Genomic DNA, 72089 nt, shown 5'->3' with positions numbered 1-72089 from the left:
CCCGAGTCTAAACACCCCTAACCTTACACTTATTAACCCCTAATCTGCCGCCCCCGCTATCGCTGACCCCTTCATATTATTATTAACCCCTAATCTGCCGCTCCGTAAACCGCCGCTACTTACATTATCCATATGTACCCCTAATCTGCTGCCCCTAACACCGCCGACCCCTATATTATATTTATTAACCCCTAATCTGCCCCCCACAACGTCGCTTCCACCTGCCTACACTTATTAACCCCTAATCTGCCGAGCGGACCGCACCGCTATTATAATAAAGTTATTAACCCCTAATCCGCCTCACTAACCCTATAATAAATAGTATTAACCCCTAATCTGCCCTCCCTAACATCGCCGACACCTAACTTCAAACATTAACCCCTAATCTGCTGACTGGAGCTCACCGCTATTCTAATAAATGTATTAACCCCTAAAGCTAAGTCTAACCCTAACACTAACACCCCCCTAAGTTAAATATAATTTAAATCTGACGAAATTAATTAACTCTTATTAAATAAATTATTCCTATTTAAAGCTAAATACTTACCTGTAAAATAAATCCTAATATAGCTACAATATAAATTATAATTATATTATAGATATTTTAGGATTTATATTTATTTTACAGGTAACTTTGTATTTATTTTAACCAGGTACAATAGCTATTAAATTGTTAAGAACTATTTAATAGCTAAAATAGTTAAAATAATTACAAATTTACCTGTAAAATAAATCCTAACCTAAGTTACAATTAAACCTAACACTACACTATCAATAAATTAATTAAATAAAATACCTACAATTACCTACAATTAAACCTAACACTACACAATCAGAATCAAGTTCAATCCGATTGGCTGATCCAATCAGCCAATCAGATTGAGCTTGCATTCTATTGGCTGTTCCGATCAGCCAATAGAATGCAAGCTCAATCTGATTGGCTGATCGGATCAGCCAATCGGATTGAACTTGATTCTGATTGGCTGATTCCATCAGCCAATCAGAATTTTCCTACCTTAATTCCGATTGGCTGATAGAATCCTATCAGCCAATCGGAATTCGAGGGACGCCATCTTGGATGACGTCCCTTAAAGGAACCGTCATTCTTCAGTTGGACGTCGCCGGAAGAAGATGGGTCCGCGCTGGAGGTCTTCACGATGGAGCCGGTCCTCATCGGATGAAGATAGAAGATGCCGCTTGGAATAAGATGGTTGCCGGTCCAGATCTACTCTTCTTCCCAGATAGGATGAAGACTTTGGACCCTCTTCTGGACTTCTTCAGCCGTCGGATGATGGATGTCTAGCCCCCGCTTGGGCTTAGATGAAGATTTTGGAGCCTGGAACGATCGGTGATACCTGGCATGGTGAAGACAAGGTAGGAAGATCTTCAGAGGCTTAGTGTTAGGTTTATTTAAGGGGGGTTTGGGTTAGATTAGGGGTATGTGGGTGGTGGGTTGTAATGTTGGGGGGGGGTATTGTATGTTTTTTTTACAGGCAAAAGAGCTGAATTCTTTGGGGCATGCCCCGCAAAGGGCCCTGTTCAGGGCTGGTAAGGTAAAAGAGCTTTGAACTTTAGTAATTTAGAATAGGGTAGGGCATTTTTTTATTTTGGGGGTCTTTGTTATTTTATTAGGGGGCTTAGATTAGGTGTAATTAGTTTAAAATTTTTGTAATATTTTTCTGATGTTTGTAAATATTTTTTTATTTTTTGTAACTTAGTTCTTTTTTATTTTTTGTACTTTAGTTAGTTTATTTCATTGTATTTATTTGTAGGAATTGTATTTAATTAATTTATTGATAGTGTAGTGTTAGGTTTAATTGTAGGTAATTGTAGGTATTTTATTTAATTAATTTATTGATAGTGTAGTGTTAGGTTTAATTGTAACTTAGGTTAGGATTTTTTTACAGGTAATTTTGTAATTATTTTAACTATTTTAGCTATTAAATAGTTCTTAACTATTTAATAGCTATTGTACCTGGTTAAAATAAATACAAAGTTACCTGTAAAATAAATATTAATCCTAAAATAGCTATAATATAATTATAATTTATATTGTAGCTATATTAGGATTTATTTTACAGGTAAGTATTTAGCTTTAAATAGGAATAATTTATTTAATAAGAGTTAATTTATTTCGTTAGATTTAAAATATATTTAAGTTAGGGGGGTGTTAGTGTTAGGGTTAGACTTAGCTTTAGGGGTTAATCCATTTTTTAGAATAGCGGCGAGATTCGGTCTGCAGATTAGGGGTTAATAATTAAAGTTAGGTGTCGGCGATGTTAGGGAGGGCAGATTAGGGGTTAATACTATTTATTATAGGGTTATTGAGGCGGGAGTGAGGCGGATAACTTTATTATAGTAGCGGTGGGATCCGCTCGGCAGATTAGGGGTTAATAAGTGTAGGCAGGTGGAGGCGACATTGAGGGGGGCAGATTAGGGGTTAATAAATATAATATAGGGGTCGGCGGTGTTAGGGGCAGCAGATTAGGGGTACATAGCTATAATGTAGGTGGCGGCTCTTTGCTGTCGGCAGATTAGGGTTTAATTATTGTAGGTAGCTGGCGGCGACGTTGTGGGGGGCAGGTTAGGGGTTAATAAATATAATATAGTGGTTTGCGGTGTTAGGGGCAGCAGATTAGGGGTACATAAGTATAACGTAGGTGGTGGTCGGCAGATTAGGGGTTAAAAAAAATTAATCGAGTGGCGGCGATGTGGGGGGACCTCGGTTTAGGGGTACATAGGTAGTTTATGGGTGTTAGTGTACTTTAGAGCACCGTAGTTAAGAGCTTTATGAACCGGCGTTATCCCAGAAAGCTCTTAACTACTGACTTTTTTCTGCGGCTGGAGTTTTGTCGTTAGAATTCTAACGCTCACTTCAGACACGACTCTAAATACCGGAGTTAGAAAGTTCCCATTGAAAAGATAGGATATGCAATTGACGTAAGGGGATCTGCGGTATGGAAAAGTTGCGGCTGAAAAGTGAGCGTTAGACCCTTTCCTGACTGACTCCAAATACCGGCGGTAGCCTAAAACCAGCGTTAGGAGCCTCTAACGCTGGTTTTCACTGCTACCGCCAAACTCCAAATCTAGGCCTCTGTGTCTAATGGTTCATTAAATTGCTGCAATACTGTATATCTAAAGATATGTATTTGCTATTTGCTGCAGTCAATGTGGTTTCTGGTGTTATAGTACAAACCCTATGACATGATATAAAATGATCATAATAACATTATAAACAAAACAGATTACAGTATATATAATCACTGTGTACTTGGTTGTAAAGCCTAATGTATACATTTTGTGTAGAAGGCGAAATATTCTGAGGGTAAATTAATTATACCCATTAGTTGGTCATGACACCACTATGTCAAACACATTTCACTTGCTGTGAATGTAGATAGAAAGATGCTTACTTGAATGTGAATAGGTAAAATTATAGCTGCATTTATATAAAAAAAATATTTATATTAATAATGAATGTTTAGCAGCAGTTTTAAAATATACCTACTTATCAAAAAAACATACCACGAAAATATTGCAAATCTAATAGCAGAAATACATTGATTTATTTTTTTAGAATGGTATACTCTATCTGAATCAAGAAAAAACAATATTTGATGTAATTAATCCGAATACTTATTATCCCAATAGAAAAACAAATGCATACTAAAATATAGGCGAATGTAAAAAGCCCTATGCAGAAAGCAGCATATTGTGAGTTATATTCGCTGCAGGATTTAATTTTTAAAGTGCGCCCCCTGCTCACTGCTACCTTCGCTCTAAGGAGCAAAGTGTCCCTATCCAGCGAAAGGCATCTTGCTAGTGCTACTCGCAGGAATTGCGAGAGTCAGTGAGAAAAAATAGGTTTGAGCTGGCAAAGTTTATATCATCTTGCCCATAGACTCCACTGGGAGCCTCGTTCTCATGCTGTAAGACACAGCAAAGAACCTAGCACTGCGCAGGGGGTAAGTCACGCAGAGTTGGGCAGCAAATTAAAAATATATATGTATATGAAAATATACATATTTATTTGTGTTTATATGTGTATATACACATAATATATATGTATATAAGCATATCCTATATAATAAAAGGCCAGTCATGTTTGTCTGATGCAGTCATGTGCAGTAGAGACTCCTCGAGACAAACATACGACACAAAACAAACATACCTGGCCTTAATTGGCCCATGTAAACAGGCTTTAACACTAGTACATATACCTATATTTAAAGTAAAAACACTGTCCCCATAGACTTCAATGTAAAGGCACTATTCAGTGCAGCACCCTACATCCCATTACTTTAAACCATTATAACTGCTTTTTGAAGTGGGGTTTTTAAAAATAAATAAATAAATAAATATGCTCATTTTTATAAATAAAAGGAACTGTTCATTTTATTTTGTGGGCAATTGGGGCACATTTTTTAATTGTGCTATACGTAAAGTGCTCCCACGAGATCGCGGGAGCATTAACCAGCCACTTATAATGGCTGTTTAATATGTGCCCATAAACTGACAAATTTGCCCCTTTAAGGGTGAACTTTGAAATAGAGCTCCATTTCTAATCTAGCCCTTTATGTTCTACAAGCAACCCTTACTGGTGGATTCTATTTTGCCTATTGGACACATTATGTAGATGCTATATTTTCACTTTCAATATAAAATAAAGTTATATACGGAAATAGCAAAACATGTTCAATACCTAAAATAACTTCATACCCCTAACTGTTCATGGGATGGTCCCTATTTTAGGGATATGTCCCGCTATCCCGGGAAGAGTGCTGTCTGTCCCGGATTGCCCCCAAGTCCCCAAGCTGCTGCAATGTTGATTTTTTTTTTATCTTATTGGGTCCTCTTTACCATATAGTCATCACATGACCAAAATTTAACCAAATACAGTCAGTCAGTGCACTGCACATGGTTAATGATCTGTGCGTGAGTGCGGGCAGTGGCGAACACATTGACAACTTTGTCTCGAGGACTGAAGTCTGGAGTTGCGTGTGACAGTGTCTGAGGATGATGGATCAGGAGGTCTCCAAACTTGGTTGTCTCTTGTGGTCGCAATACATTATAATTGAATACCTTTTTTCCAAAAAAAAAAAAAAACAGAATCTATGTTTCTGCTCTCAAACAGACAACACCTAATCTACAGCAGCTGTTTTTATTCCTAAAAATGTGATTGAAATGCTGTGAAGACAAAAAGGGCACCATATGCTGAAATCTTCTTATTTTCTGGTATCATTTCAGTTGGTGAGTAACACATTTATATTTGCCAATCTTTTTCTCAGCCATTAGTACGTGTAAACCTGGGGGTACCTAGAGCATTGACGAGGCCTACTCAGTGACTCTAACCTTATTTTTGTCCTAAAGGAAACTAAAGCAAATATTCAATGTATCACAGATATGAGTGTTTCTCAGTTCTACCCTAATAGACCATATTGTGTTTTGCTGCTCACTCACTAGAATTTTACTTGTAGTTAATAAAATGCAAATACTGTATACATTTTGTCAAAGGGAAAGTGACAGGTAAAGTGTATATCACTTCGAAAAGATATCAGGATGTCAAATATAATGCCACAGTAAAATAACCGAGAAAATATGCCATAGGGAAATGCACCAGGCACCAAGTACTATATGATTTATGCCACAATGATATAAGCCTAATAAGCTGTGTACGTGATAAAGTTAAACACAGAAATATGGTAACATTAAAATGACTTCCCCCATCATATATTTACAATGTAAGTGACATAACATAAAAAAAAACTATAGGCATGTTATGTGTATGTGCTTTTTCTATAGGTGTATAACCTGCTTTCTTTATTTGTTGCTTTGATAATTTCCAAGATTTACTAAAAACAGAAACATGTTTCTTAGGCCAATTTGAGACATGCTATGATGTGCAAGATTGCCTCTTATTTTGTCAACCTAATAATGTTTACATGTTGCAGCTGTGGGTACTTAGAGCACTATTTATGTAGGGTAATTGGTAGGGATGGGCAAATGTGTAAATTTCCGAAATTCGAATGTTAGAACAAATGTTATTACCGAAATTCAAATTATAAATCCGAATGTTGATAAGAACGAATATTCTTAAAAATTCTATAATCAAATGCTATTTACAGTTTTCGAATGTCACATTCAAATTCAAATTTTTAGTATTATATTGAATGTCCACATTCGAAATTTTGAATTTAACATTCTATTTAACAAATACTATTCAGAAGTTCAATAGTTCATGTGGTAGGGAGGGAATCTAGTAAATTGATACATAATAGATACAAATATATAATTTCAAATGTTTCTATAAGACATATTGCATAATTCGAATATTACATTTAAAGAAAGCATTAGAAATACTATTACAAACATATAAATTCAAATTTTTCGAATTCGAATTTTGCATAATTCGAATATTACATTTAAAGAAAGCATTAGAAATACTATTACAAATATAAATTTGAATTTTTCGAAAAGAATATTTTCGAATGTAATCGTAAAATTCAAAAATCGAATGTTAGAATGTTATGTAAACATTCAAAATTCGATTTGAACAAACGAATGTCTTAAAATTTGTTTCATTTTTCGAATGTTGCAAAACATTCGCCCATCCCTAGTAATTGGTTTAGAATGAGTAAGAAACACTGACATAGAATACAGTTACAGATACATTTACCTTGAGTGCATGAGTGACTGGTATAAATATTAAAGGCTGTATGAAAGCAACATGTAGACATCTATTGATTTTAGAAACCTATTTCACTAGCAAGGAAAGTACAATAAGTAGGGTTACATCTGTGTAGATTACTTGTTATATTAGCCTTATTTAACCAAATAACTAAAAATAACCATCATAGCCCCTATTACTGGATAAGTGGCGTGAAAAAGCAGATTGACTCATTCCAATAATGACGCTAGAAACTGCCTGAAAGGAGGCTGTTGCAAAAAAATGCAATGCCGCTAATAGTTTGAGAAGTCCCGGAATAGCTTGTGAATGAGCAGTCATCGGCTCCAAATGATCTTCAATCTCTCGATACAGGTGTAATATCGATTCACGATCAAGCCGGAATCTTTGTATGATCTCTCGGTCAGAAAGGCTGTGCAAACCAACCCGTGGAAGGAATACACGGGGGACTCGAACTCTCCTTCTTCTAACCAATCGATTAGCTACATTTCCAGTATTCTGCCCGGATTCGCATCAAACGGAGAATAAACAAAAACAGAATTCTCTCCATAGCTGCTGAAATGAACAATGTAAGTACAATGCTGATATTACTGCCTTTTATATATGTCTAGACTGGCGTCTAGAGTGACTTTCCTATTGTTTTGTACCTTGCCCGCCACCTAAAAGGTGGCGAGGCAAAAATAACGAGGTGGGAGCGGAAATTGACGCGAGCGGACAAATAGATTTTTTAGTACATTCGTTTTTGGCGAGTTGGTGGTCAAATGTGTCTAATTACAGTAAAAAATGGAGAGGTAGCGAGGTATGGCGGATAAGTACGCTCGCAATTTTAAAGATGCGAGTTTTTACATAATTGACGGCTTTGTACATATCAGTTTGCGAGTTTGGGCGCGAGATTTGTTGCGGGTAGCTCGCTGACTGCTTAGTACATGGAGCCCTTAGAATTGATACTAGAGAAGAAAAAATTATCACAAAAGGGACAATTAACTGAAAATTCAATTGTCTATAAAAGGTTTAATTGTGCGTAGTTAAAAACAAACAAACTAGTTTAACTATGTAATTTACCTGCTATTCTGTAAATAAAATCTGATCTAGAAACTGTTTTTATTTCCCATTAGCTCTAGAGAGGCTGGAGTGGATATCATGGAATTCCAAAGCCTTACTCGCCTACTAAGTTATGATATTTCTGCATAACTATTCCATCACATCAATTATTTTCTATTTGTAATGGTGCACAAAACTGTAGTGTTGTTGTACAGTGTAACACTGTAAAATCCATACAAATTACCATCATGGACTGTGTCTTTAATTGCTCAAAGATCAACATCCATGTATGGCTCATTAATTGTGTCTTTAATTGCTCAAAAAGCAACTTACTTGTATGGAGCAATGACTGTTTAATGTAACATGTGTGCCACAATCAGTCTTTAATTGCTCCCAAAGCAACCTCTAGGTATGGAGCAAGGACTGTACAATCATGGACTATGTTACTTATTGCTCACAAAGCAACGTTCTTCTATAGAGCAAGGACTGTTTAATTGCAAACATGTGCTATAATCATGGACTGTGTTGTTATTTTATTATCATTTATTTGTAGAGCGCCAACAGATTCCGCAGCGCTATAAACATAGGCTGTATACAAGGTAACATTTATAGGGATCAAATGGGTAGAGGGCCCTGCTGAGAGTTGAAGCAACTTCCTTGTATGGAGAAAGGACTGTTTAATGGCATATGTGTGCTATAATCATGGACTGCCCATTTAATTGCTTTAAAAGCAACCTCCTTGTATGGAGCAAGGACAGTTTAATGGCATACATGTGCTACAATATTGTACCATCAATTTAATTTCTTACAAAGCAACCTCCAGGTATGGAACAATGACTGTTTAATGGCATATGTGTGCTATAATCATGAACTCTGTCTTTAATTGCTTACAAAGCAACCTCCAGGTATGGAACAAGGACTGTTTAATGGTATATGTGTGCTACAATCATGTACTGTCCATATAATATCTTAAAAAGCAACCTCTATGTATGGAACAAGGACTGGTTAATGGCAAATGTGTGCTACAATCATGGACTGTGTCTTTAATTGCTCACAAAGCAACCTCCAGGTATAGAGCAAGATCTGCTTAATGGTATAGGTGTGCTACAATCATGGACTGTGTCTTTAATTGTTCACAAAGCAACCTCCAGGTATGGAACAAGGACAGTTTAATGGCATACATGTGCTATAATTGTGAACTGCGTCTTTAACCCCTTGAGTGCTAATGACGGCTCTGAGCCATCACAGAGTTTCCCACTCTGGTGCTAATGACGGCTCAGAGCCGTCACTAGCATTCTCCCAACTTGAGGGAGATCTGAGGGCTCCCCGCGCAACTTTATTTAACATTAACATGTTTAAATATAGGAGCAGGGTCATGATGTTTAGAAGCCTGTATCTCAGGAATCTAAGCAGCTACAGACCCCCAAGACCCACCGTTGGAAAGGTAATCGCCTATCCTTTCCAACAGTGTAAGTCTTGGGGATCTGAAAATAATAAATAAAAACCCTTTAAAAAAACCTTAGCACCCAGGTGGGAAAGTGCTTAGCACTCAAAGGGTTAATTGCTTGCAAAGCAACCACCAGGTATGGAGCAAAAACTGTTTAATGTCATATGGGTGCTACAATCATGTACTGTTCATTTAATTTATTAAAAAGCAACTACCAGGTATGGAACAAGGACTGTTTAATGGCATATGTGTGCTACAATAATGGACTGTGTCTTTAATTGCTCACAAAGCAACCTCCGGGTATGGAGCAAGATCTGCTAAATGGCATACGTGTGCTACAATCATGGACTGTGACTTTAATTGTTCACAAAGCAACCTCCAGGTATAGAGCAAGGACTGTTTAATGGCATACGTGTGCTACAATCATGTACTGTTCATTTAATTTATTAAAAAGCAACTACCAGGTATGGAACAAGGACTGTTTAATGGCATATGTGTGCTACAATAATGGACTGTGTCTTTAATTGCTCACAAAGCAACCTCCAGGTATGGAGCAAGATCTGCTAAATGGCATACGTGTGCTACAATCATGGACTGTGACTTTAATTGTTCACAAAGCAACCTCCAGGTATAGAGCAAGGACTGTTTAATGGCATACGTGTGCTACAATCATGGACTGTCTTTAATTGCTTACAAAGCAACCTCCAGGTATGGAGCAAGGACTGTTTAATGGCATACGTGTGCTACAATCATGGACTGTCTTTAATTGCTTACAAAGCAACCTCCAGGTATGGAGCAAGGACTGTTTAATGGCATACATGTGCTACAATCATGGACTGTGTCTTTAATTGTTCACAAAGCAACCTCCAGGTATAGAGCAAGGACTGTTTAATGGCATACATGTGCTACAATCATAAACGTTGTCTTAATTTGACCACAAAATGATCATATACAGCTAAAAATATTTATTTAAGAATACAAAGAACATATTCTTCTGTGTGACAAACATTTGAATATGAAATATTCATATTTCATGTTGGGTTTAGCTCTTTTGAATAAACGTTGTCAGGTTAATGCACAAGTATGGATGTTATTTATATTTTTACATTTTGCTTGCTCCATTAAAGTCTATGGGAGAATACTTAAACACGGTCATAATATTTGAATATAGCAATAAAGTAAGTTGCAGTGCATAAAAAAGTTATATTTCTACTATACTGTAGTCTATTAAAGGGAAATGATACCCAAATGTTGAAGCACTTGAAAGTGATGCAGCATAGCTGTAAAAAGCTGACTAGAAAATATCCCCTGAACATCTCTGGGTAAAAAAGGAAGATAATTTACCTCAAATTTCCTCAATCTTCACACCCCACTGTAAAGAGACTTTAAGCAGCCAGTCAGGACAAGCTAGGGAGTGTGCACAGTCATGTTATTAAGTTTGTGTAAGTTCTATGAAATCTCATGAGATCACAAAAAAGGCAAAGCATTACCTCAGCACTGCTGATACTGATTTGGCTATTTATTTTTCCAACTTGCTAGATTAAAGAGAACCGAGATAGCACACAGAGTCTCTATAGAAGTGCGCAAATGATCACAGCATATGGCTAATGGCGGATTCGGCAAACGGCAATCCAGGCAGCTCTCTCAGGATTGATGAGTGGACAACGGGAACCTGTGGATGACTGTCATCCACAGGTTCCCATTTTTCCAACTTGCAGCGCTGGACAGCAGTTGAAGTATAACTGTTTACACAGCACTTACTCTGGTGAGCTAAAGAATTTTTGACGTACAATATCCTCCTTTTTTACATAGAGATGCTCAGATGATATTTTCTTGTCAGTTTTTTACAGTTAGGCTGCATCATTTTCAAGTGATTTAGCATATGAGTATTATGTCCCTTTAAGTGTGCATTAGCGTTATGGGTAAAAAAAAACAAAAAAACATATACATACCGAAAAGGGACACTAAATAAAAAAAATATAGATAGAGCATGCAGTTTTAAGTAACTTTCTAATTTACTTCTATTATCATTTTTTTTCTTCGTTCTCTTGCTATCTTTATTTAAAAGGCAGTAATGTAAAGCTTAGGAGCCGGCCCATTTTAGGTTCAGCTCCCTGGATAGTGCTTGCTTATTGGCGGCTACATTTAGCCATCTATAAGTAAGTATAACCCAGTTCTGAACCAAAAATGAGCCAGCTCCTTAGCTTTACATTCCTGCTTTATAAATAAAGATAGCAAGATAACAAAGAAAAAAAGGATAATAGGAGTAAATTAGAAAGTTGCTTAAAATGACATGCTCTATCTGAATCATTAGAAAAACTTAATTGGGTTTAGTATACCTTTAATTTAATAAATTCCTATGTTGCTAAATAATGCTAACCATCACCTGAGCCTTCAGTGAGTCATAGGCCCCTATTTATCAAAGGTCTTGCGGACCTGATCCGACAGGGCGGATCAGGTCCGCAAGACCTCGCTAAATGCGGAGAGCAATATGGTCTCCACATTTAACATTGCACCAGAAGCTCACAAGAGCTGCTGGTGCAACGCCGCCCCCTGCTGACTCGAGGCCAATCGGCCACCAGCAGGGAGGTGTCAATCAACCCGATCGTATTCGATCGGGTTGATATCCGGCGATTCCTGTCCGCCTGCTCAGAGCAGACGGACAGGGTTATGGAGCAGTGTTCTTTTTACACCGCTGCTTTATAACTTGTGTTTCTGGCGAGTCTTAAGACTCGCCAGAAACACGGCCCTTCAAGCTCCATACGGAGCTTGATAAATATATGCCATAATCTTTTTGATGGTGGTGTGTATGGTGTGTGTGTATATGTATATGTGTATATGTATGTGTGTATATATATATATATATATATATATATATATATATATATATATATGTGTGTGTAAAAACGATTGTCTGGGGTTGTTGCTTCTCTTGTTCAGAGAAGAATTGCCTGGTATTTTGGCTCTGGACTGTCAGTGGGCAGGATCAGACTGATTTGCTGCAGGATATTTTTTCTCTGAGTGTAAAAAGAATGCGCACCCTGAGTTGCAATTTAAATGAACAGGCATGGAAGTTATTCTAGCTTTTGTTCTATCTCAGGAGTGCTGTTCTCTTTCTCTTTTTTCATATATATATATATTTTTTGTCATAGTCATAGATGAACTGCATGAAATGTTCTAAAAGCATAAAGTGGTTTATTTATTGTAGCTAATGTAGCTTAATAAATATTCTACAATATATTGCATAGCAGCGAGTTGCAGCCAGTTAATGCAATATTTAGTTCTCACCTTCACTGCATTATAAAAAGCAGGGACATTCCAGCTTACATTACTAACTGAATGGAAACTTAATATAAAACTTCAACTTTGCGCTGCTTCCATTTTAATTGTGAAAAGAAAAGCTTAAACGGTGATAATTATCCTTCCCATAGCATTAAGACCAGTTATGTCTTTGTTTCCCCTGGCTTCAGTAAACATTTCACTCCAGCTAGGGTATTTAAAAGAACAAAGAAAAAAGTTGGCTAAGTTAGATCTATCTCACTGGTTTTCAAACGTGTCCTCAGGACTCCCCAACAGGCCAGGTTGTCAGGATTACCTTAGATGAGAGCATTGAGAGCAGGTTAAATAAACAGGTTTACTAATCAGCTGATTATTTTAACTGTGCTCTAGTTCAGATATCCTCAAAATGTGGCCTGTTAGGGAGGCTTGAGGAGAGGTTTTAAAACCAGTGATCTAGGTTCACCTCTCCTGGTATAAAAAAATGTAAACACCAAGGGGTAGATTTAACAAGCAGTGGATGCTACTTTCTACCCCTGAAGTTTCAGGTCCGCCTGAAACTTAAGTTAAGAAGCAGCGTATGCTGTCGGCATTTAGCGATGTCAGGCAGATGTGAATCGCTACAGCGAATCATGTCTGCCCGCAGTGCCCAGCACTTCATAAATTGGCCCCTAAGCCTTTCTGATAGTTTATTCCTATCAATTGTAGGTAATTACAGGTACAAATCCTGAAATCCGGAATTACCCAAAAATCCAGAATTACCCAAAATAGAGACTTTCTCATTCATTTTTAAAATAAATAAAGAAAAAAAATAAAAATAATTTACAATTTCCCTGCCAGAAAGTCACAATCTCCTCTGCTTGCGTCTTTGGTTTGGTTTTTATTTTCTAAATTAGCAAATGCTGGTCTATAATTATTTAAAACAACTATTAGATTTCTGAGTATAATACTGTACTATCTCTCTGATGGTACTAGGTATACAAAAAGTATTAAAAAAACATATAAACTACCGTTAGGTTGAATTTATAACCTGAATCGTGACATAAAAATATTGCCTAAATTACATAAGCAAATACTGCTTCTGAGTCCTATTGTTTCAGGCTTGCCTAAAACAGAAGTTAAAGGGACACTGAACCCACATTTTTTCTTTAATGATTCAGATAGAGCTACAATTTTAATCAACTTTCTAATTTACTCCCATTTTCAATTTTTCTTTGTTCTCTTGCTTTGTTTATTTTAAAAGCAGGAATGTAAATCTTTGCAGCCCATTTTAGGTTCAGCACCATGGATAGCGCTTGCTTATTGGAGGATTAAATTTACTCACCAATAAGCAAGCATAACCCAGGTTCTCAACCAAAAATGGGCCGGCTCCTATGCATTACATTCCTGTTTTTTAAATAAAGATAGCAAAAGAACAAAGAAAAATTAATAATAGGAGTAAATTAGAAAGTTGCTTAAAATTGCATGCTCTATCTGAATCACGAAAGAAAAAAAAATTGGGTTTAGTGTCCCTTTAAGAAGCAGCTGTCATAAGAAAGCTGCTCCTTAAAGAGACAGTTTACTCAAAAATGTTCTCCCCTTTAATTTGTTCCCAGTGATCCACTATACCTGCTGGAGTGTATTAAATTGTTTACAAGTATTTCCATTACCCTTATCTTGGCATTTGAAATAGTTGATTTAGCATGTGGTATCCCCAACTATCCTGAAATTTTTTGGCCTTAAAGGGACAGTCAAGTAAAAAAAAACTTTCATGATTTAAATAGGGCATGTCATTTTAAACAATTTTCCAATTTACTTTTATTATTATTATTATTATTTATTTATAAAGCGCCAACAGATTCAGCAGCACTGCCCCTTGGGTACTAGGATTAAAAGTACAACAGAGAAACAATACAATAAGAGACAACATTTTACAAATACAGAGGGAATTGAGGTCCCTATTCCCATGGGAATTTACAATCTAGATGTACTTTTATCACCAATTTTGCTTTGTTTTCTTTGTATTCTTAGTTGAAAGCTAAAGCTAGAAGGTTGATATGCTTATTTCTTAGACCTTTAAGGTCGCCTCTAATCTGAAACATTTTGACAATTTTGCACCACTAGAGGGCGTTAGTTTATGCATTTCATATAGATAACATTGAGCTCATGCACATGAAGCTCTTAGGAGTGAACACTGATTGGCTAAAATGCAAGTCTGTCAAAAGAACTGAAATAAGTGGGCAGTTTACAGAGGCTTAGATACAAAGTAATTACAGAGGTAAAACGTGTATTATTATAATGGTGTTGGTTATGCAAAACTGGGGAATGGGTAATAAAGGGATTATCTATATTTTAAAACAACAACAATTCTGGTGTTGACTATCCCTTGAAGGCCAAGTTATCTAAACACAGCCAGTAGAATAAATTACACTCCCAGTGGGGTATAGAAGAGATAAGGTAATAAAATGTTAATTTTCCATTGTTCTCTCCAAGTTTTGGTAATTGGTTTACAGACAGATATAAGATAAGGAAGCAGGTATATGTACACAATGTGATAAAGTAATGAGATCTGATTATACCTACAAGCTTAAACCATTTTATTAGGCCGGGGTTCAAAACACAAAATCAGCTAATTCATATACACAAATAAACCTTAAAAAGCAAATCTTATACATTTTATACTCTGCAGCTGGTAAAAAAAGTAATTAGAAACACATTAAGGGGAAAACAATTTTATAGTATACTGTCCCTTTAAGCTTTCTGCCACCTTTTAAGAGGCGGATTTAAATCATCTCAATACGATTGGGATGATTGACAGCCCTTGCTAGCATCCAATTGGCCACCAGTGAGCAGGGGGCGGCATTGCCAAGCATTTCACTAGAAATGCAAGTGCAATTATAAATGCCGACAGCAAATGTCGAGCAGACATATTCAGGCCCATTTATCAAGCTCCGTACGGAGCTTGAAGGGCCGTGTTTCTGGCGAGACCGCTGCTCCATAACCCTGTCCGCCTGCTCTGAGCAGGCGGACAGGAATCGCCGGAAATCAACCCGATCGAATACGATCGGGTTGATTGACACCTCCCTGCTGGCGGCCGATTGGCCACGAGTCAGCAGGGGGCGGCGTTGCACCAGCAGCTCTTGTGAGCTGCTGGTGCAATGTTAAATGCGTAGGGCGTATTGTTCTCCGCATTTAGCGAGGTCTTGCGGACCTGATCCGCAGTGTCGGATCAGGTCCGCAAGACCTTTGATAAATCGGGGCCATAGTAGATCAACCTATAGTAAATCTACCCCTTGGTCCGATCCCCATCTTATTTTACAGATGCAAATATACAAATATTCTAGTAAAATTACTAATATTCAATGCATAATATATTTAGAAAGTGTAAGAAATTATTTATAAAATATATGAATGTGATTTTGCAGTGTACGTATTTATTTACATGCTTTGATAAACTGAGGTGTAAGTCAAATAATGGGCGTATTTCTATTTTATAAATGTAAATTGACACAGTTCAACTCACAAAACTACAATATTTAAATCTTTAGGGTTTATAGTCAGCTGTAGGGAGACAGGAACTCTGAGTTTTCCTACCTGCAAACATAGGTCTTTTTTGTTTGAAGGAGGGACCAGCCAAATATGTTTTATAAATACAGTTAAAACAGCCTTTAAATTAAACTTTCATGATTCAGATAGGGCATGCAATTTTAAACAACATTCCAATTCACTTTTATCATCAAATTTGCATTGTTCATTTGGTAATCTTTGTTGAAAGCTAAAGGCTCATATGGTAATTTCTAAGCCCTTGAGGCTTATGTCATTTAGGCAATATTTACACATCATAATACAGCTTATACAGCATGCAACTTAGTTTTATCTAATTATTAATGCTTTTATACACATACTGCCATTAGAAAAATAGTACAGTACTGTAATCAGAAAGGTAATAGTTGTTGTTTTAAATAAATATAGACTATTATTTGCATTTTAGAACCCTAAACCCCCCAAAGACACAGGCAGAGAAGATTGTGAATTACAGACAGAGAAAAAGAGTAATTTTGATAATTTTATATTTAAAAAAAATATAAATTAAAAAGTTTGGATTTCAGAATAAGTTAGGATTTTTGGAATTCCGGATTTGGGAGTTTATATCTGTATTTTTTATAGGAATATTAGAGAATTGTAGTATTGCAACATACTATATTACTTGGGCTGAAAGCATGAAACAGACTTGTGTATATACACGTTTTCGTATGTTTATATTGGTTTTTCTTCTATTTAACATTTATAACTGCATTTTAATTTTGTACACAGTGTAATACCTTATATTAATTTTTCATTTGTTTTGATTTGTCAAATTTTGTAAAAACATACGTTTCTTAAAAGGCATAATTAAAAATCATCACTTTGCAATTATGTAATTTACATTGAGCTATAGCTATAAAAACAATGACTACACTATCCCAAGGTCATTAATATTGTTGTCAACGATAAACAGACAATCAAGAATAGATTTAATGATCATACAAAGTATATACATATACAATGGCTATTTTTTGTGATATAAGCATTCCAGAAGCCAGAGTTAGAATACTGGATACAAAAGGGACAATAGTGACACTAAGAAGAGTCTGAGTCTGGTAGAGGTCTTATCCTGGCAGAAAGTAGCTGAGCAGATTCCTACATTGGCTAATATAAATTAGTCTTTAAAAACAGGCTATAAAGCCCACAGGAGGGTAATGGCCAACAGGATACAAATAGGAGATAAAGGCCAGCAGGATTCTTATTGCAGGTACTGGTCAGAAGGACATGGTAGACACTAAATAGTATTTATTGGACATCAAGCTTAAAAGAAGATAATAGCTAGTAGTGCAATGACAGGTATAGACCTTCAGTTTGCTAATGGGATGTAGAAACCAGTAGGCAGACATTGGTACATAAAATGACAGAGGGCAATGGCAGGCAACAACAACTACATTAGGGTGTCAGATGCAGGATGGGAGGCAGCTATTAACCAGCACAACACAGTACTGTTTAATGGCCAACATGATACATAAGTGAGTAATGGACAGTAGAACAATATTATTTTGGACAAAACTTTCAGCATAAAAAAAAAAAAAAAAAGGTTAGTTTCATCCTATGGCCTCAGGTTACCATTAGATGGAGGGATTTTGCTTCTAGCTAGGGAACATGTTTGCCCATCTTCATAGCAAGTTGGCACTGCATTCTTGTCCAACACTGACTGGTGGCATGAGAGCAGGGTATGTCAGTCTCCCTTAATAAATAAAGAGCTGGAGAGATAAATAAGCAGATTTTTAACGCAGTTATCAGAATCAGGTAATGGTCATCATGACACAGGAGTAATAACCAACAGGACATGCAGTAAAAAAGTTCAAGAACAGAACCTACCACTTAGGACAAAACAGCCAAGTGCATAACAGAGGCTTGTGGTGTTCTTATGCAATTTTATTAACGAAAAACTAGATAGAGCATGCAATTGTAAACAAGTTTTCAATTCATTTCCATTATAAAAAAGTGCACACTTTTTTATATGCACACTTTCTGAAGAGGGTCTAAAGAAGATTCACCACTATTGATGATGTTGCTATCATGTATTGCTATCAATAATAGGTAACTTAGGATCTAGTATAGTGCTATGTCTTTTAGAGTATAACACTGAGCACATTTTCTACCTATTTTTTCATAGATTATAATATTTTTAAAGATCTATTTCTTAGGGAATGCTTAATGAAATTATTATTATTATTATTATTATTATTATTATTATTATTATTATTATTATTATTATCATTTATCTGTAGAACACCAACAGATTCTGCAGTGCATAAAGGCACATTTCTGTAGTGTTAGGATCAGCCAATATTGTGACAACTGTATTCTGGTGACTGGCAAAGTGGAGCATGACCATATTTTGTGACTAAGATCTCAGTTTTACTATAGCAGCACATGGCAATTTCTTAAGGCTTTTTAAATTTCAAAATGTTTTTGCCTATAATTTGTATGTGGATGTTCGCTTTTAGGGGCAAATTTATGTAGCTGCGAATGCAACTGTTTCCACGTGAGCCGAAAAACATAAGTTAAGAAGCAGAGGTCTTAAGACAGCTGCTCCTTAACTCGTCCGCCACCTCTGAGACGGCGGACAGCAATGTCAAGGTATTTGAAATATTATTAAATAATATATAGAAGTATATTTGTCTTTATTTAATAAGTCTGTGGATGTGCACATTGTTTGTAGAACAAAGGATTGTTTCTAAGAGATCTACCACACTCAATATGCTAAATTATGCAATTGTATAATTTAGCAAGGAACTGAAAATTAACACAGTTTCAGAAAACATCTGTGTGATTGCCTGGGAACCAATGTTAAAAGACAGCATTCTGATACCTAGATCAGGATACATGCCCATATATGGGCTTCCTCCAATGAAGATGCCGATCCGTCTGAAGAGATGTGAAAGATGCAAGCATTCTTCAAAAGGGACTGATAATTAGCACAGATTAGATGAGTGGCTCATGCTGTGTGGCTACTAAGACTGGAATATACATGATGTTAAACATTGCGTCTGGGTTAAGATAACACAGAGAAAACACATGACTTACATGTTTCCAACAACTGTATTTAGATTTCAAATAAAATATACTAGGAAAATAAATACAAGATACTGCATAGAAGTGTATGTGTATGTGTATGTATATATATCTATGTATGTATATGTGTGTATATGTGTATTGTATATATACATGCATATTTTGAAAGCATGAATATCTTAGCCTCTGTGTGTTTAAGAACATGAATAGATGTTTATGGACCTGAAGAGAAGTGATTATTAACATTTATTTTTATTTCAGATCTACATAGACAGGATTCATGTATTCAGGAAGAAATACACATAAATGTAACATGTTATATCTGAATGAATGCAATATATCAGGAGTTTTAAATACTACCAATCTGGAAAAATTAGCAGTATTAAATTGCCTTAATATAATAAAATGTTAATAATATAACATATTTGGTATCAGAATAATCAGAAAAAATAACCTAATATTAACCATCTATAATTGGGATTATATATGATTAATGCAAAGAGTGTGATATGATTAAATATCCATGTTATGAGAATAATTAACTTGTCAAAAATGTTTTAGAAAAGTGGGGGCAAAATTGTTTTGTCTGGATATCTGCTGCCACCTAAGGGCCAATACTGGTAGGACAGTTAAGGGAATATAACTGTCCATAAGATACGTTGCCATGGTAAACATGTTTCAACTCTAAGGACGGACCAGGTACAAGGCTCCGTGGGCGTTTCCAATACTCACCAATGACTGATAATAACCAAAAAAGGGGAGGGGTGAAATCAGATGATTTAAACCCCAGCATAGAGACTGATAGAAAGGTTGCTGGCTCCTGAAGGAATAACTACTGTGGTTATTATTAAAGCACACACCTACTATTGGACTCCATAAGCATTATCCCCAATTTTGAATTTCTGAGGTGAAATTGGATCTGTTGAGAAACATTGGAAACTGAATTGCTGTTTATTTGGTAATGTATACAAGGTTTTTGGTAAGATAAATTATAGGCATAGTCACTACAGTAAAATTTCAATTGGAAGATTGGAAAAAACAAATTGGGTTTTTTAAATTGTATTGCATAACCTTGAATAGCTCTTAGCCTGCCTGTTGTATGCAAGCATTTAAAGTAAACATTTACTATTGCTGTATGTAGCAGAGTTAAGGACATAGTGCATATTTCAAGTTAGCATTTCATAGCCTATGTATTGTTAAACTAATCCCAATCTTAAATTGTTTATCTATGCAAATATATAATAATAATTCAGAAGTGTATATTGTATTTTAAATTGGTAGTCACAGCCTATATATTGTTTAAATCTGTATCTGATTGGCTAAGTAACTCATCTGTGCAAGTTCTGATATTGTAAATTAATATTGCATTAGGATAAATTGCAGTTAAATAGCAGAATATATATATATATATTATCCTATTGTTTATAAGCACAGTTTAGAATTGTACTGCTTGGATGTTAAAGGTTTTTAGTCCCATTGTGTTAACTAAATAAAAGGCTATTTGTAATTTTAAATGCAGCTCTGAATGAAAGGTTGGTTTTAAAGATACATTTTACTGGCTTTGTAAGAAGGATAGCATATCTTAATAGTTGGTTTTAACGCATATAAATTTATTTCATATTCCTTTTATTACAAATATATTTCAGAAATGTTCATGGATATTAACTAAATAAAATAATTCAGATATTTATATTAATTTTGTTGTCTTAGTAGAAGTGTATTGATTGTGGGTTCAGTCTAAAGAAAGATTGTTAAATATATTCCCTGCCATATACTCACACATTGTTTGGAGAATACCGCTAAGATTCTTATAAATATACTGACAGCAATCATCCCGATCGGATACAATCGAGATGATTGACACCCCCTGCTAGCGGCTGATTGGCCGCAAATCTGTAGTGGGTGGCATTGCACAAGCATTTTACAAGGGATACTTGTGCAATGATAAATGCTAATTGCTAAATTTGCCCCTTGGAGGCCTATTTATCATATGTCTGTTGGACTTGATCCAACAGTGCGGATCAGGTCCGACAGACATCGCTGAATGCTGAGAGCAATGCGATATCCGTATTCAGCATTGCACCAGCAGCTCTTGTGAGCTGCTGGTGCAACGCTGCCCCCTGCAGACTTGCGGCCAATCGGCCACCAGCAGGGGGTGTCAATCAACCCGATCGTACTCGATCGGGTTGAATTCCGGCGATTCCTGTCCGCCTCATCAGAGCAGGTGGACAGGGTTATGGAGCATCGGTCTTTAGACCACTGCTTCATAACTGGTGTTTCTGGTGAGCCTGCAGGCTCGCCAGAAACACGGGCCCTCAAGCTCCGTACGGAGCTTGATAGCTAGGCCCCATAATGTCTATTTTGTGCAATTATTTGTTCTCATTGGCAACACTACAAAGTATCTATTTCAACTCTTCTTCTGTTAGATGTGATAATCAAAAAAGTGGATTTGTATATTTATTATACACATTCCATGCCTACTAATATGAATTTCATGCATCATTTTCTCTTTGTGGGCACTGGTTTTATTGAGCAAAACCTGCAACCTGTATAACATGTAAATGTTAACACATTAAAGTTGTCAATAATAGAATAAAATCTTTCTAGTGGCTTTCTTCGTCTGCTAGATTACCCTGGTTATCTGTGTTTTCAGCCCAACATGCAGTGATACAAAGATACAAAAAAAGATGGCTGCAAAAGAGTGCTTTATCTCAATGCAACAATATTCCAATATGGCTGCCCCCAGTATAAAGAGGCAGAGTTTTACAACTGGCTTCTGTAATGGTGAACAGCTTTAAAGACAGCTGCAGGTACAGGAAGAAAATAATAGCATGGTAAGTAATCAAACTACCGTTGTACCCAACAGTTTAATTTCACTTTTATTATTTAAATGATATTATAGCAATATATATGTAAACCAGCCATAAAGTGTTTGGATATAGATAAAGTAAGCTTACAAAAGCATACCTTTCAGCCAATACATATGATTGTTTTATCATTTAGATTACATTTAGACCAATTCAGAAGTTTTTTTTTTCAAATCAAGATTAAACCACTTCATAGTGATGCTATTTTAATCGTATTGCCCTTGATTGTTGCGAATCAGAACTTGCTTTAAATAAGAAGTATGTAGCTTTTGAGGTATGTGGCTGGGTCGGACAAATATTTAAAGGAATACAATTTAAAATGGCTGGTCTTGCTCTCCCCCACTTGTTTGTCTATAGTGACTTTATTAATGGATTTTTAATGTATGATTTTTTGTTCATTTTACTTGATCAGGGGTAGATTGCAGCATCCGCTGCTTGGAAAATCTACCCCAAAGTCTAAAGGACTGACCTCTGGTTAATTGTTTGAGCGCTAATTGCTACCGCAAGCTGGTTATTTATCGTGAGCCCATAAATGGGTAAATTTGCACGTTTATGGGCACACAATAAATTAGCAAGCAACTTGTAATCTTGCCCTATATAAATTGCATTTTTTTTAGAAAACTTTAGTTTTATAATTATTACTTTTTAAAACTAAATGCCTAACTATGGCCACTTTGAAGGGTGGTCATGCTATTTAGCACTCTCCTTATCTCTAGTTTTCTGTAACAACATAATTGTATAATGAGACAAATAAGCACATAAGTAAGGATGGGACAAGGAAGGAAAAGGACCCAGGAGGCAGGAGCAGAGTCATGGTGGGCAGAGACAAACTCATGTCAGCGAAAGAGTGGAGTTGTGTGTTTTGTGGGTGAGAGTGGACATATCCGGGGTTGGTATGGACAAAGGGCATTTTTGATTGGTTCCTAGTTCCACAAATTAAAGCCTGGCCAGTTATGGGAAAGGGAGTTCAACAAGTGGGAAAAAAAATACAAAAGTGTAGCGAAACAAGCATGGAAAAGCAATTTGAGTTAATTAAAATTTGTCTGTTTATTTTAAAGGGATAATTTTACTATAAAGAAGTGAAAATAAGAAATGTACAACAACTGTATTTTTTTTTTTAAATTCTTACTGCAATCTGCATTGCCCTTTCCTGTGTCTGCACTTGGTTATTGTCCCTTGTGGTTGCCATACAGTATAATTAACTACCTCTTCCAAAACAGCTGAATCTATGTTTCCGCTCCCAAAGGGAGAACATCTAACCTGCAGCAGCTGTCTTTAGTTTATTCTTTAAACGCTTATAGTAATACAAGACAATACAGCCTACATGAGAGTACATATATGATATCTGCTTAGTATCTGCTATTATCTCCATAGGTGAGTGACAAACTGATAAAGTCTGCCTAAAATATAGTTATAAAGAGATATTTTTAAATAAGCACAATCATGATATGAATGGCGAAATCTAAACAAGGACATATGCTAATTTTAGAAGCATAATATGTGTTTGTGCACATGTACTGCAGTGGTAATACATACAAATGAGATATATCAGCTTTCTTTCTTTCTTTCTTTCTTTCTTTCTTTCTTTCTTTCTTTCATGCATTATTGATTGCAAAGTGTTCTTTCAATTAGTTTCTGTTAACAGCAATGTAAACTAAATAAATGAAAGATGAGGAATGCTTTCTAGGACGGGACTTCAAAAGGACAGTCAACACAAGAATTTGTGTTATTTAAAATGAAAGATAATCCATTTATTACCCACTGATTACCTTGTATCTAAGTCTCTGCAAACTGCCTCCTTATTTCAGTTCTTTTGACAGACTTGCATTTTAGCCAATCAGTGCTCACTCCAGGGTAACTTCACGTGCATGAGCTCAATGTTATCTATATGAAAAACATTAACTAATGCCCTCTAGTGGTCAAAATGCATTCAGATTAGATGTAGTCTTCAAGGTCTAAGAAATTAGCATATGAACTTCCTAGAATTAGCTTTCAACTAAGAATACAAAGAGAACAAAGACAATTTGGTAAGAAAAGTAGATTGGAAAGTTGTTTAAAATTACATTCCCTACTTAAATCATGAAAGTTTTTTTTACTTGACTGTCCCTTTAAGTTAATATTAGCAAGACAATTAAATATTGTATTTATTCTACTCGCTGTGCTTTTTTATACTATTGTAAAATAATTAAATAAAATCAAACATTAATAAAACATATTTCTACAAAATATATCAATAATTGATGTTAAAATATGGGGGGTAAAAAACTGTAAACTAAGGGCTGATCCCCTAAGTCTCTCCACTCAGAAAAAGGTTCTCTAAAAATATTTCTTGGTTATTTAAGGCAGTGTTTTTCAACCAGTGTGCCGTGGCACACTAGTGTGCCGTGAGAGATCCTCAGGTGTGCCACGGCAGACTGACAACAGTGTGACATATTTTTTAAACATTGCTTGTTTTTTACTCCCAGTGCAGGGGTAGTTTGTAGGAGGCATGGCATAACAGCACAATACATACAGTAGGTGTGTGTTTGTGTGTATGTGTATATATATAAATGCTGTATTAGGCTACAATGTGTGATTTTTTTTTTAAATTTTGGGATGGTGGTGTGCCACAGGATTTTTTAATGTAAAAAAGTGTGCCACAGCAAAAAAAAAGGTTAAAAATCACTGATTTAAGGTCTCAAAATGAGAATGTTATCTTTATAGTTGTGTATATTACAAGTGCATTGAAAATGTGATGAAAAAATTGTAATACAAGTACAAATTAAAAGCATTTAACTAATATACATTAAAAATTGTAGTTGAAGTATGCAACACAATCTGAATTTAAATGACTCAGTAAAATTATTTTTTTAAGTATGCAGGAAAAACATAAAGAATAGGCTTGAAGCAAATATTTGCAACTAAATCTAAGGGATGTCCTAATCACTATGAGTATATGGAAACTAGAAAATACATAAAATCAATGTTTCCAATTTTTTAAATAATGCATTTGCATTACACATAATACAAATCTATAATATACTATACTGAAATGTTAGCAGTGCAAGGCAGCCAACAGAATGTTGGCTGTGCGCGCTGCCAAAAGAATTCACCTGGATGCATTACAAAAAAAAAAAAAAAACACCGCCTGCACGAAGTATAACAAAAAAAAAACTAACCTCTCGCACGAAGTCTGAACACATACACTGCAAACCTACACATCACAAAATAATAAAGTAATCAACCCCTTAATCCCTTAACCATCAACCACCCACATAGCAATAAACATAATTAACCTATTAACCCTAAACCGCAAAACCCCAACATCGCAATAAACCTATTTATCCTATTAAAGGGACAGTCTAGTCAAAATTAAACTTTCATGATTTAGATAGGGCATGCAATTTTAAACAACTTTCCAATTTACTTCTATTATCTCATTTGCTCAATTCTTTAGATATCCTTTGTTGAAGAAATAGCAATGCACATATGTGAGCCAATCACACAAGGCCTCTAGGTGCAGCAACAAATCAGCACTTACTGAGCATATCTAGATATGCTTTTCAGCAAGTGATATCAAGAGAATGAAGCAAATTAGATAATAGAAGTAAATTAGAAAGTTGTTTAAAATGACATGCTCTTTCTAAATCATGAAAGAAAAAAAAAATTGGCTTTCATGTCCCTTTAACCCCTAAACCGCAAACCCCCACATCACAATAAACCTAATTAACCTATGAACCCCTTAAACCGCCAAAACCCAACATTACAGAACATAAAAAAACTAATTATCAAAGTTTACAAAATTAAACCTAATCCCTACCAAAATAAAAACACCCCCTAATCTAAGAATAATCTGCCAGTAGCCCTTAAAAAGTAGCCACCAAACCCCCCAAAATAAAAGAACCTAACACTAAAAAACCTAACCTACCCATTGCCCTGAAAGGGCATTTGTTTGGGCATTGCCCTTAAAAGGGCATTTAGCTCTTTTAGGAAGTCTAACCGGCAGGTTGATACTCACCGTTCCTGAAGTCCGGCGGAGAAGGTCCTGTCCCATGCGGTGACCTCTGCTTTCTTCCAGGAACAATCCGGCGCGGAGCGGAGGGCGGAGCTGAAGACCGATGACCGCCGAGCTAAAGACCACCAACCCTGGAACTTAAGACCGGCAACCGCGGAGCCATGGAGCATGGAGGATCCTCTTCTTCCAATCGCCACCATGCACTTAATTCACTATTTAGAGTACAGCGGCGATCGGAAAAAGAGGATCCTCCATGCTCCATGGCTCCAGGGTCGCTGGTCTTCAGTTCCACTTCCACCGTCGCCGGTCTTCAGTTCCGCTGTCCTGGATGATGAAAGAAGAGGTCCCCACTTGGAAGAATATGTCGGCCGCTTGGAAGAAGAATTCACCGCATGGAAGAGGATCTTCTCTGCCGGACTTCAGGACCCGTGAGTATCTATTTGGGGCTTAAGTGTTTAAGTGTTTTTTTTTTTTTATTTATTTGTTTTTTTTAGATTAGGGTTGGGCAGCAAAAGAGCTTAATGCCCTTTTAAGGGCAATGCCCATACAAAAGGCAATGGATAGTTTAGGTTTTTTAGTGTTTTTATTTTGGGTGTTTGGTGGGTGGAGGGTTTACTGTTAGGGGGGGGGGGGACTTAGACTTTTTTCTTCTGCAAAAGAGCTGTTTATCTTGGGGCAATGCCCTGCAAAAAAGCCCTTTTAAAGGCTACTGGCAGTTTATTCTTAGATTAGGGGGTGTTTTTATTTTGGGGGGCTTTTTTATTTTCCTAGGGATTAGGTTTAATTTTTTAAACTTTGGTAATTTTGCTTTTTTATTTTCTGTAATATTATATTTTTTAATTTTCTGTAATTTAAGCTTAATTTAAACTTAGGTTTAATTGTTTAATTTTTGGGGGTAAGACTTAGATTTCTTTTTTAATTTTTTTTTTTTTTTAGATTAGGTATGGTCAGTGAAAGAGCTGAATGCCCTTTTAAGGGCAATGCCCATACAAATGCCTTTTTTCAGGGAAATGGATATTTTAGGTTTTTTAGTGTTAGGTTTATTTATTTTGGGGGGGTTTGGTGGGTGGTGGGTTTTACTGTTGGGGGGACTTAAACAATTTTGTAACTTCAAAAGAGCTGTTTAACTTAGGACAATGCCCTACAAAAATCCCTTTTAAGGGCTATTGGCAGTTTAGCATTATATTAGGGGGTGTTTTTATTTGGGGGGGGGAGCTTTTTAATTTTCATAGGGATTAAGTTTATTTTTTCTTCATAGATACTTTTTATCTGTAACTGCAAGGTACTGTGATGGGCTCCAATGTCGCCCTGTCATACGCCAATATTTTTACAAGCAACTGTGAGGAACACTTTGGGTATAATCACAGATTGTTCATACTCTGTGGCGCCTCCTGGTGGAGGTACATAGATGATATTTTTGGTGTGTGGCTGGGCAACATTGGGAGCCTAATGGCATTTGTGGATGATCTGAATAATTCTGTATCAGGCTAAAAATTTACGCTCACTACAAGTGAGAACCTTTTGAATAGCCAGATATATAAGGAGGGAGGTTTTTTGAAGTCTTATTTATTTGTTAAGCCGACTGATAAGAATAGCTTACTGAGTTATGATAGCAATCATTCACCAAATGTATTTAAAGCTCTACCTAAGAGCCAGTTTGTAAGGGTTTAAAGAATTGTTTCGGATCTATCTCAGTGTGATAAAAGATTAGAAGAAATGGCTGACAAATTCACAGCAAGGGGTTATCCACATACTCTGGTTGAACAACAAATGAAGGAAGTTATGCTAGATAATACAATACATAAGCCCAAAAAAAACTAATAAGAAACAAACAGATTATTTTTTATCACTAAGTACAATGAACTGAGTTAAAAAATCAATAAAATACTTGAAAAACATTAACACATTTTACAATATCTTAATCCTTTTATAGATTTGTTCAGAAATTTACCTATGACTTTCCAAAGAAATAAAACTCTAAAAGATTGTTTGGTCCACGCAGATATAGGCAGTGGTAAACAAACAATTGAAAGCAAGAAAACTGGGTGCTTCCCCTGTCTGAGTTGCAGTAATTGCAATTCTATGATCAAAGGCAGTTATTTTTATCAGAAAGGCACAAAATATAAAATAAATCAATACTTAACCTGCAGAGCAAGTTATATCATATATATGATCAAGTGTCCATGTTCTCTTTACTACATTGGAGAATCAACTAGAGAGGCCTGTGAATGAATAACACAACACAAGTCAAATATAAGATGTAACAACAAAGAAGCACCAGTATCTTCGCATTTTATTGAAGCAGGTCATAGTATTAACCAGCTGTGTTTTCAAATTATTGAAAGGGTAGAAGTCCCTAGGAGGGGGGTGATCGAGAGAATCTATAAAATAAGAGAAATGTATTGGATATATAAGCTGCAGATTCTTACACCAAAGGGTCTAAATAAAGATTTCGATTGGTCCCTGTTTAGGCAATAAAAATTCATATAGATGTTTAGGTTAATATTTGCTATAACATATAAAATATATATTTGTGTCTTGCCCCTTCAATTATAGTTTCTGCTATTAATGAGTAGTGCTCTTGTTATTTTTAATTTTCTGTATATATTGTTGCTACAATTTGTTTTTAATATAACACACCATATGGTACTACGTCTTTAAGGTAATAAAATGCAACAGGTGTCAATGTTGTTGTACATTGTATCCACTAGATATCGGTTACCATAATGGATGTGGGTGTGTCCTAATACTTTGATGCAGGTAAAAAGGTAGCCATTGTATATATGTTTGTAGACATGACTAAGGACCTTTGAGAAGTCTGATATGTTGTTGTTCACTTTGAGACCATGAAACAATAAAGGTCTGATGATTCATATATTGGGCTGAAGTGACCTTTTTTCTTACACTTTATACTAAGGAGTTGGCTGACTCTTTGCTCTGTGCCCACTGCTGGTTGCTGTTCCCTACCTTGTTTGCTTTCTGGATCGATAGGTGAGCTCATACCAAGGACACTAAGATGACCAATATGTTAAAACCTCGCTTATTATTGCAACATGTTTCTCAACTCATAAAATAAAGCCTATTTCCTCAGGCATAGCAATAGGTGAATTAAAGTGCTATTTAAAGGACTCTGTTGGAGACTCAGATGTAAAAACTTCCATAAGTGCCACGTGATAAAAGAAATCAGGGTTTAAAAGAAAAAGACAATAAAAAAAGTTTGAGTGTTGTCTTTATTTGAATTTTTCACTGATCTGTACAAAGTTATACTAGGTGGTTCCCTCTTATCCTTTGTTCTTGATTTGCAGGAAAAATATGTATTTTATGTACACTTTAAGCATCATATTTAATAGAAAATGTAATTTCAAAATGCAAAACCAAAGTAGTACCAAAAAGTAAAAAAATTCAAGGTATATTTAATTTTTCTATTGTAAAACAAGTCTTGCAGCCATGCCCAGTGGGCTGAACAGGGAAATACCTTGTATGTTTAAAGTTCTCTGACAGGTTCTTATTATATGCTATAAAAATGTTACAGCTGCAGATCTTTATATTTTATCTTGCCAAATGTAAGTTGGTGAGTTTGTCTCAAAATACATAGGACCAGATTACAAGTGGAGCGCTTATTAACACTCCGATTTGAGCGTTAACTGCTAGATCAGCTTTTTGAGCTTGTCAGGTTGAGCTCATATTATGAGTTGAAAGTAAACTGTTTTCACACTCGCACTAATCTGACAAGTGCAAAAATCCGAACTTAGAATATCGCGTGATCATTCACATATTCCCCCACAGAACTCAATGGAGAAAAAAAGTGGAAAAAAAAAACGTTACACCCTACTTCTACTCAAACCTTATCACATATTCATTGTGTGCGCTAACCTGAATGAAAATATGAATATTTCACATTCCAATGTTCTGCACACAGAAGAATATGTTCTATTAATTCATAAATAAATATTTCCATATATAGCTGATGTTTTTTTGTTACAATATAGTTATACATATATATATATATATATATGTGTGTGAGGAACAATGGAATGTGAAATATTCATTTAGTGCTGTCAATTTTGATGTACTGGTATTATGGTATAATTTTTTTGTGTTGGATACTAATAATATTTGTATATGTTAACCATATATTTGGAAGCTGAACTGCTTTTGTGATTACTGCATATATTAGTAACCTTGGTGAGGGCAATCTCAGTTGAGTGTTGGGGACGGAAGCCAGATTGCAGGGGGTCAAGCAGTGAGTTGGAGGACAGAAAGTTGGTTAGGCGATCGAAAACTAGTTTATCAAGAATTTTTTAAGCTAGTGGGAGCAGTGATATGGGGCGGTAGTTTGCAGGAGAATAAGGGTCAAGGGAGGGTTTTTGAGGATGGGGGTGACCTTTGCATGTTTGAAGGAGGCAGGGAATGAGCAGGTAGAAAGGGATAGGTTGAATATGTCGGTGGCTGTTTGGAACAGACAATAAAATGCAAGCTCAATCCGATTGGCTGATTGGATCAGCCAATCGGATTGAACTTCGATATGATTGGCTGATTGAATCAGCCAATCAGATTTTTCCTACCTTAATTCCGATTGGCTGATAGAATTCTATCAGCCAATCAGAATTCGAGGGACGCCATCTTGGATGATGTCTCCTAAAGGAACCTTCATTCGTCGTTCAGTCGTCGGTTGAAGAGGATGACTCATATGGAAAGTGTGCAATACCGCTAACACTGTTAGCTTTTTCCAATTTTGCCACTAGACCTGTAACGGGTAATTATTGGACATTACTCTAAACGACAATCCTCAGCCTTATGTCCGGCATCCTGCGTGCTATTTGGCACTAAGTGCAGGAATCTTCTCTTCGATGATTGCTACATTATAGCAAAGAAAGCCAAGTATTACTTCAACTTACCGACCTCGCATTTACACCAATCAGAAGGTGTGTTTGGGACAGCGCCCTCAATAGTGACGTCATTACAGACGTACAACTAGTCACGGAGGAGACTGAATGTGCACTTGTCTGGGTAAGCCCCTGTTTTGCTAGCAAACGAACTTCCGATTGAAATTTCAGTGTGGAATCGGACTATCCTTGCTGTTATTGTGAACTTTGCAACTCAAGTCTAGTCATATATCCAATGGTGGCAACTATATTGTAATTCTTGTTTTTATTTACGGAGACGTCCGTTTTTACTTATCACTTAATGTGAATAAATTTTTGTTTATTTAGACATTTATTGCCTTGTTTAATTTGAATTTTTAAAATTTTTAAATAGTCTCAACATTAATTTACTATATCACCTTTAGCTTCTAGCGCTCCTATCTACTTTTATTATTTTCTTGTTCATATATGTTACCTAGTTAGGGACTCATAGGTATTTTTAGGAGTTTGGTGCACCCTCCTGCGCCTTCTAGTACAACTCTCATATGATCTTCAGGGGGTTAGTGTTAGTTTTTTAAGGGGGGTTTGGGTGGGTTAGAGTAGGGGTATGTGGGTGGTGGGTTTTAATGTTGGGGGGGTTGTATTTTTTTTACAGGTAAAAGAGCTGATTAATTTGGGGCAATGCCCCGCATAAAGCCCTTTTAAGGGCTGGTAAAAGAGCTGGTTGCTTTGTAATTTAGAATAGGGTAGGGCATTTTTTTATTTTGGGGGGCTTTATATATTTATTAGGGGGCTTAGATTAGGTGTAATTAGTTTAAACTTCTTGTAATTCTTTTTTATTTTCTGTAATTTAGTGGGGGGGTTTTGTACTATAGTTTAGTTTATTTAATTTAATTTTTGGTAATTGTAGTTAATTTATTTAATTAATTTAATGATAGTGTAGTGTAAGGTTTAATTGTAACTTAGGTTAGGATTTATTTTACAGGTAATTTTGTAAGTATTTTAGCTAGGTAGTTATTAAATAGTTAATAACTATTTAATTAATAACTATTCTACCTAGTTAAAATAAATACAAAGTTGCCTGTAAAATAAAAATATATCCTAAAATAGCTACAATATAATTCTTAGTTATATTGTAGCTATCTTAGGGTTTATTTTACTGGTAAGTATTTAGTTTTAAATAGGATTAATTTAGTTAATAAGAGTAATATTATTAAGATTTATTAAAATAATATTTAAGTTAGGGGGGGTTAGGGTTAGTATTAGACTTAGCTTTAGGGGTTAATAATTTTAATATAAGTGGGGGCGGTATAGGGGGGCAGGATAGGGGTTAATCATTTTAATATAGGTGGCAGTGGTATAGGGGGGGGGGCAGGATAGGGGTTAATAACTTTAATATAGGTTGTCCGGGAGTGGCGGTTTAGGGGTTAAACAATTTATTTAGTTGCGGCGGGGTCCGGGATCCGCAGGATAGGGGTTAATAAGTTTATGTAGGTGGCAGCGGTATAGGGGGTGGCAGATTAGGGGTTAATATGTATAATGTAGGTGGCGGCCGGGTCCGTGAGCGTCAGTTTAGGGGTTAACATGTTTAATATAGTTGTGGCGGGGTCCGGGAGCGGTGGTTTAGGGGTTAATAAGTTTATTTCATTGCGGCAGTGTAGGGGGGCAGATTAGGGGTGTTTAGACTCGGGGTACATGTTAGGGTGTTAGGTGCAGACATCTCCCATAGGAATCGATGGGATATCGGGCAGCAGCGAACATGAGCTTTTGCTATGGTCAGACTCCCATTGATTCCTATGGGATCCACCATCTCCAGGGTGGCGGATTGAAATCCAGGTACGCTGGCCCGGAATAGTGGCGAGCGTATCTGGTAGTAGTTTGATAACTACCAAAAGTAGTCAGATTGTGCCGAACTTGCGTTCGGAACATCTGTAGTGACGTAACCATCAATCTGTGTCGGACTGAGTCTGGCGGATCGTAGGTTACGTCACTAAATTCTACTTTTGCCAGGCAGTAGGGCTTGATAACTAAGGCAAATCAGCTTCACCACAAATACGCTGTGGAATTCCATCGTATTTGCGGTTGATGGCTTGATAACTAGAGGCCGTAGGGTCAAGTGGGCAGGTAGTGAGGTGTGAGGAAGACAATAGGGAAGCCACTTTGCTATCAATGGTTGGGAGGAGGGTGCAGCGAGCGGCAGAGGGGGTGACTGGGAGGGAAGTTGGCAGATTGGAGGCTTGTGTTGGGATGTTTCTTCGGATGGTAAGTGTTTTATTGAAATCGTAGTGAGATAGGTCTTGAGCACTGAATGTAGATGAGAGGGTTGTTGCAGGTGGGTAGAGGAGAGAGTTGAAAATGGAGAAGTGTCTTTTAGGGTTTTAGGAGTGAGTGGATATAAGAGAAGAGAAGAAGGTTTGCTTAGCTAAGTGAAGGGCAGAGGTGTAAGAGTAAAGGATGAACTTATAGTGCATGAAATCAGGTTCAGAGTGGGATTTCCTCCAGACACGTTCAGCAGTGTCGGATAATTTTTGTAGGTGGCGTGTTTGCTGGGAGTGCCAGGGCTGGAGCTGACTACTTGCGGCTTTGCGAAGTTGGGGCGGAGCGAGAGTGTCAAGTGCAGAGGAGAGAGTATTGTTATAGTGGGTTATTGCAAGGTCAGGGCAGTATATCGTGGAAGTGTGGGGGAGGCATATTTGAATATGGTTGGAGAGTTGGGAAGGGTCTACAGTGTGCAGATTTCTACAGGTGCGGGGGCAAGGGGGGAAGTAGGTTTAGCCTTTATATTAAGATTAAAGGTGAGCAGATGGTGGTCTGAGATGGGAGAGAATGTAAGGAAGCCAGGCAGCAAAGTTGTCAAGGAATTGGGAGGTGGGTCCAGGAGGGTGATAGATAACTGCCACTCTGAGAGAAAGGGGGGAGAACATGCGAATGCAGTGGACTTCAATGGAAGGAAAGGAGAGAGATGGAAATGAAGATAGTTACTGATAGGAGCAGGAGGGGGGAGAGTAAGATGCCAACACTGCCACCATGTCACTCACCTGGCCTAGGTGTGTGGCTAAAGTGAAGGTCACCATATGTGAGAGCAGCAATGTAAGCAGTGTCAGAGGAAGATATCTAGGTTGCAGTAATTGCTAAAAGGTTAAAAAAGCGTTGGAAACAAACAGGTCATAAGCAGTTGTAAGTTTGTTACAGACAGAGCGAGCATTCCAGAGGGCACAAGAAAAGAGAGGGGAAAAGCGCTGTGTGCTAATGGAGATGAGATTATATATATATATATATATATATATATATATGTGTGTGTGTGTGTGTGTGTGTTTGTGTTACATTTTTTTGCTAAACCTTTTTTGTAGGTTTAACACTTTACTTCAAGTCTCAATTTGTGCTAACTTATTTAGGCACTGTTATGGGCTGACCTCGAGTGCATATAACTCAACATATAATAATAGTTATGTTTAGTGAAGATATGCTATCCTTTTAAAGTATAGAATGCGCATAATGCACCCTACACATTTCTATTTTGATCTTTCTATCTCTTTTAAGGAAACAAGTTCAATATGCATTTTTCTTGGTATTGGTAAGAACACATATTTTTACAAACAAATTCCCTGATTTCCTGCTTATGACAGAGTCTCAGTTATGTGTGCTTCGGGCTTACACTCCTATATTGTAGAATAAGTGTGTTTTAGCTTATTATTAAAGGAATAGAAAGTTTAAAATTAAAATGTGCATGGTACATTTAAAGGGAGAGTCTAGACCAAAATAAACTTTCATGATTGAGATAGAGCATGTAATTTTAAACAATTTTCCAATTTACTTTTATCACAAATTTTGCTTTGTTCTCTTGGTATTCTTAGTTGAAAGCTTAACCTAGGAGGTTCATATGCTAATTTATTAGACCTTGAAGCCCACCTCTTTCAGATTTTAACAGTTTTTCACCACTAGAGGGTGTTAGTTCACATATTTCATATAGATAACACTGTGCTCATGCACGTGAAGTAATCTGGGAGCAGGCACTGATTGGCTAGACTGCAAGTCTGTCAAAAGAACTGAAAAAAGGGGCAGTTTGCAGAGGCTTAGATACAAGATAATCACAGAGGTTAAAAGTATATTATTATAACTGTGTTGGTCATGCAAAACTGGGAAATGGGTAATAAAGGGATTATCTATCTTTTAAAACAATAAAAATTCTGATGTAGACTGTCCCTTTAAGTTTTAAATAGAAGGATTTCCTTTTCATTGGAAAAATTGCACCCATTAAAGTTATTACTGGTTTTCAGGTGCAAATTCTGTGAAGGTTCGTGCACCCGTATTAAACAACCAAATCATCTCAGATAGACCCGGATTACAAGTTGTGCGGTACGACTTTAACGCTAAAATAATGGCCCTTGAGTGTGGAATGGTCAGCTCCTCTGTATTACAAGTCGCGTTGTATGACTTTACCGCGATCATTATAGACTATACCGCAACGATCCATTCTGCATTCAAAGACCTGTAGTTATGGATTTTGAAAAACAAAAAAGTTTCACAAAACCCATAAAAAAATGTTACAAAGTACACTAACACCCATAAACTACACTATTAACATCTAAATCGCCGACCCCCAGAAATGCAACTAATAAATAAAGTTATTAACCCCTAAACCGCCGTCTCCCATTCATTACTACTAAAATAATACTATTAACCCCTAAACCGCCATCCCCACATCGCTTATACTAAAATAAACCTTTTAACCCCTAAACCACGGCCCCCCCACATTGCGACATAAATTAAACTATAAACCCCTAAACCTGACACCCCCTCACTTTAAATTAAAGTTACAATATACTTACTACCTTAAAATAAATAAAAACTTACCAGTGAAAAAAATAAAAACTATGCTTAAACTACAAAAAAAAACTTAACATTACTGAAAATAATACAAATCTAAAATTACACAAAATAAAAAAATCTTTCATTGCAAAAAAAAATAAACCTAACCTTACATTTATAAAAACTAACATTACTAAAAAATAAAAAATAGCTGAGTACCAAAAATAAAAAAAACTAACATTACAAAAGATAACAAACAAAATTATCCAAAATAAAAAAATATTCCTAATCAAATACCCCCTTCAAAACAAAAAAGTCACCCCAAAAGAAAAAAAACCTAATCTAGCAATAAACTACCAATAGACCTTAAAAGGCCCTTTTGTAGGGCATTGCCCTAAAGATATCAGCTCTTTGTCACAAAAAATAAACAAATTACCCCCTAACATTACAACCCAACCCCCTAAAATAAAAAACACCTAATTTAACAAAAAACAAAAACAAATCAATCCATTGCCCCTAAAGGGGCATTAGTATGGGCAGTGCCCTTAAAAGGCTCTTTTACTGCCCATAAAAATAAAAAAAAATCCTAATAAAAGAAAAAAACACCTAAAAAAGAAAGAAAAAAAAGTAATACTAACCCCAAAATGCATCTTCTTCCAGGCAGCGAAAAGTCTTCACGGGACCATCTTCTATCTTCTGGTGCGGAGCGGTCTTCTGAGGCGTGGATCCGGAAAGGTGGTCCTTCACGGCAGTCATCCGGACATGGAGGGTCCTCTTCTTGCGATCGTCCACCGCACATTGAAGATTGAATGAAAGGTATCCCTTTTATATTGGGATACCCTTGCATTCCTATTAACTAAAAATTTCACATCAGCCAATAGGATAAGAGCTGCTTACATCCTTTTGGCTGATTTGATTAAAGTATAATCAGCCAATAGGATGTAAGCAGCTCTCATAGTAGTTTATTGTTTTTTTTTTTTATTTTGGACTGTTTTTTTTTGTTTTTAAGGGGGTATTAGATTAGGAATAACTTTTTATTTTGGATAATTTTGTTTGTTATTTTCTGTAATGTTAGTTTTTTATTTTTTGCAATTGTAGCAATTTTCTTTTCTTTTAATGTGATTTTTTTTTTTTTATTGTAATGTTAGTTTGTTTTTTTTGTAGTTTAAGCTTACGTTTTAATTTTTTTCACAGGTAAGTTTTTATTTATTTTAAGGTAGTTACAATATTGTAACTTTAATTTAAAGTTAGGGGGTGTTAGGTTTAGGGGTTAATAGTTTAATTTAGGTAGTCACAACATGGGGTGATGGCAGTTTAGGGGTTAATAACTTTATTTTAGTAGTTGTGATGTGGGGGGACATTAGTTTAGGGGTTAATAGGTTTGTTTTAGTAGTAGCGATGTGGGGGGCAGTGGTTTAGGGGTTAATCAGTTTATTTAGTAGTTGCGATGTGGGGGGAACGGCAGTTTAGGGGTTAATAGGTTTATTTTAGTAGTTGTGATGTGGGACACAGCAGTCTACGGGTTAATAGTTTAATTTTAGTAGTAGCGATGTGGGAAGACGGTTGTTTAGGGGTTAATCAGTTTATTTTGTAGTTGTAATGTGAGGGGCGGCGGTTTAGAGGTTAATAGGTTTATTTTAGTAGTAGCGATGAGTGGGAACAGCAGTTTAGGGGTTAATCAGTTTATTTAGTAGTTGAGATATGGGGGGACGATGTTTTAAGGGTTATTAGACTAGGGGTTTATGATAGGGTGTTAGGTTTTTGCAAAACTTTCTTTTCTCCATAGACTTCAATGGGGAATGATAAAATGCGATAGAGATTTTGCAATCGAAGGTGTTATTTTTTTTTTTATAACATTTTTTCTCCATTGACCTCTATGAGGGTAAATGTGTACGAGCACGCCAAGTTGGAACTTGGATTGGATTTTTTGCGGTATGTGGCTTACCGCACCATACCGTGCGACAAAAGTATGTTTTAGGGTGACTTGTAATCCCGGCGGTATGGAAATAGCGGTACAGACCCATTTCGCGCAGTGTGTATGCTACCGCTATACCGCACAACTTGTAATCTAGGTCAACGTTAGCAGTGGCTTGTATGACACAAATTAAGGGCTAGGTTACAAGGGGAGAGCTAAATTATTGCGCATCCACAAACAAGTGGCTGGTTATTGCTACCCCGAGCTCACGGTAGCAATTAGTGCTCAGAAAATTAACCAAAGATTAATTTTCTAAAAGTGCCCAAATGCCCTCAAAATAGAGAGCATTATAGTTTTAAAAAAAAAACAAACAAAAAAAACCCAACTGCACTAGGAAGTTTTGGGGATCTAAAGTTGGTGGGAGTGGGGTTTTAGTAAAATACGGCACTGAAAAAGCTTTTACATTGATGTCTATTTGAACTGTGTGTTCCCAGTAAATATATACTGTATATATATGCTTATGTACACATAGTGTATATACGCATATTAACAGATAAATATATATGTATATAAGCATATAAATATATATTTACAAATGCTGCAATCGCTGTGCAACTTACCCCCCCCCCTTCGTGTCGCTTTAGTTCTGATGCCTCTGTCATTAGCATGCACTGGTATTACAGTACAAAGTGTAGCACAAATATCGCTTTCTTGCAAGTGATATTTAGAGCTCCACTTGTAATCTGGTCCTAAGTCTTTACTAAAACAATACACACCACAGCCAGCTCTCCGAGCAGGCATATTGCTGAATTCTGGGGGTCGATCCGATAAAAATCGTCGCCCACAAAAGCTGGCGACTCCAATATTTGCGCGGGTTTGGTATCCTATATACGGCGTAACCTAGAAGTTACGCGCATATATATTTCTGCCGTCGCCAGTAGTTTTTTGGGCCATAGGCAGGTATACCAGACCCGTGCAGTTTGGTATCCAATATACAGCGTAAGGACTTACGTGGCGAAAATGGAGAAATCTTACTCCATTTTCACCTCGCCACAAAAAGCAGCCGTAAGAAGCCTTACGCTGACTATTGGAGCCCCGTAACTCCCTAAACTGGCTGCTAAATAAACCTAACACCTAACGCATGCGCAATGTCTATCTCCCTGTCAACCGCGATCTGCTAAATAAACCTAACACCTAACGCATGCGCAATGTCTATCTCCCTGTCAACCGCGATCTGCTAAATAAACCTAACACCTAACGCATGCGCAATGTCTATCTCCCTGTCAACCGCGATCTGCTAAATAAAACCTAACACCTACCGCATGCGCAATGTCTATCTCCCTGTCAACCGCGATCCCCCACCGCAATCCCTAATAAAGTATTTAACCCCTAAACCGCCGCCATCTACATAAACTAACCCCCTACTGTGAGCCCCTAAAACCGCCACCATCTAACTGATCTATCCCCTAATGTGAACCCCTTACACCGCCGCCATCTATATTAAAATTATTAACCCCTAATATAATCTACCTACCCGCCGCCAGCTATATTATCTATATTAACCCTAAGTATATTATAGTTATTACATTATATATATTAACTATATTAACCCTAATTATATTAGGGTTAATATAGTTAATATAGTTACTATAGTATTTATATAAACTATATTAACTCTATCTAACACCCCTAACTAAATTCTTATTAAATAAATCTAATTCATATTATAAACTAAAATATTCCTATTTAAATCTAAATACTTACCTATAAAATAAACTCTAAGATAGCTACAATGTAATTAATAATTACATTGTAGCTATGTTAAGGGTTTATATTTATTTTACAGGTAAATTGTTAATTATTTTAACTAGGTATAATAGCTATCAAATAGTTATTAACTATTTAATAGCTACCTAGTTAAAAAAATTACCCAATTACCTGTAAAATAAATCCTAACCTAAGTTACAAATTCACCTACACTATCAATAAATTAAAGAAACTACAAATATCTATCTAAAAATACAATTAAATAAACTAAACTACAAAAAAAAAACAACTAAATTACAAAAAATAAAAAAACAAGATTTTTAAGCTAATTGCACCTATTCTAAGCCCCCTAATAAAATAATAAAGCCCCCCAAAATAAAAAAATTCCGTACCCTATTCTAAATTAAAAAAAGTTCAAAGCTCTTTTACCTTTCCAGCCCTTAAACGGGCCTTTTGTGGGGGCATGCCCCAAAGAAAACTGCTCTTTTGCCTGAAAAAAAACACACAATACCACCCCCCAACATTACAACCCACCACCCACATACCCCTAATCTAACCCAAACCCCCCTTAAATAAACCTAACACTAACCCCCTGAAGATCTCCCTACCTTATCTTAACCACGCCAGGCCGAACTCCTCATCTGATCCGGGCGATGTCTTCCAGCAAGCGGCAGTGAAGTCTTCTTCCATCCGGGCGATGTCTTCAAGCAAGTGGCAGAGAGTCTTCTTCCATCGGCGATGTCTTCAAGCAAATTGGCATCTTCAATCTTCTTTCTTCGCTCCTCCGCCGCGGAGCATCCATCCGGCACGACGACTTCCCGACGAATGAGGTTCCTTTAAATGACGTCATCCAAGATGGCGTCCGTCGAATTCCGATTGGCTGATAGGATTCTATCAGCCAATCGGAATTAAGCTAGAAAAATCTGATTGGCTGATTGAATCAGCCAATCAGATTCAAGTTCAATCCGATTGGCTGAATCTTGTAATCTTTTTTTTATTTTTTGTAATTTAGTGTTTTGTTTTTTTTGTAGTTTAGTTTATTTAATTGTATTTTTAGATAGATATTTGTTTCTTTAATTTGATAGTGTAGGTGTATTTGTAACTTAGGTTAGGATTTATTTTACAGGTAATTGGCTAATTATTTTAACTAGGTAGCTATTAAATAGTTAATAACTATTTAATAGCTATTATACCTAGTTAAAATAATCAACAATTTACCTGTAAAATAAATATAAACCTTAACATAGCTATAATGTAATTATTAATTATATTGTAGCTATCTTAGGGTTTATTTTATAGGTAAGTATTTAGATTTAAATAGGAATATTTTAATTAATAATATTAATATTAGATTTATTTTAATAAGAGTTTAGTTAGGGATGTTAGAGTTAGATAGGGTTGTTATACTTAATATATATATATATATATATATATATATATATATATATATATATATATATATTATAATAACGATATTAACTATATTAACCCTACTATAATTAGGGTTAATATAGTTAATATATATAATATAATAATTATATATAATATAATAATTATTAGTTAATATAGCTGGCGGCGGTGTAGGGGGATTAGATTAGGGGTTAATAATTTTAAAATAGATAGCGGCGGGGTAGGGGCTCACTTTAGGGGGTAGGTAAGGTAGATGGCGGCGGTGTTAGGGGCTCACTTTAGGGGGTTATAGATTTAAAATAGCTGGCGGCGGTTTAGGGGTTAATAACTTTATTAGGTTGCGGCGGGGTTTGGGAGTGGCGGTTTAGGGGTTAATACATATTTTATTGTTAGGATAGTGAGGGGGGATAGCGGATAGAGGGTTAGACGTGTCGGGCTATGTTAGGGAGGCGTGTTAGACAGTGCGGGTGATTTAGACTTTAGTCAGGTTTTGTAGGCGCCAGCAGTTTCTAACGTGCCGTAAGTCACTGGCAACGCCAGAAATTTGTACTTGCGCAGATTTCTGGACATCGCTGGTTTATCCGACTTACGGCACGTTAGCATCTGACAGTGCAGTATATGGGATAGCTCGAGATGCGAGCTGAAACTGCGGGCGACGCGGGTTCCCTTGCTTGCGCCACAAAGGCCCTCATAGCATATGTGCATATGCCTCTGAAAATCAGTAATAACTTTTACTAGAAGTATTTTTGCTAATAGAAGTTTATTACAAAAGTGATTCTATTTAAAATGAAAATGTATGCACATATCAGTTTTGACCTTTCTATACCTTTAAAGCATCTGTGCATACATGTGATTGTATATTTGTTCTGATTTTCAAATCTAGTGAGTAGAACAGCAATACACAATGCAAATAATATTTTAATTTATAGCAATAAATAAGATCTTTAATAACCAAACTTTCACTAAAGAAATAAGGCCATAGGTAATAAAAGCATCATACAAAATATATGTCTTTAATTGGTTCATTGGAATTGATGCTTATATATTTGTTTTAAGCACTTTCATTTTATCCCTGGTGTTTGATAAAAATTGGTATTGTTTAACTGTATACACTATTATTTCAACTCTTTTTGAGTACTTTATTATTGGCACATACATCTCTTTTGTGTAGTTAATGTTTGTAAAAAGCACCATTATTAAATGTTAATTTATTAATTATTTGAACTTGATATTAGTCAACACACTCTTTTCTGAGATTACAATTTTATCTCCAATTTTGAAGATTATCATAACCTGTACCCTGAACTTCACATTTTTTAAGTATAACACTTTAAGCCAAAAAAATAAAATATTATTACAATAAGTGAACATAAATGTATTGCATTTAAGAATTTTATCTCCAATTTTGAAGATTATCATAACCTGTACCCTGAACTTCACATTTTTTAAGTATAAGTTAACACTTTAAGCCAAAAAAATAAAATATTATTACAATAAGTGAACATAAATGTATTGCATTTAAGAATTCAGTCAACTCTGGTAAAAATATGGTTGAGTCATTTGCAAAGTCCAGAGTAGCATGGAAAAATAAACAACATTCTAGAAAACACAATAAATTGATGGGCTGCTAAAACAACATGACCCCAGCGAGTAGGAGAGAGAGGCTGCTAATATGTTGTTGGTTACTACATGAATATCAGTTATCTACATTACACATCATATAATGTACAATATATTAAGAAAAAACAAGTCAAGTATACAGCCCTAAGGATGTATTTACATTAAATGTATTAACGTGTGCTCCCTCAGCTTAGTGATGGAACCTGGTTATTTCTGTGAATGCAATAATGTTCTAGGGTAGATATTAAAGGGACACTAAAGTCAAAATTAAAGGGGTGCTGAACCCAAATTGTTTCTTTCATGATTTAGATAGAGCATGTAATTTTAAGCAACTTTATTATTGACTCCTATTATCAATTTTTCTTCATTCTCTTGGTATCTTTATTTGAAAAAGCAGGGATGTAAGCTTACGAGCCGGCACATTTTTTGTTTAGCACCTGGGTAGCATTTGCTGATTGATGGCTAAATATAAAAACTTTTTCCTTTCATTTAATTGGCTGATTTGAATTTGAATTGAATTCAATTCAGCCAATAGGAATGCAAGGGTACCCCTATATAAAAGGGGTACCTCGCATTCACTATTCAGTGTGCGGCTGGAGACTGCATGAAGAGGACCTCCGTGTTGAAGGTCTAAGGAGGACCACCATCGTTGCCGCTGCCGACCTCACCGCCAACACCGGGCTGAAGTTAGAAGATGGACCTCTGCCAGGATAAAGATGGAGCGCTGTGATGAAAATGGAGCCCAGCCCATCATCTTCGGTGAGTACTAACTTTGGGGTTAGTTTATTTTTTTATTTTTTGGGGTGTGTTTTTTTATATTAGGTATTTTATTTTTTTGGGCAGCAAAAGAGCCAAATCTCCTTTTAAAGGCAATGCCCATCCAGGGCAATGGGTAATTAACTCTTTTTTTTAGTAAGGTTTTATTTTTATTTTGGGTAGGTTGTTAATGTTAGAGAGGTTAGTGTTTGTTTGTTTTTTTTAACAAAAGAGCTGATCTTTTAGTGCAATGCCATATAAAGGCCCTTTTAAGGGCTATTGGTAGTTTATTTTTAGAATAGGGGATTTTTTTTTTTTTTGGGGTCGTGGTTTTTGTTTTTTAAGGATTACATTTAATAGGTTTCCCTGTTTTTATTTTTGGTAATTTATTTTTTTTATTTTATGTAATGTTAGTGGTTTTTATTTTTTGTAATGGTAGTTTTTTTATTTTTCTGTAACGGTAGTTTTTTTGCGCAATATTAGTTTGTTTTTTAAGGTAAGATTAGGTTTTTATTTAATTTTACAGGTATGTTTTTTTAAGGTAGTTAGGATTTTTTTTAGTTAATTTAGGGGTATTTTAATTTGAGTTAAGTTTGGGGGTCTTAGGTTAGGGGGTTTAGATGTTAGTTTATAACGTTGCATTGTGGGGAGATTGTTGTTTAGGGGTTAATAGTTTTATTTAAGTACTTTGTGATGTGGGGGGATGGCATATTAGGTATTATTTGTTTATTTAGGTACTTTGGGATGTGGGGGATGGTGGTTTAGGGGTTATCAGTTAATTTAGGTACTTTGCAATGTGGGGGGTGGCAGTTTAGGGGTTAACAGTTAATTGCGGTACTTTGTGACGTGGGGGGATGGCAGTTTAGGGGTTATTAGGCTAGGCTATAGTAGGGTGTTAGTTTTTTTTTTTTAGTTCAATCTCCATTGATTTCTATGAAGTAGACGCACGCAAAAACTCAACTAAGGATTTTTGTGCTTTTCAGGTTTCCACTAGTGCAAAATAAAAACAAATTAACTTGTAATACCAGCAAAACCGGAGAAGTGCAAAAAGCCTAATATTTACCGCAACACTTGTAATCTAGCCCTCAATATGTCAAGGAGATGGAATGTCTGTAGGACTTTGACTATTGAGAGGATTACTAACTTCAAGAGGTAAGATTCCCCTGTAGAGGTGTCAAAGTGGGGCTCAAGAGGCATATTAAAGTCCCAGCCAATTTATACTGGATGCTTCAGTATGTGTTTATTAAGTAAATGTCTTGCGCTTTGCAGGCATATAAACATTTACTATGATAATGGGTTTGCTACATAATTTGCCTACCACAATAAAGAATAACAACCATTGCTCCTGGATGTGTATGAGAACTAACTGACTAACTAATGATGAGTGGAAGCTCGTCCATATGGGTAGCATGGGCTCTGTCAAACTATTTACAATGATCCCAAAAGTAAAAATACATTATGCCACTCTCATATTGTGTATCATATTCTTCATGTTTTTCATTCCAACATAGATTTTTAATATTTTTAGGCAAATAAATAATTTAAAGAAAATACATTAGACAGCAGTGAAGGCTTATCTATAGATATTTTTCCTATGCAATTATGACTTCCTTTTCCCTTTCCCTTTTTTCCTATAATTAGTATTAAGAGCATCTTCAATCTAGTCTCTTTAAAGGTTTGGTGCAGTGCTAAAGGCATTTTTATCCCCCCCCCCCCCGTGTCCCTGTGTCTAACTGTAGCCCTCCCACATCCTGTAGTGTACACTATACTGAGCCTTGCCTATGTCACTTCCTGTTTCAGCTAGGTGGGGAATTCAGATAAATCAGCTATAGCAAGAGAGCTCATTTCAGTTCCTAGGAGTGAGATCTGTGATTTGTTTCATGCTGAATATGAAAGTATTATTATTATTGGTTATTTGTAGCGCGCCAATAGATTCTGCAGAGCTGAGTACTTACAGGTTTAATAATTAAAGTTCTAGGCTTGCCTTGAGACATCTGGCATTATTTCTCTGTCTTTATTTTAGCCTCAATGCAATATTTCAACAGGCTTTTAGGAAATTCTACTTTTCTGTGGTTTGCTGAGAATTTTAATCTTTCTAATAAAGGATCACCAAAACTGCCTATATCTCTTTAGAAAAAGTTATGCACCTCCAGAAATATGTTAAAGAGAGTCATGCCTGCAGGGTACTTTGATACCTCCAGTGATCAGTTGCAGAGAGTCCTGCCTGCAGAGTACATGCAGGAATGTTTCCATCTATAGAAGATGAGGACTCAGATACGCCTGTAGCCAGACACTTTAAACAAATGCAAGATTCAGATGTATCTGCACTTACTGTCCAGGGTACAGATTATATACATCAATGGAAAAGAGGAGGTAATAGGGAAATGTTACTAAACAAAAGATAGTTATTTGGATGTTTACACTGCAAACTAGAAACCCTCAGGGATTAGCTATGAGAAGAGATTTAGATATTTTTGTTTAAATCCCCTTAGCTTCAACCTTCCTCTCTTTTTTGATATATATATTTTCCTCTCTCAGATTATTGCTCTGTTTTTATGAATAGTTGTTATTCACTTAGGTATAGTAAAATATGCATAGTGACACAGAGCCTATTTTTGATATTTGTGATTGTGAACACTCTGTTTAATGTAACAATATATAACTAAACAATTAATCTATTGGGGATACTGTAATTTAACATACTGGAGTCAGACAATAAACATGGTTTTGTTGTGGTATAACTTTGCATATAATATGTTTACCAAAATGGTTCCCTTTAAAATAGATACACTTCTCCTGAATGTAGTAGAGAGTAAAAAATGTTTCTTTATATAAATACTTTGTGTTCTGTATGCTAAACAATAAATGGCAACTGTCAAAATATTCAATACCTAGGATATTTGCTTCCATGTGCATTACATATCAGGTTGATTATATAATGAGAAGAATATTATGTAAATGCTTTCTTTAAATTTCTGCCTTAAATAGGTGCATGGACAGGTTCACAGGTGAGCAGTGATCAAGTTTGCAAGCGTACAAAACTGGGTCTGGGTGTAACCCTGTCTATCAACCTGTTTGTTTTTACAATGTGCTGACTGTTATGTTTTCAAGTATTGAAATAAAACTTTTTGAATTTTACCTTTGAGTCCCTGGTTGCACATTGCGCTACTGTCTTTGGATGTGTAATATATATATATATATATATATATATATATATATATATATATATATATATATATATATATATATATATATATATATATATATATATATATATGTATATATATAGGAATATCTATTAAGAAATACATAGAATATATTCCCCTATGTGCAGACCATTGGAATATAAAATATTTATGGTAAATACATAGTTAAAACCTTTATTAAATATGAATATTGCATACATATGCATTTTCATGTTTTCCTCTACCTAACTAAAGGGATCCAATGCACTTATATATAGGTCTACATTTTAACATGTATTTATGTGTTTATATGCGTATATATGTCTGTGGTGCAAAAAAGCAAGCTGGAATCATACAGTCACCCAGCAGACAGGCCTCCCATGGTACACCAGCAGTATCTTCTGAAACTCTCTCTCCATGGGAGGGTATGGGATATAAAGATGATGATAGCAGGTTGTAAGTTAAAAACTTACGTGTTGCTTGTTTTAAATCATTTTAAATAAATGTACGTTTGTATCTTACAACCTGCTATACATCATCTTTTTATCCCATACCCTCACTTGGAGAGAGAGTTCCAGAGGATTACTATCCACACTGCTGGTGTATCACGGGAGACCTGTCTGCTGGGTGACTGTATGATTCCAGCCTGCTTTCTTTGCAACACACTTTATAGGTGTACCACAAAATGTGAGTATATATTGATATCTTTATTGATTACATCATTCTACTGGCAATACTAGGCTATGTGGCACCCCTGTTTATGTTTGACATCCACAGATTGCTGACTTTGGGGATTTGGACCTGATATTCCTTCACAGAGAACTGCCTGAGTCTAGGCATGCCACTCTATAGGATCTTACAAGGACTGTTGATGTCTGATTATATGCTTTAAAAAAATTATATTACTAACACTTCTTGCTAGCTATATTTTCTGTAATTTTTTATTTTACATATGTCTTTTAAGCATTTATTAATACATGCATATGTTCCAAGACAATTCTATACCTGTATATATTTTTAGTTGATTTAGGGTGCCCCCTATACTTAGCTACATTGTTCACATACATATATACACACACACATAAATACATACATACACACATAAATGCATACATACATACATACATACATACATACATACATAAATACACACACATACATACACACAAATACATACACACATATACATATTTATTTATATACATACATACACACACACACACACACATAAATACACAAACACAAACATGCATACTCAAATACATACATACACACACATACTTGTATACAAACATACATACATACACACATATACATAAATACATACTTATGAACATATATACATACATACATACATAGATATACAGATACAAACATATAGTGGTAGAAATATAGGACTATATTTTACTATTCAGGGAAGAAAAGTTACCAACTTAGAAGGAAAAAAGTTACAAGCCACTAAAATGTTAAAGATATGGAGAAAAGGCAAATTTTTACTTGTCCACTGCAATTTCACTTGTCTGGGACTAGTGTCTGGCTGTAATATATAATGTTGATCTCTATCATCTAATATCTATCTATATAAATAAAAATGTGTGCATACCAGATCAATAAAAGTGTTTGTTTATACCAAACCAATAATAATGTATTACACAGACCAAGGATTGTAAACAAAATATGTTAGAGTCCTTAATGAGGAGTCCAATGCCATCTTTATTGGGAATTTCAATAAGGATAAAACTCAAAGAGAACAGGAAACAGATACATCCATAGCGTGATTCTGCTTTCAATAAAATACAGCACACTTTTACTTTGCAAAATTTCTACTCATGTGGTGCACAGTGCTCATCCGCTCTGGTTATAGCACTCCATTTAAATCACCTCCGGCAAAACTGGATACCAGGTAACAAATGTATTAAAATATACACGGGTATATAAATCACTTAGGCCTAGATCTAGAGTTTGGCGGTAGCCGTCAAAACCAGCGTTAGAGGCTCCTAACGCTGGTTTTTACCGCCCGCTGGTATTTGGAGTCAGTCAGGAAAGGGTCTAACGCTCACTTTGCAGCCGCGACTTTTCCATACCGCAGATCCCCCTACGCCATTTGCGTATCCTATCTTTTCAATGGGATCTTTCTAACGCCGGTATTTAGAGTCGTGACTGAAGTGAGCATTAGAAATCTAACGACAAAGCTCCAGCCGCAGAAAAAAGTCAGTAGTTAAGAGCTTTCTGGGCTAACGCCAGTTTATAAAGCTCTTAACTACTGTGCTCTAAAGTACACTAACACCCATAAACTACTTATGTACCCCTAAACCGAGGTCCCCCCACATCGCCGCCACTCTATTAAAAATTTTTAACCCCTAATCTGCCGCTCCGTACACCGCCGCGACCTACATTATCCCTATGTACCCCTAATCTGCTGCCCCTAACACCGCCGACCCCTATATTATATATATTAACCCCTAATCTGCCACCCCTGCTATCGCTGACCCCTGCATATTATTATTAACCCCTAATCTGCCGCTCCATACACCGCCGCAACCTACGTTATCCCTATGTACCCCTAATCTGCTGCCGCTAACACCACAGACCCCTATATTATATTTATTAACCCCTAATCTGCCCCCACAACGTCGCCGCCAGCTACCTACAATAATTAACCCCTAATCTGCCGACCGGATCTCGCCGCTACTCTAATAAATGGATTAACCCCTAAAGCTAAGTCTAACCCTAACACTAACACCCCCCTAAGTTAAATATAATTTAAATCTAACGAAATAAATTAACTCTTATTATATAAATTATTCCTGTTTAAAGCTAAATACTTACCTGTAAAATAAATCCTAATATAGCTACAATATACGTTATAATTATATTGTAGCTATTTTAGGATTAATATTTATTTTACAGGCAACTTTGTAATTATTTTAACCAGGTACAATAGCTATTAAATAGTTAATAACTATTTAATAGCTAAAATAGTTAAAATCATTACAAAATTACCTGTAAAATAAATCCTAACCTAAGTTACAATTAAACCTAACACTACACTATCAATAAATAAATTAAATAAACTACCTACAATTACCTACAATTAAACCTAACACTACACTATCAATACATTAATTAAATACAATACCTACAAATAACTACAATTAAATAAACTAACTAAAGTACAAAAAATAAAAAAGAACTAAGTTACAAAAAATTTAAAAATATTTACAAACTTTAGAAAAATATTACAACAACTAAACTAATTACACCTACTCTAAGCCCCCTAATAAAATAACAAAGACCCCCAAAATAAAAAAAATGCCCTACCCTATTCTAAATTAAAAAGTTCAAAGCTCTTTTACCTTACCAGCCCTGAAAAGGGCCATTTGAGGGGCATGCCCCAAATAATTCAGCTCTTTTGCCTGAAAAAAAACATACAATACCCCCCCCCAACATTACAACCCACCACCCACATAACCCTAACCCAAACCCCCCTTAAATAAACCTAACACTTAGCCCCTGAAGATCTTCCTACCTTATCTTCACCATGCCAGGTTCACCGATCCGTCCTCCGAAGTCTTCATCCAAGCCCAAGCGGGGGCTGGCGATCCATAATCCGGCTGAAATCTTCTATCAAGCGGCGGCTAAAGAGGTCCAGAAGAGGCTCCAAAGTCTTCATCCTATCCGGGAAGAAGAGGAGATCCGGACCGGCAACCATCTTGATCCAAGCGGCATCTTCTATCTATCTATCATCCGATGACGAACGGCTCCATCTTGAAGACCTCCAGCGTGGATCCATCTTCTTCTTCCGACATCCAACTGAAGAATGAAGGTTCCTTTAAGGGACGTCATCCAAGATGGCGTCCCTCGAATTCCGATTGGCTGATAGGATTCTATCAGCCAATCGGAATTAAGGTAGGAAAATTCTGTTCCGATCAGCCAATAGAATGCGAGCTCAATCTGATTGACTGATCGGATCAGCCAATCGGATTGAGCTTGATTCTAATTGGCTGAACCCTTAGGTTTATTTAAGGGGGGTTTCGGTTAGATTAGGGGTATGTGGGTGGTGGGTTGTAATGTTGGGGGGGGGTATTGTATGTTTTTTTTTACAGGCAAAAGAGCTGAATTATTTGGGGCATGCCCCGCAAATGGCCCTGTTCAGGGCTGGTAAGGTAAAAGAGCTTTGAACTTTTTTAATTTAGAATAGGGTAGGGCATTTTTTTATTTTGGGGGTCTTTGTTATTTTATTAGGGGACTTATTTTATTATATATTTTATTAGAGTAGGTGTAATTAGTTTAAAATTGTTGTAATATTTTTGTTTGTAAATATTTTTTTATTTTTTGTAACTTAGTTTTTTATTTTTTGTACTTTAGTTAGTTTATTTAATTGTAGTTATTTGTAGGTATTGTATTTAATTAATTTATTGATAGCGTAGTGTTAGATTTAATTGTAGGTAATTGTAGGTAGTTTATTTAATTTATTTATTCATAGTGTAGTGTTAGGTTTAATTGTAACTTAGGTTAGGATTTATTTTACAGGTAATTTTGTAATGATTTTAACTATTTTAGCTATTAAATAGTTATTAACTATTTAATAGCTATTGTACCTGGTTAAAATAATTACAAAGTTGCCTGTAAAATAAATATTAATCCTAAAATAGCTACAATATAATTATAATTTATATTGTAGCTATATTAGGATTTATTTTACAGGTAAGTATTTAGCTTTAAATAGGAATAATTTATATAATAAGAGTTAATTTATTTAGTTAGATTTAAATTATATTTAACTTAGGGGGGTGTTAGTGTTAGGGTTAGACTTAGCATTAGGGGTTAATACATTTATTAGAGTAGCGGCGAGATCCGGTCGGCAGATTAGGGGTTAATTATTGTAGGTAGCTGGCGGCAACGTTGTGGGGGGCAGATTAGGGGTTAATAAATATAATATAGGGGTCAGCGGTGTTAGGGGCAGCAGATTAGGGGTACATAGGGATAACGTAGGTTGCGGCGGTGAACGGAGCGGCAGATTAGGGGTTAATAATAATATGCAGGGGTCAGCGATAGCAGGGGTGGCAGATTAGGGGTTAATACATATAATATAGGAGTCAGCGGTGTTAGGGGCAGCAGATTAGGGGTACATAGGTATAATGTAGGTTGCGGCAGTGTACGGAGCAGAAGATTAGGGGTAAATAATAATATGCAGGGGTCAGCGATAGTGGGGGCGGCAGATTAGGGGTTAATAAGTGTAAGGTTAGGGGTGTTTAGACTCGGGGTACATGTTAGGGTGTTAGGTGCAGACTTAGGAAGTGTTTCCCCATAGAAAACAATGGGGCTGCGTTAGGAGCTGAACGCTGCTTTTTTGCAGGTGTTAGGCTTTTTTTCAACTCAAATGGCCCTATTGTTTTCTATGGGGGAATTGTGCACGAGCATGTTTTTGAAGCTGGCCGCGTCCGTAAGCAACGCTGGTATCTAGAGTTGCAGTGGCGGTAAATATGCTCTACGCTCCCTTTTTTGGAGCCTAACGCAGCCATTCTGTGAACTCTAAATACCAGCGGTATTTAAAAGGTGTGGGGGGGAAAAAGCACGCGTTGCTAACTCACCCCTTTGGCCACAGAACTCTAAATCTAGCCGTTAGGGAATTACAGCAAGAAAACACAGCTACTGACACTTTTACTCCACACAGTGAACAAGCTGCTGCTGCTGTCATGTAGTGCAGACCCTTCCTTGTGATTCACTGCTGACAAGCTGCTGCTGCTGCTGTGATATAGTGCAGACCCTTCCTTGTGATTCACCTGCTGACAAGCTGCTGCTGCAGTCAAGTAGTGCAGACCCTTCTTTGTGATTCACCTGCTGACAAGCTGCTGCTGTCATGTAGTGCAGACCCTTCCTTGTGATTCACCTAATGACAAGCTGCTGCTGCGATCATGTAGTGCAGACCCTTCCTTGTGATTCACCTGCTGACAAGCTACTGCTGCGGTCATGTAGTGCAGACCCTTATTGTGATTCACCTGCTGAGAAGCTGCTGCTGCTGCTGCTGCTGCGGTCATGTAGTGCAGACCCTTCCTTGTTATTCACCTGCTGACAAGCTGCTGCTGCTGCGATCATGTAGTGCAGACCCTTCCTTGTGATTCACCTGCTGACAAGCTACTGCTGCGGTCATGTAGTGCAGACCCTACCTTGTGATTCACTTGCTGAGAAGCTGCTGCTGCTGCTGCTGCTGCGATCATGTAGTGCAGACCCTTCCTTGTGATTCACCTGCTGATAAGCTCCTGCTGCTGTCATGTAGTGCAGACCCTTCCTTGTGATTCACCTGCTGACAAGCTGCTGCTGCTGCTGCTGCGGTCATGTAGTGCAGACCCTTCCTTGTTATTCACCTGCTGACAAGCTGCTGCTGCTGCGATCATGTAGTGCAGACCCTTCCTTGTGATTCACCTGCTGATAAGCTCCTGCTGCTGTCATGTAGTGCAGACCCTTCCTTGTGATTCACCTGCTGATAAGCTCCTGCTGCTGTCATGTAGTGCAGACCCTGCCTTGTGATTCACCTGCTGATAAGCTCCTGCTGCTGTCATGTAGTGCAGACCCTTCCTTGTGATTCACCTGCTGATAAGCTCCTGCTGCTGTCATGTAGTGCAGACCTTGCCTTGTGATTCACCTGCTGACACCTCCGATGATCATTTCACTCTTTGTTAGCTTTATTAAGGAGTATCTTCCATGTTCTTCCTGCTTTATTTAAACCTTCCAGTTCAGTCTCATTGGTCAAAAGCATTTTAAAATGATTGGTCAATTAAATCCAATTTAATTTTTATAGTGCTTATAACTTGCAATAAGAAAAGAGACGCATCATTAAAACATTATACATGTTATATAAAAAAAAAAAATTAAAAATTAAAAATGACAAGCTGCTGCTGCGGTCATGTAGTGCAGACCCTTCCTTGTGATTCACCTGCTGACATGCTGCTGCTTCTGTCATGTAGTACAGACCCTTCCTTTTGATTCACCTGCTGACAAGCTGCTGCTTCTGTCATGTAGTGCAGACCCTGCCTTGTGATTCACCTCCTGACAAGCTGCTGCTATTGTCATGTAGTGCAGACCCTTCATTGTGATTCACCTGCTGACAAGCTGCTGCTGCGGTCATGTAGTGCAGACCCTTCCTTGTGATTCACCTGCTGACAAGCTGCTGCTGTTGTCATGTAGTGCAGACCCTTCCTTGTGATTCACCTGCTGACAAGCTACTGCTGCGGTCATTTAGTGCAGACCCTTCCTTGTGATTCACCTGCTGACAAGCTGCTGCTGCTGCGGTCATGTAGTGCAGACCCTCCCTTGTGATTCACCTGCTGACTTGCTGCTGCTGCTGCTACTTCTGCTGTCATGTAGTGCAGACCCTTCCTTGTGATTCACCTGCTGACAAGATGCTGCTGCTGTCATGTAGTGAAGACCCTTCCTTGTGATTCCCCTGCTGACAAGCTGCTGCTGCTGTCATGTAGTGCAGACCCTTCCTTGTGATTCACCTGCTGATAAGCTCCTGCTGCTGTCATGTTGTCAGATCCCGCCTCATCTAACCCTAGCAACACCCACTATTCCCTGATTTGTTGGGCCTTCCTTAAGAGAGCTGTTCACTTAACACTCCCTGCTCAGTATTGAAGTTCTTTGCTACTGTGACGATTACAAGCCACATTCCCATTCTTACAACACCTTGAAGAAAGGATTCTCTGAGCCTTGTCTTACTATTTCGATCTCCAGTGGATTTCCTAACTAAGGACACTCTCTCTCTTTTGTGGGGTAAAGTACCTTTGTGAAACGCTGCCTTATATTCATCTTCCCTCTTGCCGCAGCTCATACCTATACAGGTACTACCCAGCCTGTCAGCAAGTTCCAGCGGAGCACACAAAGCAGCGTGACGTCACTTCCGGTGCTGCTCCGGTCTCAAGCAAACCACTCTCACATGCCATCGAAGGAACTGCTGCTAGCTCTCCACGCTACACTCACTACCAAGGTACATTTACTTGTTATACATTTCCAATCCGCTTACAACCTTGGCTTGAGATTACTATTTACCATTTGGTGTAACATATCCTTGGAACTGGTACCTTACTTAATTATAGCTGGAACTTCCGGGAATCTGCCTGTCTGAATCTTAATCTGTTTTGTCCCTATACTGTTATATCTGAGTGTGATAATAACAGTTGTTAGCTTTCTTATTCAGTTCCTTCTGAATGAGTTTTTCACTGTTTGATATAGTAACCTTAATACACTAGACTGTAGGAAGCCTCTTCAGCAATAGGGGTCTCAGACAGTCTGGTGTAACATACATACATTTATTTAGTATTCTGCAGTTGTGTTCCACTCCTACTTCCATATACAAAATCTGATATATATATATTCTAACATAATACTGAGCCTTAATTATGGAACCAGCAGACCTACGTCAGATAGTGTATAATCTTACTCAAAAAGTTGATCAGCTTGCACAAGGCCTCCATGATTTACAAATTGAGAATGCTGCACTAAGAAAAGTTATTACAGAGTCTATTGCTATAAAGGGTAACCAGACTGAAAGTGTTATTGAGCCACAAGTGTCTCTTCCAGATCTCTTCTGTGGTAATAGAAAAGCCTATAGGCAATTTAAAAATGCCTGCTTCCTATTGTTCTCTATGAAACCTAGGACTTACCCCACTGAGAGAGTGAAAGTCCTCACTACTATCTCCTTCCTCAGGGGGGATCCGAGAAACTGGGCTGATAAGTTTATAGAGAACCAGGATCCCATTTTGGCATCCCTTGTGGATTTCTTTACCAGTATGGATGAAATGTTTCAGGACACAGACCTTCAGCTTACTGCTGAGATGAGTCTGAGGAGTCTCAAACAAGGAAAGAGACCCGTGGAAGACTATATCACGGACTTTAAACAGTTCGCCACGGATGCTCTCTGGACCCCAGTCGCCCTTCGCAATCAATTCCGGTTAGGACTTTCAGAATCGTTGAAAGACGAATTTGCCAGAATTGAATTACCCACAACCCTTGAAGCTTTCATGAAGACGGCTATTCAGATAGACCGCCGATTACGTGAAAGGAAGGCTGAAAAATACGCCTCAGATCTAAAACCTAAAGTCAATTACGGTTCCACCACTTCCACCTCTGTTACTCCTACAAAGCCTCTGTAGAACCCATGGAGATTGGCTTTCTCAGAGGCGCCCTCTCTCAAGAATAGAAGCAACGCAGACGCATAAGGAATTTATGTATGTATTGCGCTAGCTCAAGTCACGGGGTTCAGGACTGTTCCCTACTATTAAAGAACAAAAAATGTAAGTCCACTTATTTGTATACATCTCTACATTCACCTGACCAACCTTCTTACTGTACTATGTCTGTCTCCCTACAGCTGGAGCAAAGTCATCTGAGGATCAGTGACGCCATTATCGACTCTGGCGCTTCCGGGAATTACATGGACCATGACTTTTGTGTTAGGAAGAACATACCTCTTGTCAAGAAAACTACTCCAATAACAATCAGAGTCATAGACGGATCCCTTATGTTCTCTGGACCGATAACTCATCAGACTGTACTAATAATGCTCAATATAGCTGGACATTTTGAACTGTTATCTTTTGATGTTCTTCCTTCTCCTCATTTCTGTTTGGTTTTGGGTCTGAAGTGGCTACAACTTCATAACCCCACTATTGTTTGGCACCCTTTTCAAATAAAGTTTTCTTCCACTTATTGCAGAGAAACATGTTTCCCTAGTCCAGTTCTGTTGCACACTACTACCCATTCAGAGGGGTTACCCCCTCAGTGTAATGAATTCATGGATGTTTTTAGTAAGACAGAAGCAGAAAATCTGCCACCACATAGGGCATATGATTGCCCTATCGATCTACAACCTGGTGCCCGGATACCTTTTGGACACCTTTACCCTCTAAGCAGTCCTGAGTTGGAACATCTTAAGCTATATCTTGATGATAATTTAAAAAAAGGGTTTATTAGGCCATCGACCTCTCCTGCTGGCGCGGGGTTTTTCTTTGTTCGTAACAAAGATTCCAGCCTCAGGCCAATCATAGATTATCGTGAACTCAACAAATGTACGGTTAAGAACCGCTATCCATTGCCCCTGATTCCGGAGATGATCGAGAGGCTTTCTGAAGCTACCATTTTTACTAAACTCGATCTTAGAGGGGCATATAACCTCATCAGATAACCTCATCAGGATTAAAGAAGGTCACGAGTGGCTGACTGCATTCAGGACCAGATACGGCTTGTTCGAATATCTTGTAATGCCGTTTGGCCTCTGCAATGCCCCAGCCACCTTTCAATACTTTATTAACGATGTGTTCCGTGATCTTCTAGATATGTCTTGTTATCTATCTGGATGATATACTCATCTATTCCAGAAATTTAGTAGAACACGTGAGGCATGTCCGACAGGTCCTTGCCCGTCTCAGAGCGCATAAACTTTATGCTAAAATGGAGAAGTGCAGTTTCCACACTACACAGGTATCTTTTTTGGGATATGATATTTCTCCATCCGGTATCCAAATGCAGAAAGAGAAAGTTGAAGCAGTTTTGGATTGGCCTGTACCTAAGACTAAAAAAGACCTGCAACGTTTCCTTGGTTTTTCAAACTACTATAGGAAATTTATCAAGGGGTTCTCTAAAATTGTAAAACCACTCACAGTCTTAACAGGCTCTACAACTTCATTCTCATGGGGAGCAGATGCTGAACAAGCTTTTCGTTATCTAAAATCCAGATTTACCTCTGTACCTATCCTCCAATTCCCTAATCCTTCCTACCAATACACCCTGGAAGTTGACTCTTCCGATTTCGCTATTGGAGCTGTTCTCTCACAACAAAAATCTCTAACTGATCCTCTCCATCCAATTTCTTACTTTTCCAAACTAATGACACCTGCTGAACAGAATTATGCCTTGGAGACAAGGAGTTACTGGCCATTAGACGCTCTCTTGAACATTGGAGACATCTCCTTGAAGGCAGCTCTCTGCCTATTAACATCTACACCGACCACAAGAACCTTCAATATTTACAATCTAACAAAACGTTATCTGCTAGACAGGTGCATTGGAGCCTGTATTTTGACCGCTTCAATTTTCTTATTATCTACAGACCAGCGAATAAAAACATCAAAGCCGACGCTCTATCTCGCTTAACTGAAAGACCAACCCACAATCCTGCCAGAAAGGACATTGTCTCTCCTCAATGTTTCATAGGTCTGACTACCCCAATTCTGACAGACCTCCGCAACTACTGTAAACAACAATCAACCCCTCCTGAACCTGATCTAATCAAGATGCATGGTGTCTATTATCATGGTGAGAAATTATTTATACCTCCTTCTTTGAGAACACTAATTATACAGACCTGCCACGACATCCCCTTAGCGGGTCACCCTGGTCTTCATCGTACTTTGGAGCTTGTCTCCCAAACTTATTGGTGGCCACACATGAAATCTACTATTTCAGAACATATTGCCAGTTGCAGGACTTGTGTCACTTGCAAACCTGAAAGAAGACCACCTTTCGGACTGCTTATGCCTCTACCGGTCCCCAAGAAACCTTGGCAACATATTTCCATGGATTTTATCGTTGATTTACCACCATCCAAAAATCAAACCACTATCCTCGTGGTCATTGATTTATTTACTAAAATGGCTCACTTCATTCCTTTCCATAAACTCCCTACATCCTCAGAAACCGCTACCCTCTTCATAGACCACATCGTCAAGTAGCATGGGATACCTTCTATCTTGACGACTGACAGGGTTACACAATTCACCTCAAAATTTTGGAGCAAATTATGTCAATTGGTCAATATGGAACATCGTTTTACCACAGCTTTTCATCCCCAAACTAATGGGCAATCAGAGAGGGTAAACCAATGGCTTGAACACTTTCTTAGATGTTATTGTTCCTATCAACAGAATGATTGGATGAAATATCTCTCTATGGCAGAGTTTGCCTACAATAACTTAACCAATGCTTCTACTAAATTAACACAGTTTTTCGCAAACTTCTCCTATCATCCCACTTTGACTCTCTCTACGCCTGCCTCCTCAGACTCACCTCTACTGGATGACCTCCACTCTTCCCTCCAGGAGAACTTCAATGTCATTCAGGAGAACATTCGGAATGCTCAGGGTAGCCAAAAGCATTACTACGACCTCAGGAGACGGAAACCACCTGATTACATGGCAGGTGATTTAGTCTGGCTCTCCACTAGAAACTTAAGATTGCAAATTCCTTCAAAAAAGATGGCTAGTCTTTTCATTGGTCCCTTCCCTGTCCAAAAGGTTATCAATGCCAATGCTGTCAGACTAAGCCTTCCCAGCTCTCTTAAGATACATCTTACGTTTCACGTTTCTCTGCTGAAACCTTATGTTCCCACAAGGAATAGACAAGTCCTTCTACCTCCAACAATCCTTCCTTTGACATCTGATGAATACGAAGTTGACTCCATATTGGACTCCAGGATTTCCAAGGGTGTTCTTCAGTACTTGGTCAGGTGGAAAAACTATTCAAGTGATGAGGATTCCTGGGAACCTCTTTCCAATCTTAACTCACCTAGACTTTTGTCCTTATATCATTGCCGCCATCCTGATCGCCCTCGTCCTGCCGCTGTGAAACAGCGTCCTTGAGGAGGGGGTTCTGTCAGATCCCGCCTCATCTAACCCTAGCAACACCCACTATTCCCTGATTTGTTGGGCCTTCCTTAAGAGAGCTGTTCACTTAACACTCCCTGCTCAGTATTGAAGTTCTTTGCTACTGTGACGATTACAAGCCACATTCCCATTCTTACACCACCTTGAAGAAAGGATTCTCTGAGCCTTGTCTTACTATTTCGATCTCCAGTGGATTTCCTAACTAAGGATACTCTCTCTCTTTTGTGGGGTAAAGTACCTTTGTGAAACGCTGCCTTATATTCATCTTCCCTCTTGCCGCAGCTCATACCTATACAGGTACTACCCAGCCTGTCAGCAAGTTCCAGCGGAGCACACAAAGCAGCGTGACGTCACTTCCGGTGCTGCTCCGGTCTCAAGCAAACCACTCTCACACGCCATCGAAAGAACTGCTGCTAGCTCTCCACGCTACACTCACTACCAAGGTACATTTACTTGTTATACATTTCCAATCCGCTTACAACCTTGGCTTGAGATTACTATTTACCATTTGGTGTAACATATCCTTGGAACTGGTACCTTACTTAATTATAGCTGGAAATTCCGGGAATCTGCCTGTCTGAATCTTAATCTGTTTTGTCCCTATACTGTTATATCTGAGTGTGATAATAACAGTTGTTAGCTTTCTTATTCAGTTCCTTCTGAATGAGTTTTTCACTGTTTGACATAGTAACCTTAATACACTAGACTGTAGGAAGCCTCTTCAGCAATAGGGGTCTCAGACAGTCTGGTGTAACATACATACATTTATTTAGTATTCTGCAGTTGTGTTCCACTCCTACTTCCATATACAAAATCTGATATATATATATATTCTAACACATGTAGTGCAGACCCTTCCTTGTGATTCACTTGCTGACAAGCTGCTGCTGCTGCTGTCATGTAGTGCAGACCCTTCCTTGTGATTCACCTGCTGATAAGCTCCTGCTGCTGTCATGTAGTGCAGACCCTTCCTTGTGATTCACCTGCTGACACCTCCGATGATCATTTCACTCTTTGTTAGCTTTATTAAGGAGTATCTTCCATGTTCTTCCTGCTTTATTTAAACCTTCCAGTCCAGTCTCATTGGTCAAAAGCATTTTAAAATGATTGGTCAATTAAATCCAATTGAATTTTTATAGTGCTTATAACTTTCAATAAGAAAAGAGAAGCGTCATTAAAATATTATACATGTTATATAAAAAAAAATAAATTAAAAATTAAAAATGTACATAGTTAGTTTAATTTATTCATAGCTTGACTAATTTATACAATTATTAAATAATTTACTAAATAATAAAATCAATTCCTCCTAAAGGGATATGAAAAATAAGACAAAAAAAAAAAAAAGACTATACTAATTAGTCATCAAGTTACTCTTTGGGATTTACATTCCCCAGATATGAATGATCACCAGTCAAAAGTGATTAAAAATGTCTATATCACATACGATTTATCTATTTGCAAATCTTTTTGATTGCGTTTCCAAAAACATAAAAATAAAAAAAGATTATTTATTTTAGGGTCTGCACTACATGACAACAGCAGCAGCTTGTCAGCAGGTGAATCACAAGACAGGGTCTGCACTACATGACAGCAGCAGCAGCTTGTCAGCAGGTGAATCACAAGACAGGGTCTGCACTACATGACAGCAGCAGCAGCAGCTTGTCAGCAGGTGAATCACAAGACAGGGTCTGCACTACATGACAACAGCAGCAGCTTGTCAGCAGGTGAATTACAAGGCAGGGTCTGCACTATATGACAACAGCAGCAGCTTGTCAGCAGGTGAATTACAAGGCAGGGTCTGCACTACATGACAAGAGCAGCAGCTTATCAGCAGGTGAATCACAAGGCAGGGTCTGCACTACATGACAAGAGCAGCAGCTTATCAGCAGGTGAATCACAAGGCAGGGTCTGCACTACATGACAAGAGCAGCAGCTTATCAGCAGGTGAATCACAAGGAAGGGTCTGCACTACATGACAACAGCAGCAGCTTGTCATCAGGTGAATAACAAGGCAGGGTCTGCACTACATGACAACAGCAGATGAATCACAAGGCAGGGTCTGCACTACATGACAACAGCAGCAGCTTGTCAGCAGGTGAATCACAAGGCAGGGTCTGCACTATATGACAACAGCAGCAGCTTGTCAGCAGGTGAATCACAAGGAAGTTTCTGCACTACATGACAGCAGCAGCTTGTCAGCAGGTGAATCATAAGGAAGGGTCTGCACTACATGACAACAGCAGCAGCTTGTCAGCAGGTGAATCACAAGGCAGGGTCTGCACTACATGACAACAGCAGCAGCTTGTCAGCAGGTGAATTACAAGGAAGGGTCTGCACTACATGACAACAGCAGCAGCTTGTCAGCAGGTGAATCACAAGGCAGGGTATGCACTACATGACAACAGCAGCAGCTTGTCAGCAGGTGAATTACAAGGAAGGGTCTGCACTACATGACAACAGCAGCAGCTTGTCAGCAGGTGAATCACAAGGCAGGGTCTGCACTACATGACAGCAGCAGCAGCTTGTCAGCAGGTGAATCACAAGGCAGGGTATGCACTACATGACAACAGCAGCAGCTTGTCAGCAGGTGAATTACAAGGAAGGGTCTGCACTACATGACAACAGCAGCAGCTTGTCAGCAGGTGAATCACAAGGCAGGGTCTGCACTACATGACAACAGCAGCAGCTTGTCAGCAGGTGAATTACAAGGAAGGGTCTGCACTACATGACAACAGCAGCAGCTTGTCAGCAGATGAATCACAAGGCAGGGTCTGCACTACATGACAACAGCAGCAGCTTGTCAGCAGGTGAATTACAAGGAAGGGTCTGCACTACATGACAACACCAGTAGCTTGTCAGCAGGTGAATCACAAGGACGGGTCTGCACTACATGACATTCACTTAATGGTTAAATTGCATAACACCTTACAGGTCTGGTACCTCCATTGGACTTAACAAGTTTTTTCTATTTAACCACCTAACTTCTAGGTCCTCCACCATTATTAACCTCCTAATTGCTAGACCCATCCACACTAATAGCTTGCTACCAACTGGACTTCCTTACTAATTAGAAAATCTGACATAAAAAGACCCCCCCCCAAAAAAAATATATATATACCCTGTTTCTAAGGAAGGGTCACCTAAACATAGTAAGCTCCCCAAACAAAAATGACCTGAAACCACCCAATATTTTCCACTTAACCTAAAAGATCTCTCACCTAATACTCTTAAGTAAATACTAAACCCTACATTTTTTTTTCAGATAGAGCAGGCAATTTTAAGCAACTTTCTAATTTACTCCTATTATTAATTTTTCTTTGTTCTCTTGCTATCTTTATTTGAAAAAGAAGGCATCTAAGCTAAGGAGTCAGACAATTTTTGGTTTAGTACTGGACAGCATTTAGCCACCAATCGGCAAGCACAACCCAATGATTTAAATGATTTAATAAAAAAACTGGAAGATCCTTTTAAGTAAGTTCTTTTTTTGCATAGAGATGCTCAGGTGATATTTTGCTGTTATCTTTTTACAGTTATGCTGCATGTCTTTCAAGTGATTTAGCACATGCGTTTTATGTCCCTTTAAAGGGACACTGAACCCAATTTTTTCAGATAGAGCATGAAATTTTAAGGAACTTTCTAATTTAGTCCTATTATCAAATTTTCTTTATTCTCTTGGTATCTTTATTTGAAATGCAAGAATGTAAGTTTAGATGCCGGCCCATTTTTGGTGAACAAGCTGGGATGGTTTTGCTGATTGGTGGATAAAGTCAGCCACCATTAAAAAAGTGCTGTCCAGAGTCCTAAACCAAAAAAAAAACTTAGATGCCTTCTTTTTCAAATAAAGATAGCAAGATAATGAAGAACATTGATAATAGGAGTAAATTATAAAGTTGCTTAAAATGTCATGCTCTATCTGAATCACAAAAGAAATTTTTGGGGTTCAGTGTCCCTTTAAGCTTAGCAAGCACATTTAAGCTAATAGGAATCCAGAATATTGTTAGAAATATTTATTTTTTATTTTTTTATTTTGTTTTGCTCTCAGAGAACTTCAGAAATATAGTCTTAAAAAGCTTATATTATAACATCTGCTTTGGCCAATTAGGGACAGAGGCAAATAAGCTGCAATATAAAAGGGATAGGAAAGTCAAAATTAAATTAACATTATTCTGCTAGAGTGTTTAATTTTAAGACACTTAAATTCACTTCTATTTTCAAATGTGCTTTGTTCTCTTGGAATCCCTTGTTGAAAAAGAATACACACATATCCTACACTGCTGCTAATTGGTGCCTCCACACATTTGTTTTTGTGATTGGCTAACTAGATCTGTTCTTCTTGCTGCCAGTAGTGCAATCCTGTTCCTTCAGCAAAGGATAACAAGAGAACAAAGCAAATGTGATAATGGAAGTAAATTGCAAAGTTGTTTAAAATTGTATGTTCTATCCAAATCATGAAAGAAAAAATTGGGGTTTCCTGACCCTTTAACCCCTTAACGACCGAGGACGTGCAGGGTACGTCCTCACAAAAAAAGTCAGTTAACGACCAAGGACGTACCCTGCACGTACTCGGTCTGGAAAGCAGCTGGAAGCGATCCTGCTCGCTTCCAGCTGCTTTCCGGTTATTGCTGTGATGCATCGAGGCATCCTGCAATAACCTTTTTTAGCCATCCGGTGCAGAGAGAGCCACTCTGTGTCCCTCTCTGCACCGGAGATCGGTGACTATATTCGTTGGTGGGTGGGAGCAGGTATGGCTGGGAGGCGGGTGGCGGCCATTGATGGCCCTGGAGATGTGCAGGGGGGTGGGATCGTGGGTGGGGATGGCCGGGGGTGCGCACAGGGAGGGAGTGGGTGGGAACCGCTACACTACAGAAAAAATGTTTTCTTAAAAGTTGGAAAAAGGGGGGAATATAACTTTTGAAAATAAATCAGTCAAGGGGTGGGGGTTGGTCTGTCGGGGGGGGGACGCTACACTACAGAAAAAAAACAAAAAAAACAAAAAAAAACTATTTTATTTTGCAAACTGGGTACTGGCAGACAGCTGCCAGTACCCAAGATGGCCCCCAATAAGGCAGAGGGGGAGGGTTAGAGAGCTGTTTTGGGGGGGATCAGGGAGGTTGGGGGCTAAGAGGGGATTCTTCACAGCAGCATATGTAAACATGCTTAAAAAAAATAAAAAATTTTTTTACAAAAAACTTTTATTTTAGTACTGGCAGACTTTCTGCCATTACTTAAGATGGCGGGGACAATTGTGGAGTGGGGGAGGGAAGGGAGCTGTTTGGGAGGGACCAGGGGGTGGGATGTGTCAGGTGGGAGGCTGATCTCTACACTAAAGCTAAAATTAACCCTGCAAGCTCCCTAAAAACTACCTAATTAACCCCTTCACTGCTAGCCATAATACATGTGTGATGCGCAGCAGCATTTAGCGGCCTTCTAATTACCAAAAAGCATCGTCAAAGTCATATTTGTCTGCTATTTCTGAACAAAGGGGATCCCAGAGAAGCATTTACAACCATTTGTGCCATAATTGCACAAGCTGTTTGTAAATAATTTCAGTGAGAAACCTAAAATTTTGAAAAATTAAACGTTTTTTTTTATTTGATCGCATTTGGCGGTGAAATGGTGGCATGAAATATACCAAAATGGGCCCAGATCAATACTTGGGGTTGTCTACTACGCTACACTAAAGCTAAAATTAACCCTAGAAGCTCCCTACATGCTCCCTATTTAACCCCTTCACTGCTGGGCATAATACACGTGTGGTGCACAGTGGCATTTAGCAGCCTTCTAATTACCAAAAAGCAAAGCCAAAGCCATATATGTCTGCTATTTATGAACAAAGGGGATCCTAGAGAAGCATTTACAACCATTTATGCTATAATTGCATAAGTTGTTTGCAAATAATTTCAGTGAGACACCTAAAGTTTGTGAAAAACTTTGTGAAAAAGTGAACAATTGTTTTTATTTGATTGCATTTGGCGGTGAAATGGTGACATGAAATATACCAAAATGGGCCTAGATCAATACTTTGGGATGTCTTCTAAAAAAATGTACACATGTCAATGGATATTCAGGGATTCCTGAAAGATATTAGTGTTCCAATGTAACTAGCGCTAATTTTGAAAAAAAAGTGGTTTGGAAATAGCAAAGTGCTACTTGTATTTATGGCCCTATAACTTGCAAAAAAAGCAAAGAACATGTAAACATTGGGTATTTCTAAACTAAGGACAAAATTTAGAAACTATTTAGCATGGTTTTTTTTGGTGGTTGTAGATGTGTAACTGATTTTGGGGGTCAAGGTTAGAAAAAGTGTGTTTTTTTCCATTTTTTCCTCATATTTTATATTTTTTTTATAGTAAATTATAAGATATGATGAAAATAATGGTATCTTTTGAAAGTCCATTTAATGGCGAGAAAAACGGTATATAATATGTGTGGGTACAGTAAATGAGTAAGAGGAAAATTACAGCTAAACACAAACACTGCAAAAATGTAAAAATAGCCTTGGTCCCAAACGGACAGAAAATGGAAAAGTGCTGTGGTCATTAAGTGGTTAACTAAACAATGAATGTGTAGCATTATACAGGGTCTGAGAGATGAATAATAATGCCTATACTTTGTGAGTTTTTTTTTTTTTAATTTTGAATGCATAATTAAACATTTATGGGAATTTATTTTTAATTAATTGTCCCATTAATGTAATCTATCTCTGAATTAGAAAAAAATGTTTCTGTATCTTTTGGATTATTCTGTAACTTTATTTTCTGTATCAACTATGTAAACAAAATAAAAGCCTATATAGCTTAAGGCATAAAATGTTCCACTAATAACAATCACTGTTAACTGTACTGAACATTCTTGGTTCTGCTGAAAGAAGCACCTGATTCCATCTTAGAGCAGCTGTTATTTACACGTACTGGTATTTGTAACCACAGGTTATATTTGATAAACAAAGATAAATATGTTTATGGGCTTAATTATGAGTAAGCTTTTGGTGCAGGTTGAAACAAATGAAAGAATAACAAAGTGCAACTTATACAGTGATTAAGTATATTGCAGTTCAAAGCTGTCTACTAAAGAATCCAGAAAGGCAAAAAAAAAAAAAAAAAATTAAACAGAAAAATTAAACCTATGTGAAGTTGGCACCCCATGTTTGTAAAAACTTAATTAAATTATACCATTAGTTTGTGCTGATTTGTGCCACAAAAACAAACGTTTGTGCCGGTTTGGTTTAGGAGATATTGCCCATTATTTTTTTATGAAACCCCGCCCACTTTGCACACCATGTTATGCAATTTTAAAAACAAATATACCATATAGTTGTGCTGTGTTTGTGCTGATTTGTGCTGCAAAAACTAACATTTGTGCCGGTTTGGTTTCGGAGATATAGCGCATTAATTTTTATGAAACCCCGCCCACTTTATACCCCATGTTATGCAATTTTAAAAACAAATTTACCATTTGTTTGTGCTGCGATTGTACTGATTTGTGCTGCAAAAATCAACGTTTGTGCCGGTTTGGTTTTGGAGATATAGCACATTATATTTGCTGAAACTCTGCCCACTTTGCACCCCATGTTATGCAAATTTTAAAAACAAATATACCATTTGTTTGTGCTGCGTTTGTGCTGATTTGTGCTGCAAAAACGAACATTTGTGCCGGTTTGGTTTCAGAGATATAGCACATTATTTTTTATGAAACCCCGCCCACTTTTCACCCCATGTTATTCAATTTTAAAAACAAATATACCATTTGTTTGTGCTGCGTTTGTTCTGATTTGTGCCACAAAAAAGAACGTTTTTGCCGGTTTGGTTTAGGAGATATTGCGCATTATTTTTTTATGAAACCCCACCTACTTTGCACCCCATGTTATGCAATTTTAAAAAGAAAAATACCATTTGTTTGTGTTGCATTTGTGCTGATTTGTGCTGCAAAAACAAACGCTTGTGCCGGTTTGGTTTTGGAGATATAGCGCATTATATTTGCTGAAACTCCGCCCAATTTGCACCCGATGTTATGCAATTTTAAAAACAAATATACCATTTGTTTGTGCTGCGTTTGTGCTGATTTGTTCTGGAAAAACGAACGTTTGTGCCATTTTGGTTATTCAATTTTAAAAACAAATATTCCACCTACTTTGCACCCCATGTTATGCAATTTTAAAAAGAAATATACCATTTGTTTGTGCTGCATTTGTGCTGATTTGTGCTGCAAAAACAAAAGCCTGTGCCGGTTTGGTTTTGGAGATATAGCGCAATATATTTGCTGAAACTCCGCCCACTTTGCACCCGATGTTATGCAATTTTAAAAAAAAATATACCATTTGTTTGTGCTGTGTTTGTGCTGATTTGTGCTGCAAAAACGAACGTTTGTGCCAGTTTGGTTTCAGAGATATAATGGTTAATATTTGGTGAAACTCCGCCCACTTTGCCCCCCATGTTATGCAATTTTAAAAACAAATATACCATTTGTTTGTGCTGATTTGTTCTGCAAAAATGAACATTTGTTCTGGTTTGATTTCTGAGATATTGCGTATTATGTGTACATGTACTCTTTGATTCAAAAGTAATATAATAACAAAAATGTTCGTAAGTACAAATAGAATTATAAAACTTTGGGGTATACAAAAGAACAGATATGACTTCCACACAAGAAAAAATATATTTAAAAACATATGGGGGAGATCCGTGGCAACTGGAAAAAACCTGTTTCAGTTTTCTATGAAGCGCAGCAGTGTAGCTGCTCAGCGCAACAGTCTAGTTACGCTGAAACTAGACTGTTGTGCTGCGTAATTACACTGCTGCACTGCATTGAAAACTAACGAGATAATTTTGCCCCCATCGCCAGGGATGTAATGCCCCCCTAAATGTTTAAAAAAAAAAGCGACTAAAAATGAAGTGACTTATATAAGAAAACTTGCTTGAGTGCTTTTAAGCGCTTGTTAACTCTAAGCAAGTTAATATTGGACTGTCTGTGGTTAACATGACATTACAGGCGATTAATATGGCAACAAAGAGGTTAAATTGGCTAAAGGAGGTTTATTAGGCCTAATGGGGTTGAAGAGGGCTTTACTGCAATTTAATAAAAAAAAATTCCTTTTTCAATTAAGTGGGTTTCTACTTATTCACTTTGCAGTTAAATTACTTAAGCTATGGTTTGGGCTCCTTCCAATCCATTACTCTTCAATAACCCCATGTATGCCGTTTAAACCGGTATGTTACCATGTTAATCCCTTAATGCCCAGGGCCGGATTTACATTTCGGGTGCCCATAGGCACAGAGCGAACTATACAGAGGGGCGCGCATCCCCCTTGTTTTCTATTACCAGCAGCTTCCGTGGTGGCAGGGAAGGACCCCGGTGTAGGCTGCCCAATGAAAAGCCGACCTGTGCTGGACAGGCTTTTTAATGGCCATCCTACACCGAGGTCCCTCTCTGCCCCCACGGAAGCTGCCGGTCATGGAAAAGAGTGCACCCTCCTTGTTGTTGCCGGTGTTCTGTCGAATTAGTTGACAGAACACCAGCAATTAGGCACGGCTCCCCTCTATGGAGGGCGCCTGTAGGCACATGCCTACTCTGCCTCATTACAAATATGGCCCTGTAAATGCCACATTAACCTTTCTGGTGTAATATTAACCCTCTTACATTTTACTTTCTGGTGCAGTGTTAAAGGGACAGTATACACCAATTTTCATATAACTGCAAACCGGCACAAACATTCATTTTTGCGGCACAAATCAGCACAAACAAATGGTATAATTGTTTTTAAAATTGAATAACATGGGGTGCAAAGTGGGCGGGGTCTCATAAAAAAATTTGCGCTATATCTCCGAAACCAAAATGGCACAAACGTTTGTTTTTGCAGCACAAATCGGCACAAATGCAGCACAAACAAATGGTATATATATTTTTTTTAAATTGCATAACATGGGGTGCAAAGTGGGCGGAGTTACAGCAAATATAATGCAAAATATCTCCGAAACCAAACTGGTACCAACATTCGTTTTTGTGGCACAAATCAGCATAAACTTCGCACAAACAAATGGTATATTTGTTTTTAAAATTGCATAACATGGGGTGCAAAGTGGGCGGGATTTAATAAAAAAATAATGCGCAATATCTCCAAAACCAAACGAGCACAAACGTTAATTTTTGCGGCACAAATAATCACAAACGCAGCACAAACAAATGGTATATTTGTTTTTAAAATTGAATAACATGGGGTACAAAGTGGGCGGGGTTTCATAAAAATAATACGCTATATCTTCGAAACCAAAATGGCACAAATGTTCTTTTTTGCAGCACAAATCAGCACAAACACAGCACAAACAAATGGTATATTTGTTTTTAAAATTGCATAACATGGGGTGCAAAGTGGGCGGAGTTTCATAAAAAATAATGCGCTATATCTCCGAAACCAAAACGGCACAAATGTTCGTTTTTGCAGCACAAATCAGCACAAACGCAGCACAAACAAATAGTATATTTGTTTTTAAAATTGCATAACATGGGGTGCAAAGTGGGCGGGATTTTATTAAAAAATAATGCGCAATACCTCCTAAACCAAACCGGCACAAACGTTAATATTTGCGGCACAAATCAGCACAAATGCAGCACAAACGAATGGTATATTTGTTTTTAAAATTGAATAATATGGGGTGCAAAGTGGGCGGGTTTCATAAAAAATAATGCACTATATCTCCGAAACTAAAACGGCACAAACATTTGTTTTTGCAGCACAAATCAGCACAAACGCAGCACAAACAAATGGTATATTTGTTTTTAAAATTGCATAACATGGGGTGCAAAGTGGGCGGAGTTTCAGCAAATATAATGCGCTATTTCTCCAAAACCAAACCGGCACAAACGTTCGTTTTTGCGGCACAAATCAGCACAAACGCAGCACAAACAAATGGTATATTTGTTTTTAAAATTGCATATCATGGGGTGCAAAGTGGGCGGGGTTTCATAAAAAAATAATGTGCAATATCTCCTAAACCAAACCAGCACAAACGTTCGTTTTTGTGGCACAAATCAACACAAATGCAGCACAAACGAATGGTATATTTTAATTCAGTTTTCCAAACATGGGGTGCCAACTTCACATAGGTAAAATGTAAGCCTTTTTATTTTTGTTTTAAATGCAAATGGTATGTTTTTAACATAGCAGGTAAACATTTTTCTTGTCAAAAGAGGGCTCACAATCTGATTAAAGGTACATGGAAGTCAAAAGTAATCTTTCATGGGTCAGATAAAACATGAATTTTAAAGAGAGTTTTCACATTTTCTATTATCAATTTTTTTTTTCTTTTGGTATCCTTTGTTGAAAAGCATACCTAGGTATTCTCAAAAGCAGCTGGTGATTGCTGGCTACGCAAACTTCTGGCCCTTGTGATTAGCTGACCAGTTGTGTTAAACAATAGCTCACTAGTAGTGCATTACTGTTCTGGAACTTTAAGGGACAGTCTACTCCAGAATTAAAAAATATTTAAAAAGATAGATAATCCCTTTAATACCCATTCCCAGTTTTGCCTAACCGACACGGTTTTACTTTTTACCTCTGTGATTACCTTGTATCTAAGCCTCTACAGACTGCCCCCTTATCTCAGTTCTTTTGATAGACTTGAATTTTAGCCAATCAGGGCTGACCCTTAAATAACTCCACGGGAGTGAGCACAATGTTATCTATATGACACACATGAACTAGCAGTGTCTAACTGTCAAAAACTGTCAAAATGCGGCTTTGAAACTAGCACATGAGCCTACCTAGATTTAGCTTTCCACAAAGAATACCAAGAGAGCAAAGCAAATTTAATGATAAAAGTAAATTGGTGCAGTAAAACATTTTCTCTAATTTATTAGAGCATTTTCTTTTTTACAGCGTTGTCCATTTATTTTTTTAAGTTTTCAAATCAGCTTTATTTGGCCAAAAAATAAGATAAAATGGTACAATACATTATAAATGCATATGGTGATGACATGTATACATTTGTTAACATGTATGTACAAGCAAAGCTGATATAAAGTATAGATAATTATACAAAACAAATTATAACCATATTGTGGTACTTCAGAGAAATATCTGAGGTGTCAGTGAAATATCATCCTTGGATTCCCATGTCTATTATAGCAGAGAGAAGAATAGGATCACGTGTATGTGGCTAAGAACTAATGAAAAGCCTTATGTAAGTTTCCCAAAGTGATTTTAGTTGTATATATAGAGGCTCTTGTTTGTATTTCATATACGCAAACTCCTCCAAATCAAGGATCTGGCTGAATTTACTATGCCATTGGGTCAATGTGGGTTTTTCCCCACTCTTCCAATTTTGAGCAATCAGGAACTTCATACTATTACCAACTATTAATAATAATTTATTTTTGTATGTTGGGAGTGTATGTGGTACTTTATTAAGAAGCCTTAGGAGTGGGTCAAGTGGTAGTTCTACTTCTAGCATAGTGGAAGTGGTCTTTATAACAGATTTCCAACACAGGCGTAATAAGGGGCAAGTCCACCATATGTGTCCCATGGTGCCCAATGAGTCCTCACACCTCCAGCATCTTTCGCTGGCGGATGAAAACAATTTATTTATTCTATAAGGTGTCAGGTACCATTTTTGGATGATTTTGAAATTAAGTTCAATAATTTTACTAGAGGAAGATACCTTAGTTACATTGGAAAACACATGAGTCATGTCTGTTAATGATATATCCGTGTTTAGTTCATCAGCCCACTGGTCAATGAAGTAAGGGGAGAACCCTGGGGGGGAGCTTGTAAAAGAGAATAAACTAAGGAAAGAGTGTTGTTTAAGCGGGTTGGCAGACCTACAATGAGATTCATATGGAGTCATAGGACGTAGCATGTGTGTTTTAATATGTATGAGTGGTATTGATGAAGAAAAAAACAGTTCGAGAACATAAGTAAACCGTCTTCAATAAGCTTTGTTGTAGGAATGAAAGCTTGTTCTTTGCCTATGTGGTATGCGATGATCGCTCGGTGTGAAGTGCTAAATTTTGATTTCTCCCATTCCCACCCTGGGAGGAAGTCTATGTTGTTTGTGAGAGAAGTTAGTGGGGAGAACTTGGATGAAATGACGGGATTTTCTATTAGGGTTCTGTCCCAGACTTTAAAAGTTTCCTGTATTATAATATTGTTTTTAATTGCTTGTGTTGAGCTGGGTCTATTTTGCCAGCAAAGATTCCCTAGGTGTAAT

Source organism: Bombina bombina, chromosome 8, assembly GCF_027579735.1.
Source record: "Bombina bombina isolate aBomBom1 chromosome 8, aBomBom1.pri, whole genome shotgun sequence".
Lineage (NCBI taxonomy): Eukaryota > Metazoa > Chordata > Amphibia > Anura > Bombinatoridae > Bombina > Bombina bombina.
The sequence above is the reverse complement of the archived record's forward strand: the minus strand, read 5'-3'. Positions refer to the sequence as shown.